This window comes from Martes martes (genome assembly GCF_963455335.1).
Source record: "Martes martes genome assembly, chromosome: 9".
In the NCBI taxonomy this organism is placed as follows: Eukaryota; Metazoa; Chordata; class Mammalia; order Carnivora; family Mustelidae; genus Martes; species Martes martes.
Genome location: NC_137896.1, coordinates 136,092,960 through 136,165,048, shown reverse-complemented (window position 1 = coordinate 136,165,048; position 72,089 = coordinate 136,092,960).

Sequence of the window (72,089 nt, the reverse complement as noted above, 5' to 3'; positions counted from 1 at the left end):
TTAAGATCCTCACTTAACTACTGATACCGATAACCACTTTAATTTGGATATATAAGAATTTGGATATCTTGTCAGATGCAAATTAATTTAAATTAAGTTAAATGTCCCTGAAAGTTAATTGCAATGTATTTCTACAAAGTGAGTAGTAATTTGGAATTTTTTTAACTTAGTTTAATTATTTTTTTTAAATCTGTGCAAAAAACTATGGAATCTAGAGTTAGAAAAATCAAATAAAAATTCTAAATATTATCTCTAAAAAAACTATGTGCTCTGTCGAATAAGATAATGAGTAAGAATACTTTCATTACTGAATAACTCTGGAGATGGTAAATGTGTCCGGGGACTCAAAAATGGGTATTGTTCATTGTCCTTTCTGTTCTGAATACAGCTCCTCTCAAACAGCCATTTATAGGTTTGTTGGTTTCTTGGTTTGTTTTCTGGAGCAAGAATTGGAAAATGTTTGGTAGAGAATTAATAATGTAGTTTGGGGGAAAGATCAGTTTTATCAGATATCCAAAATTCCCACAGAAAACTAATTTCAAAAAAATTAGGTTCTTCAAAATGTTAATATCTACCATTTAATTTTATTTATAATCATTATTATTCTCTAGAACCTGTCTTTCCATCTCTTATTGTTATTTCAGATAAAGGTATACAACTGAATTTGGGGCACCTGGGTGGCTCAATATGTTAAGCCTCTGCCTTCAGCTCAGGTCATGATCTCAGGGTCCTAGGATCGAGCCCCGCATCGGGGTCTCTGCTCGGCAGGGAGCCTGCTTCCCCCTCTCTCTCTGCCTGCCTCTGCCTGCTTGTGATCTCTCTCTCTGTCAAATAAATAAAAATCGTAAAATCTTAAAAAAAAAACTGAATTGATTTATCTGTGTCTTGTCCATTGTGAAGATGTGAAATATATTGGTGGTAAACCTTCCCAGGTGGCACTTTGCTTTCTCAATCATTTTACCTCTGTGAAGAGTGAATCTTCTATGTGGCTTTGTGAGTGTTGTTTTAATTCACCTGCCTGAACATCCTGCCATAAACTCAGTTACTTTACCTTCAAACAAAATAATGACAACGATAAAAAAGAAACAAGCAAAATAAAATGAAAGCTCTTCAGTGAGTGCATACAACCTGGACCGATCCCCTGAACTCTGTGCATTAGTTTTCTCCCCTATAAAAGGGCGGCCCTGGTTGCATCTTAGGCTGGTTTAGAACTGAACGAGTGCTTTTAACAGTGCTTTCCAAAGTGCATGGCGCCAACTAAGCGTTTAGTAAATGTTAGATCAAACACAAAGGTGAGTGGAATCACTTGAGCATTGTCTCCTTTATAGTTTCAATTTGATCCTTTTTAGAAACTTTTTGGTAGATATTCTTTTATTTATGAGATAAGCTAATGAGCGGATAGTGGGGGTGGGGGAGCAATTCAGGCTCAAAATGAGAAAAGAGGAGAGATGCTCTGGAGGAGGTGTAGATGCGTCTGTACTTGAGATTTTATGAACGCATAACGTAGATAATGTTTCATCATAAAAATTGCTCTTTTTATTTGACAGATAAGTACACAGAACACATGAAGGGTCAGAGGGTAAACATGGGAGCAGGAGGCAGATCTAGAATTTACGTCCACGCTTTATGACACTAAGTCAAATCATTTTTACCTTTTATCGTGGCTGTCTCTGTATATGATTATGTATTAATCTGTGTGTATTCATATTTAACATAATTTTATAACTATATGGTATATTTTGGTGAGTGAAAGGTTTATACTCAATGGTCACAAGTTGCACAATTTAATTCAGGTCAAATAAAAAGCAAAGGAGTCAATACCCACATATTTCCTAATGTGATATAGCAGAGAGAAATGTAACATTTTTGTGAAATTTAGTTAGGTTCCACTATTCTATTCTAATACCTGCATGCATTTTAGATAACAGAATAAGATATGTCCTAAAAATATACTGTAGCTATCAGTGCTCTTACTTACATGCATTCTATACATTAGCAAGTGGCTTGAAATATGTTGACACGAGGGGCGCCTGGGTGGCTCAGCGGGTTAAGCCTCTGCCTTCGGCTTGGGTCATGATCTCAGGGTCCCGGGATCGAGCCCCGCATAGGGCTCTCTGCTCAGGGGAAGCCTGCTTCCCTGTCTCTCTCTGCCTGCCTCTCTGCCTACTTGTGATCTCTCTCTCTGTCACATAAATAAACAAAATCTTAAAGGAAATCTTAAAAAAAAATAAAAAATAATTAAAAATAAAAAATAAATAAAATAAAATAAAAATAAAAAAATAAAAAATAAAAAAAATATGTTGACACGCAAAATCATGTCTATCCAGTTAGCTACAAAATCTCTTCTATTGGAACTTCTGAAGATACATTAGTGCTACGTTTGATTCCACACCTTCCACATTCCAAGCCACAGAGGGTCACTGAAGAGCTCTGCGGAAGGCTGCTGCTTAGGGAGACAAGGAAGCAGTCTCTATTTCTTCCAATCAAGAAATGGTAAGAGGAGAAGATGTCAAGCAAATGCATAGGAATCTCTCTACGTATCTGGACACTGATCTGAGGTTAACCTTTCTAGACTCCAATTTTTGCATGAATTTGCACCCCCTTACTGAAGCATGCTCAGAAAGGAGAGGATCATGGCGTTGGAGATGGTGTGGGACTTTCACAGTGAAGATCGTATTTCACTCTGACTTAAAGCACAGCCCAAGGCTGCTTAAATAAAAGGTGGACTCTAAAAGGAACATTTTCTCACATGGAAAGCAAAATAAATCTAATTTTCAAGAAGATGCAGACACTGGTTGAAAAATCAATCCTTTGTTCTTCTTCCAAAGTGACAGATTTAGGTGAGTCACAACATGTTCAGCCTTTATAAAACCCTGTCTCAGGTAAAATGCACTTTCTTAAAACAGGTTCTAGTCCTATATTTTTTCCCCTATTTCTTTCATGTATTGGATTTGTAAAGTCCTTGTACAGAGCCAGTACTGGAGACACTATCTTGAAATCTAGTGCCTTAAAAGCATTCTAAAAATGGCAAGAGCCACAAGCAGTATAAATGCATAGTAGTTATTTCTTCCAAACATATATATGTTATGTTATCGGAGACTGTTGAAGATGTCCACTTGTGTAAAGTCCCAGACATGGGAACACAGCCAGGAAGGGGGTTTCCTCTGAGAATCCGGGAACCTTAGAGCCAGAGCACCGACAATCTGCCACAGGGAGAGCCCAGCAAAAATTGTACATGGTGAATGTGAGATCTGATTAAGGAGTCAGTGCAGTGAAGGAATGGAGAATTTAAAAATAAATAAATAAAAGGTTAAGCACCATTGAGACACAGGAATAGAGAAGAAGCAAGGAAAAGGTCAAAATAAACAGATATTCAGAGTGGGATCTGGGTTGGGACACCATGACCACCATCATCATTTTGGTGCTGCCGGTGAGACCATGGGGAGGGGTATCTGATTCAATAGTGGGCCATTCTCTAAGTGTTGATGGATGATGATTAAATTTCTCCCACCTTGAGGTTGTGTCTATAAACCATGACCATCTGAAAAATTCTTCCCATTGCTTGGGAGAAAAACCCTGTATGGCAAGCCTGGATCCTAGACTTGGAGTTCATCCCCTCCTGTTGTAAGCCCAGCTCTGCCACCTGAGAGTTTGGGACCAGGTGCTCAACTTCTCTGTACCTTGGTTTATTCCCCTGTGAGATGGGAAAACTCTATGTACTTCAAAGGATTATTGAAAAGATTGAGTGTGTTGTTGCATGTGAAACATTTATTATGATTAATGGCTCGTAGGGCCCTTCATTTTTCTAGGTTGCCTTCGTGAAACTATTCTTCATTTCTCAATCACAAGTAATTGTCTTTGAGAGAAGGATGTTGCAATCTTTAGAAAGAAATGTGAGTTCCAAATGTTCTTCTTAGGAGGGACTCTATCTATATAATATTGTCACATGGGCACATTACTTAAAGGAAACACTTCACTTAATGCATCTGTGTTCTTTAGGGCAAATTATATGGATGCTCTAAATTATCATAATGAACAGTGCACAGGCTAAATTTTAGTAAATTCTATCTCATTGGACTACAGGAATAGTTTGAGTCCAGTAAAATTTAATGTAGTATTTAAGAATATGTGCTCCCAAATGCAATTCCTGAATTCAGCGCAGACGTTAGTTATATGGTCCTGGACTCCTTTAAATTCTCTTTCTGTTTTTTCGTCATTAAATGGAAGTAATAATAGCACTTGCCTCACAAATTCGTGAGAATTCAGAAAGATGGTTCATGAAGAGAGCCTAAGACAGTATTAGCTATTCTTAGTCCTTATTTTAAAGAAGAATCTGATGCCAAACAGGTCTAGCAGAACTGCCCCAAATCATACACATTTATTTGACGTAGACGCCGGAGAGCCGATACGTCTCAGCTCTTAACCATTACATCAATTACCAAAATGATTATTTTCAAATTATTCTGAGAACTTCTAATTTTTATTTCTGCCTTTGGAAGACAGTTTGTTGAACATGAAAGATAATTCTGTTTCTAATGCTGCCGATGTCTGAAAAACGCCTCCGTGTGAGTGGCGGTCGGCAGGTCCAGACTTGACACTGTGATTTCAGAAGATGGGAGACTGCCCTGGAGACGTAGGGTCTCCAGGACTTGAGTCTGCTCACCAAGACCCAGGGAAGGAACTCTGAAAATAAGCAGAACTGGGAATGGGAGGCAGCGTGGTGGATGGGAGCTCTACGTGCACCCCTCTGTGGGTTGGTCGGGTGCCTACACTCACCAGTTTACTTCCTAGCCACCAACCCTCGCCGCTGCCTTTAGGGCCTTGCATGAGAAACAAAGTGGAGGTCGGACGCTGTAAAGATTTAGTACTTAATGGGGTGCCTCGGTGTCCGACTCTTGATTTCTACTCAGGTCCTGGTCTTCGGGTCATGAGATTGAGGCCCACATTGGGTTCCCTGAGATTATCTCTCCCTCTCCTTCTCTTTTCCCCTGTTTCCCCTCCCTTATCTCTCAAATAAATAAATAAAATCCTTAAAAAAAAAAAAAAAGTACTTAAACGTGGGAATAGTAACATGGACCAAACTAGAACATGGGACACAGGGAGGAGAAAGCAGAAGTACAGAACCTAAGAATATTAGCATGCAGAACCAGGGTTCACTTCTGATCCCAGGTGCCTGAATTTAAGCCACTAAGTATGACTCTTATGTACTATTCAGAATCCAAAGTGGGAGTTTGTGAGATGCCAGGGAAAATGAGGAAGACAGGCAGGGCCAGTCAAGAAGGCCAGACCCACGTCGGCCCAGGGACGACAAAGGAAAGGTGGCCCTTTAAGGAGCCGTGATCTCCGGGGGGAACCTTGAGCTTCACTGTTGGGCAGTAAGGTTGCTCTTGGAGGTGTGCAGGTTTTGAAATGTATCATCAAAATGGCATTTAGGGAGACTGTCTGACAGCAGTTTGATAAATTATGGGAGGACCGACTGAAAGAGAGAGAGAAGAGGTGGGGTGGTGAGTGCTTCAGAGGATCCTGCAAAAACCTGATCTTAGAGGAGAGTCTAACTTAGCAAAGCATCATGAGTAATGGGAAATAAATGTTTCTGTCTTATTAAGGGTTGAATCAATACTTTTAAGCATATATGCTTGGGGAAAGTGTGTATCAATATGAGAAACAAGAAGAGGAGGAGGAGGAGGAGAGACCCAGGTGAAATTAGGGAGAGGAAAAGAAGAGGCATCCTGAAAACCCCTGTGGAGCACAGATAATGTGCCAGAGACTCTGTTAGGCTGTTAGTATACACAAGTTGAAGAACCAGCCTCTTCTCTTACAGAGTCACGGACTCCTAAATCATGGAAATATTAAAGAGGTATATTACTATTATAAGAGATAAGGTGCTAAGGCATAACGAATGTGGGCATAAAATGTAAGCCAATCTGGGTTTAAATCCAACAGAAGTATGGGTGACTTTGGACAAATCGATCAATCTTTCTGATGCCAAATTTATCATCTATAACATGGAGGTAGTAAATGCTGTTTTTCAAGATTATTGCAACAGGCCTGTTATAAAATAATGATTTCATGCCAGTCACAGAGACATCAGTAAATGATAATTATTATCATCATTATGCAAAATGTGATACAATATTACAAGGGCTGAGAGTCACATGAACAAGGTACTTTGGCAACTGGAAGAGGAGAGATCATTAGAGCTCAGTGGGGTTGGGGCAGGTGAGATTTCATCTCAGCCTTGCGGTGTGTGTAGGATTTTCTAAATTAAATACACACACACAGAGTACGTATATATGTGATTGAGAGGTCAAGTATACTTTAGATAAAGTAGCATAAAGAAGAAAAGTTCTAAGTTAAGAAGTCTTGTGTCTGAGAAACAGCAAGGTGTCTAAGATAAAAATATTCCACTGGAACCACAGTTCAACCAAGATTTGGTTGGGCGAGGATTTGGGAATCAGTAGCATTTCTTTAACTATCAAACGTATATATGAGTCATCTTCTTTTTGACCAAGCTCCTTTTTTTATATATATTTTAGAGATATGTCAGTGAACAAGCCATAAAAATAATTTATGTGATGTTGGAGGTGGAGCATGGAAGTCTCCACTCACGGCAGGGGTATCACCAAGACTTCAGGTGTGGGAGCCAGGTGCAAAATTCAAGTCATATTTCCAAGAATGAAGACTAGGGGTTGACAAAAAGGAACAGCCCGTAGATCTGGCTATTGTAGCCACCAAAAGGACTGACTCTGACTAGTCGATTAGGTTATAGTGCATAACAACCAAACGCCAAATGAATCCCCAGAAGCCAGTTCAAAAGCAACAAAAAAAGGTCAAATCAGCATCCAGTTATAGATACAGATTAAATGACACCAGTTCTGATCCCTGCATGATATGCCTTGTAAAAATAGTAATATTTAATCTTGCCGTTATTAAACAAGAGAAGTTCTCCGGCTGATTAAGGATGGGTTTTATCCTGCTGGAAAGCAGCAGAGTTTCCTGTAAAGAATTTTCCTTAAAAGCCAAGTGCACCAGAACCTTCAGCATTTAAATCAGACCTTGTGAACTAAGCAGAGGTCTGGACTGATGTGATTATTCTGGGAGTTCAGTGTGTGTAACGAGCATCTGGGGGATCTTGGTTTTGGGGACTGCATGCCAGAAATAATGGCTCTGTCTTGCCTTTAGTGGTCTCGAACTCCTCAGTTCAGAGACACTGAGAGAAAATGAAAGAAAGAGACAAACGTCAATGAGTTTATTTTATGTGCAACCAAAACTCTTTGAATTTAGGTAATTGCACAACATACAATGATTAGCAAACACTGATCAGTGCATCATTTTGAGGTATCTGTCGGTATGTGTATATTGACTAGTTTTATGCATATCCGTAGAATACATCTATATCTGCAAACTAGTTTATAAGCATGATTGACTTTTCTCATATATGTCGTGATACATTTTATTAGGTTTAAAAAATCACACATTCCAGAAAAGAAGATGGGGCTTCTGGCTGTGACCCATGGCTCACCTGTAATTACCTGTGATGACCCAGGAGGCCCAGGAGACTGGCTGCAGACGCACTCAAGAACCACCTGGTGATGAGTCCGTGCATCGCTCCTGTGGGCCTTTGTGGTTGACAACTGACACTAAGTGACATGAAGGGAAGGCTCTTCCTCCTGCCAGGTTAAAGCATTCCTTTTGCTGAAGAGAAAGGTCGACGTTCTAGCCTTTGCGTCCTAGACAGAGAGATGACCAGAATGAGCCCTTTGCATTTTGTGCTGTGGTTCACAAAGGCCCGGTGTTGAATAACTTCATCTTTTTCAAACCTCCTTTCATCACGCTGACCTGATGGGCACCCAGAGAGCATGGATATTATAAAGCAAATTAAAATTAAACACAGAAGGAGCAAAGGCTTTCTCGGTCAAAGCAGAGATGGGAAAAAGGTGCCTGTCCCAAGGCACCGCGCTAGCTCCTTGGAGGGCCCACCCATCTGAGTCCAGAGAAAGCGGGAAATCACCAGAGGCCTGGACTGAGGGATGCGCTGAGCGTGGGGAGACATGGTCGTCGGAGAAGCTCGGTCTGGGCAGAGTTGTAAGTCAAGTGTTTTCTCCAGGGCCTAGCCTGTGGTCTAGGCAGGGCACTCAGAGGTAGATGCTCTAGGGGCCGGTCTACGCGTGAGGGCTTGAATGACTCATCTCGATCCCTGGGAGGCTTTTATAAATTTGAGGCTTCTTCCTCCTCCCATTGAAGCTCCCACTCAAAGAATTCTGAACTGGAATAGTTCAGGGATGACCTGAGAATCTATCCACACTTTTAAATATGCTGACATAATAGGGTTGGGTTTCCTCCCTCTTGCCCAACCCCCTAATTCAGTGGTTCCGGTCCTGGCTGCCCATGTGAATCACCAGATGACCTTTGAACGCCGCGGATGGTTCATTCTTCCCCGCTGAACTCTGTCTTCGTTTAGGTAAAGCAGAGTCGGTATCAGTAAACCTCCCTCACTACCACTGCACGCAGTCTGTGTCAACCCCCCCCTTCTCTGATGCACGAGTTCCTTTCACAGCGAGCCAGAGAAGGAAGCAGCTACCACCTCTTTCTGAAAGCCTCTGGTCACGTGGAGCCCCTCCTCACTGTGGAGCCCACACCCCCTCCCCACTGTGGAGCCCACACCCCCCCCTCACTGTGGAGCCCACACCCCCCCCTCACTGTGGAGCCCACACCCCCTCCTCACTGTGGAGCCCACACCCCCCCCCCACCGCGACGCCCACACCAACTTCAGGAATCAGCTGGCAAGGGGCCGGTTGTAGGGAAAAAAATTGAACGTGAACCCAAATCTACTTCAGAATAACTCATTTTTGTGGTCCTGCTTCTTCCTAACGATGAAGGTGGCCTCTACTTCCTTGGGTCACAGCATGATGTAAGCAAGGAGAGTTTCCTCCGACGGCCAACACCGCCGAGGAGGGCCGACCATCCTTTCCTTATAGTCTGGCAGGAGTGAGCAAGGACGCAGGAGATCGTGTTCACTCAGTGTGTAAATACTTATTTGGTACCTACTCCCCTCCAGGGGCGCCAGGCCTAAGACCAAACAGGACAGGTATATGGGGGAGCTGTGGAGGCCGTCTGGAAGGGCGTGCGTGTGTAGTTAGGTAAGCAGGGGCCCAGCCGGGCTCTGCTACTGAATGCTTTGTCACTGACCAAGCAGTTTCCTTGCACTCCAGTGTTCCTGTCTATAAAGCAGGGACGACAGATATTCAGGGGATATCCATGATGCGACAGGTAAGGGAAATGCAAAACAGGCATGGTCCCAGTTCAGCAGAAAAATATGCATGAAATCCCACAATAGTACAGGAGAAGTACACTGGGTTTTCTGGAAAAGTCAAGGAAGAGAAGACCAGCACTAGGAAATGAAGGAAGACTTCCTCAGGGGATGATGTCCCTGGACTTAGGGCCTTGGGACATCCCTTTGGGGGGAATCAGAAGTTAGGCTGACCAATGCCTGAGCCCCATACCTCCTAACTCCTTACCTACCCAGAACTTACTGAGCTAAATGAGGTAATTTATGAGAAACACAGACCCGTGGTAGGTCTGCGATGCATCTCCATTCTCATCCTATTGTTTTGATTGTCCTCATCCCAAAGAGGAAAGGTTGGATGATGGAGCCTGGGAGCAGACGTCACCCTTCTGAGAATGGCTAACATACCCTCCACTGAGGGACTGTCCCAGCAGGGAGTGTGGCAGGCATGCGCATGTGCTGGAGGAAGAGGGTGACTGTGTCTTCCCCCTTCCAACCTCCTAACACAGAGGGCTAGCAAACAGCCAAGCCTTCCAACCACTGAGAAATAAACCCCCACGGGTATGCAGTTGTCTTGTTTTATTCAGTGATAAGTAAGTTTATGAAGGTCTATGTTCACTGTCTTCTCAAGACTATACTCACTTCTCCACTTCTTTGTATTAGGTAATCATTCTTCTCTGTTTGAAATCCCTTCCTTCAAATTTTGCTCATCACTCCTGTCCCTCTGAGTGCTTCCTAACCTAGAGAATATTAAAAACTAAGGCCTCCTGGGGTGAGCCTTGGGCATGGGACTTTTAGAAGCCTCGTTGTTGGTGTTTGAGAACCACTGCTTTCTAACTCAGGTGAAGGTCCACCTCCCCCAGGCAGCATTCCCTGATTGTGCCACCCACGGCGACGGCCCTACTTCCACATTCCCACAGTCCTCGCCTCTCACACACGCTGATCACAGACAGTTTCACAAGTTATTTATGGCGAGAGACCTGGGTCACACAGGAGGCTTACATTCCAGATTAGATCATGTCCACCGAAGAATTTTACAAATGTTATCTCCAGGCCTCAGTTTTCCCATTTATAAAACAGAAATTGTACATATGATCCCACAGTGACCTTACAGATCAAGTATTTGGATAGTTTACATCTTGTCTCCTAAACAAATGTGCACATTTCCCGAGGGCAGGGGCTGTCTCTCACGGGGCTGTGGCCCCCACCACCACCAGCATGGAGCTCTGGGCAAACTAGAGACCTTGGTCACCAGCACCCGCACCACCGCAGGCTTTCCTGGGGAGCTCCTTCCCTCCATTTCTTTGGAAGCCACCAGAAGATGATCCCCATTCTCAGCTCCCTCTTTACCTGGTGAGCTCTTCTTGAGTGGATCCCAGGAGTTAGGGGTGGCGGGAATCTTTTTCCCTGCAGGACGCATGTCCACTCATAATTATAGTTCAGAAGGGCAGGTACCATGCCAGCCAATGTCTCTGTGTTGGTTGGCTTACAACCTAGTCCTGCTTGCACGGAATATATTTTTCCATAAAAAGAGAGTTTTACCAGCATGGTGGTGGCCGGAGCTCTGCTAACTTGCTTCCCAGAGAAACTGATGGAGACTATCAAACCCTCTGAGTTTAATTTCAGGCCTGTGACTGTGGTAAGCAGCAAATGAAGAAACATCGATTCAAGGACATCTACGAAACTTCAGTAGTAAAGTCAAGAGTCTGTGGCATTTAAGCCAAGAAGTCCCCTCCCTCCCCATCCCCAGCTCAGGGAGACTCCATTCCAGACACCGCGGCCGAGAGCACAGGCTCCATCTGCCCCAGGCTCCGTGTCCCAGCTCCCTGCAGGAAGCCGTGTTTGCAGGAGCCAGACGTGGGCACTTCTGCACTGCCTCTGGTGGGGATGCTGAGTCCTGGACAGGTGCAGCACCCACCCTTGGACGCCCAGGCTAGCTTGGCTGTTCCCTGCCAGAACAGATGAGCTCTGGTGCTGGCCCCACCGATGTCTCAGCCACCAGAGTGTGGTGTCTCTCAGAGGGAAGCCAGCCATTGTCCTCACCCCCAGCTCCGGAGCCTTGGCTCAGGACATGCCTACAGGGAGACACAGGCCTTATAAAATAGATCCCCTGATCTCATCCCTGAGGAACTGACATCATTACCAGCAAACCTGGAGGGAGTCAGGCCTCGGGGCGCTCTCAAAGCCAAAGAACTTGCAGGCGTTCATAGGTAGAATGGTGATCCAACCTCGAGTACGAGCCAGGAAGGCCCGGGACTTTTCAGACAGGACTGGGAGTAAGGCAGCTAGTTGCCTGGACACCTCCTGGCTTCAGAATATCAAACACTGACTCCAGAAAGGAACCCATCCCCACGGAACAGTCTCTGAAGATCTGCACATGGCCAAGGAGCACATGAAACGAGGCTTAGCCTTATCCGTCATCAGGGACATGCAAGCCGAAACCACAGTTAGATAGCACGTCACACCTGTTAGAATGGCTAGACCCCAAAAGTCAAACAGCAGGTATTGATAAGGTTGTAGGGGAAACTCTAACCTTGTGCGTTGCTAGTGGAGTCCCCACTTTGGAAACCGATCTGGCCGTTCCTATCACGGTTAAGTATGGAATTCCCATATGACCCAAACATGCCACTCCTGGTATCTACCCAAGAAAAATGAAAACTTAGGTCCGCACAAAAGCTTGTGCATGAGTGTTTATAGAAGTATTCCTCATAATAGTCAGAAAGTGGAAACAACCTAATCGTCCACCAACACAGGAGTGGATAAATGAAATGTGATTTGTCCACATGATGGGATTTTATTTGGCCCTGGAAAGGAATGTGGTACTTATACAGGCTACCTCATGAGTAAGGCTTAAAGACTTTATGCCAAATGAAGAAGCCGGTCACAGGAGACCACACACTGTAAGACTCTGTTGATATGGACAAATAAAGACCCTAGAAATCCAGAATGCTGGTATCTGTAGAGACAGGAAGATCCGTGGTTGCCCAGCGCGGGAACGGGGACAGAAGGGCATGGAAATGTGCTAGGATTGATGGTGGCAATGGGGGCACATATCAGTGACCAAGAGTCCTTTGGATTATACTTTTCGTGCAGGAGCATTTTATCTCAATGACACTGTTAAACACATAGTAAGTTGAATTTGTGGACATCAAAAGAGAAAAACAGTTGTCAAGACGGTGTTACAAGGGTCATGGTTATGAAGGACTGTGGGAGAGCGAGCAGGAGCTTGGAGCCCAACAAAGCTCTGGCTCTGGGGAAGGAGAGGATGAAGGGAGGACGGTTGGCTCAGAAGAGCCTCTGCCTGTGGGAAGGCTTGCCCCGCCCAGGGACGACCTCTGGTACAGAGACCATCTGGCCGTGAGTTCTGCATTGGACAGAACAGGTTCTAGGACTGTTGTTTGGCTTGGTCATTAGGTGGGAGCTTCTTGGAGAGAGCAGGACCTTAATTCAAATGCCGTGGGGGATTCTGTGGTGTGGCTAAGGGGGATTTCCTTCCTTCAGCTGTAGGAAGAACTTTCTTCCTACAGGGGACATCTGAACGCCATACCTCCACGTTTGCTACATGGGACCTGGACGTGAATCACGGTTCAGACTGCGAGATCTTCAATGTCATGAAAATACCAGGACTTGGCTGAGAAACATAGAGCAGAGAATTGAACATAATTCCTAAATCCCCAAACTAGCACAAATGGCATGAACACTATGTATTTATTTTTTTTAGAAAATTGTATAGCACTGGATCTGGATATATTTAGAAATATTTCCTCCCAGCAAAGTGTCCGCGACTTTCCAAAGAATGTTTCCATATTGGCTGGGCCCAGCTTACACGCCTTCCTGTTAGCCCTCTGAATGTAAAATGATTAAAAGGGACATTGGCTATCTGACAAGTCTGGAATGAATGCCCTGCGGAGGAAACAGTAAAACTCCCTCAAGGACTAGAAGCCCCCAAATGCGATGTCCTTTGTTTGGGGACGTTGACGTCCGCGTTCCTCCCCATTCCGACTGTCTATCCATCAAGACGGTATTTATGACCGTCGCTGAGATTTACCGATTGAAACTTCTTATACTAAAAAAAATAAAATAAAATAAAAGATTTATTTATTTATTTATTTATTCGAGAGGGTGAGAGAGCGGTGAGGGGCAGAGGGAGAGGGAGAGAGAGACTCTCAAGCAGACTCCCCTAGGAGCGCTGAGCCTGACACATGGCTCAATCTCACAGCTCTGCGATCCTGACCTGAGCCGAAATCAAGAGCCTGACACCCAAACCACTGAGCTCCCAGTGCTCCCAGTTGTAACTTTTTAAAATGCTTGTGCTAGGGATTTAAGCTCCTAGTTCTCTGCTCCAAAGCCAGTCTTCTCAACGTTGCTTTGTGATGCTAGTCCAGGACTCTGGAAACCACTTCTCTGCTTCTCTGGCTGGTCCTCAGTTTGGTCTCACCAAAGACGGTGCCAGGAAGAAACAGGCTGAGGGAAGGGAGGCCCTGTCTTCCTCCCAGAACATCACTGCCCTTCCCTCCAGCAGCAGTCCCTGGGCAAGCGTGCGGGCTTCTCTTTGAGAGGCTACTTTCCAGCTCTGAGGGGCTCCTTCAGGCTGCAAATCCTTTCCAGTCCCTGCGGTCCTGGACGGCGGAGGGAATAACTGTGCCCCAGAGCTGTTTCACTCATTTCTTAGCGCTCTTTTTGGTTGTCTTCTTGACAATTCTTTACAGAAACCTGCTTGGATTCTTGTATGATTATACTGTTGATGTTGTTTTCTTTCTAGTAAAATAACTGTGATTGGTTTCTCGGTCGCACAAACACAGTGCTTTACAGAGAGGATCGTACTTCAGCCTCCCCATTCCCCATCTGGACAAGCACAACCTGTTTAACAGATGAGGCATTGGACTCCCAGAGGTTTAGCCACTTGGCCAGGAGCTCAGAACCAGTGAGTGAGAAATCTAGGTCCGGAAGGTCTGGAGGATTCTGAAGATCCTGTCCTCCATCTCCATGATATGAGGCCACCTGGTCTGGCACTCCGAGGGTTCCTGATTTTCCTGACTTTTGGCTTCCCTTTCAGAATGCTCTAGATCAAGCACAGCTCTCATTCTGCAGTGAGCTCCACTGCGTCCTCTTTAGTGACACTCTGCTCTCGGTGTTGAGTCTGATGGAAGAGAGAGCGGTGCTCGCCATGTCCTTCTAGGCTCCTCTCCAAACATGGACCCCACCTCATGAGGGAGGGCCACTATTCTCAGCCTGCCACGCCCATGGTAGAGCGATGGTCTCGTGAGTGGGGGACTGACTGCACCTGCCACAGCTCATCCCCAGCGGGGGCAGAACGAGACACTCATATCCTACTCCTCAAAGGAATAAGACCTTCCCATCAGATGCTGATGGAGGGGCAGGGAGCCCCGAGAGCCCAGCAGGCTCTCTGCACCGCCTGCCTGTTCTGCTGGGACAGGGAGGAAGGATGGACACTCTCCGTTCAAATACCTCGGACTCTTAGTCTTAGCGAATTCTTACAGATTTTGTTGACTAGATATTGCCTCATCTGTTCTTTGTCCTCAGGACCATTTCCAGACCCTTTGGATCATTGTTTTTTAAGTATTCGTTGGTAATTGCACCACAGAGAGGGCCAGTGGGGCCATGTTGGTGGCTGGCTTTTGGCCTCCGTTTCCTGGAGGACCCAAGCAACACCTCCTTGACCACCGTTCCCTCCATGGGGGCTGTCACAATGCAGGGCCGAGGACATTACTTGCACGAGAGGGGGACGTTTCAGTAGTCTTTACTGTCAGTTCATGTGACCCTGTAAGGATGTTTCTTAAGCAGAATCTGCCTTTCTGGAGAGAAAGACAGCGTTCATGGAGCACCTCATTTCTCACAATTCTTGGCAGTCCCAGGACTCAGCCTTTCTGTTGTAACACTGTTCTGGAGATAATGATCTTCATTTTGGCAGAACCTCAGGATGACCTTGATGTTTACAGCAGCAGGAAAAAATGATGAGCTGGCTGATGGCATTAAAACCGACAACTAATGGCAAGGAAGAAGGAATTCCCTCTTCTTTTCGTGGACGTATATTCATTAGTAAAAGGGAAAATTCATAATCTCTTGCTTAAAAAGAATTGTGTGCCACCTTCAACTCCTCATCTGAATACATTTTTTATGACATGGAGAAATGTTTTTCAGTTTGTTTTAAACATATAAATGATGCTCATGTTTTTAAAAATTGATGTTGAAAAACAGAAGCCTCTAACGATATGACTCAAAATGTAATTTTATATACAGTATATCCGGACAGGGTGTTTATTTCAAGACTTCAACACAAGGCTTTTTTAACCCCCTTAAAAGCCTCATTGAAAGATTAAAAAAAATACTTCTAAATATTTTCTTAGAGTTTCTATTTACCATTCTAATTTTATTTCTTATCCAATAAAAGAGATGCTTAAAACTACTCATAAATTACCCTATGAGGCAAAGCCACCATTAACTATATAAATCAAGTGGGGATTAAATCATGTTTGGCTATTCATAACAAGCGTTCGCTGTGCATTATCCAAAATTGCACTAATATACACTTTGATTTTTTTTTCCAAAGTAATTTATAGAAGTGTGGTATTTTTATGACATCGCAGCTTTTATTCTTTATTCTCTATTGATTATAAGTCAGGTCAGTTTGCCTCGGGACATCTCGTTAGGGGTGATTCAGATTCAGGCCGGCTAGAACTATATTTAGCTAATGTATAGAAAATAAAATAGATGGCTCTCAAGAAGTATGGGAAAAGCAACAGCGAACCTTAGCTAATTGTGCTGGCTTGTGATATATCATGACCTTGCTCGTGAGAGCCATTGACTGATGCCCACTCAGCTGAGGATAGCAGAACACATCTCAGAAATGCCTATACGCTTTCCATGCAGGTTACATCCAGAAATTAGTACAGCTAAAAAGCAAAACGCTTTTAGTAAAAACAAAGCGATGCTGGTCACAGATATCTATTGATGAAAACGACGACTACATAAATTAGATTCATAGGATACGTTTCAAAGTATTTTTATTCATCTAGTTCTGCAGTGTCAAAAGAGCTTGAAAAATTAAGATTAACATTGGCTAGAAAACATGAAGGTAAGAAAAGATGCAGAGAACATCTGTAATTATACTGACATTTATGGTGAAGTTTTGGAGATGAATTGCCTTAAGCTTCACTATTTCAGAGATCAGGAGGCAGGGCCATAATAGCAAAATCCCCTTCAGTTCTTTCTCTTGTGTGAACAAACTAGCAGTTAGTGTTCATAATTTCACCCACATAAATACAAATCAAACCACACATTGTTCTTGCAAAAGGAAAATAGAATTGCTCTTAGAGTTCATAGCTGTTTGAGCTTTCACCATTTACAAGATTATGATTTTTTTTTAATTTGGGAATATAGAAAGGAACGTAGAAGAATTAGTATATCTTGGTCATTATACCTACGTGCATCTATCCTAAAGAACAAATAAAATACAGGGAAAATTCTTTATGAAAAAATGCATGATTTCATCATTATGTATATTAATAAAATACTGGAAACAGCCTTTGGTTCCAAATGCATGATTAAGTATATGTTGATGTGTCTATTTATGGAATAGTGTGCAGAAATGTTAAAATGCTATTTATAAAGAGTTTATAGTTGCAGAGAAAATGTATATAGTGTGTGTACCGAAAAGTTCAAAAAATATAGATCTTTACATAGAATGACGACTCTGTGAGCAGGAAACGGATCATGAAGTCACTGAAGGAGAGATAATGGAAATGGTCACCTTGGAGTGGTGAGTTACAGGTAATTATTTTTGTCTTTTTAGGTGTTTTTCTGTGTCCTATACAGTCTCAAAATAAAGATATACCTTTTATAAGTGGGGGACTTTGAAGGCTTTAGTCATTTTGAATAGGATATAACAAGGCATTCGTACTCATTTCAAGACCTACTTAAAGTAAGAAAAATCAAAGGGCAGCATAGTTAAACTCACTTCAATAGGTCAGTCAGTCCTGTGTACAGTTAGGACGCTAACTGGGGCCGCCCAGCGTGTGGCCCTCGAAAAGAGCAGATCGGGAAAGATAAAGGGCGGTGAGCGTGAAGCGCGGCCGCTGGGTAGTGCGGTGGAGAGTTGGAGAAAGATCTTAAGGGAGCAGGTGGTGGTTTCCGCACGTACCTGCGGATGAGAATTCCAGGCAGGAAAACAAAGTGAGATGCCCAGATGTCGGAGCACATCAGATGTAGGAATGGAGGGACTCCCACGGGGGAAAGAGGCAGCGGAGGGTGGGAGCAGAGCTGAGGGTAGGAAAAACAGATTCTTTGAGTAAATTCCATGAAAAAGGAGTAGATGTAGAAAGCACAGAAAAAAGAGATGGGGAAGTGTCTCACGTAGAGAAAATAGCCTCGAGGAAGCAGACAGACCCGAGACGTCAGGCTGGGCGCACAGCTGAGTCATTTCTCTGTCCAGACAGAGAAAAACGGGGCAAGTTTGGCTTTCAGCACAAAGCTCGGAGGTCACTCCCCAGGCCGTGGGAAGGTGTGGAAGACGTGGAAGCCGGCTGCATTCACATTTTAGGAAAAGCACCAACAGCGACATGCGTGAAGTTGACTTCTACTTCTGGGCTTACACGTAGGCTGTCAAGTCCCCCTATGGGGACACAGAAACGTAACGAGGCCCCTTACACAGGAAGCGCAGTTAGTGACCTTGGGGCCGCCAAAGAAATGAAGCTTATAGCTCTGAGCGATCACAGGAATTCTCAAACAGAATGAAGGAGAGGCTGTCGTCGGAGTGAGGAGGAGACTCAGAGAGGGAACTGGAACCACGCCTGAGTTCATTTGGAAACCCAGTGAGCCTGGGCTTGGGTTTCTCCGTGTAGGAGGTGTGAGGGGCAGCAGCAGGGTCGTCATACATCAGAGCAGCTCCCCGTGAAGCTGGGGCTCCAGAGGACGCCCCGTGTGGGGACACATCCAATAGCAGGCCTCCTCACCACATCCCCCTGTGCTGTGACCAAAACGATAGCTTCTCACTTAGACAGAGTCTTACTAAAATGAAGAAAGCCAAGGGCAAAGAGAAAACTTTAGAACTCGCCAGACATAAAAGACCTATTTATCTGCAAACAGGGAAACAGTTATGCTGGCAAAGCTGTTAATATCAGCAACGAAACAGATCGCAAGGGAGCATTGTCAGTGTTGCACAAAAGCAACCCTTGACTTTCATTCTGTGACCTAAATTCAAGAGTGGGGATACGAAATTAAAAATACATTCCAAGAAAAAGAAAAAAAAATGGGAGAATTTACAGTTTCTGATTTGTCCTAAAATAAATGTTTCAGGTCAAGGACAGTAATCCCAGGTGAAGGTCTGAGATGCTAGGAGGAGCACGGTAACACGGAAGTAACGTGAGCAGTTGTAAGTAAACGTTGACGTACAAGAACGGCAGCTACAACATTTTGTCAGGTTAGAAATGGAATGCACACGTATTTAAAGCGGTGACATACCTGGCAATCGGGAAGGGAATATAGGAAATTAAAATATTTTAGGGTCTCTCTGTTTCGGGAAGAGGGATAAATATATATCCATGAATGTCACAGTCTGACACATAAGGAACACAGGGTCCCAGTTCCAGTGCAGGTGCTAACAGAATAGAAGAGAAGACTGTAGCTCCCAAGTTCCAAGAAGGCAAAGAAAAGAAAGATAAAAGTAGTTAACCCAAAAAAGGCAAGGGGGAGGAGAAAAAGAAGCAGAGGGCAAGTGCGTGGGGAAGCCCAGACACTGTGGCAGGTGTGGATCCTAATCATTACAGCAAAGATGATGGACTGCACACAGTGGTGAGAAGTCCAAGAGAATCGGATTAATTTTTTTTTTTAAATTGCTAAATAATTTAGCAAGAGGTACCTCTAAAAACTGTAACAGGAACCACACATTCCAGCAAATTTCAACCATGACAAAGGTACTGTATACATTTTAATATTTGACAAAGTCCACTTTGTGAGAAATAATTATCATTAAGGCATGTACTTCCTAATTACGCAGTGTTAAAATCACTGTGATGATGTGGCATTATCAACTGTGCATATCTGATACTTTTTTTTATTGTGTTATGGTGGTTACCATACTGTACGCCATTCGTGTTTGATGTATTGTTCCATGATTCGTTGTTTGCATATAACACCCAGTGCTCCCTGTAATCTGTGCCCTCCTTAATACCCACCGCCAGGCTTGCCTAACCCCCCACCCCCTTCCCTCCAAACCCTAAGATTGTTTTTCAGAGTCCACAGTCTCTCATGGTTCATCTCCCCCCTCCGATTTCCCCCAACTCCCTTCTCCTCTCCATCTCCCCATGTCCTCCATGTTATTCCTTATGCTCCACAAGTAAGTGAAACCATATGATAATGGACTCTCTCTGCTTGACTTATTTCACTCAGCATAATCTCTTCCAGTCCCGTCCATGTTGATACAAAAGTTGGGTGTTCATCCTTTCTGATGGAGGCATCATACTCCATAGTGTACATGGACCACATCTTCCTTATCCATTCGTCCGTTGAAGGGCATCTCGGTTCTTTCCACAGTTTGGCTGTTGTGTGTGATCTCTCTGTTCTATAGAAGTCTGATAATCTAACTTCAAGAATATAGTGTATACTACTCTATTTTCTACATTTCTATCATCTAGTATTACCCAACAGAAATCCAGCGAACCTAGAAATATATTTGACTCAACTTTTCATGTGAAACCTTTTGGAGAACATAGCCTTTTCCACGACTACCACTCAGGGAACACATTCAGTGGGGATAGAGGGGTCCAGCGCCTGCAGTGTTCGGGGCTGGGGGAGGTGGGGGCTTCTACAGTAAAGGAGAAGGTGGTAAAATGTCTAAAAATGTTGGAGATGAGAGAAAACCGCCCACCGCTGGTGGGTGCAGGAGCCCCGACTGAGGACCCATGCGTTATTTCCCAGGATAGCTGCTCCGTCCTCAGCTCTAGCTGGTACCCCAAACTGCACACAAACGGGCCCCTTCCCACCCTGGATCCTCCCCTGAGGGTAGACTGAAATTGCTCTTTCTTGGGTGGTGGGCTTTTCACTGGGGTTAGGTGGGTGACGGGTGGAGAACTTGGCTGGAAATTTCCCACCTTCACTTAGCAGAAGCAGAGAACACTCTCCAGGCACAGGCAACTTTGTCTGGGTTTCTCCCCAGAAGCAACAAACGCTTTCTTGCTTTCTTGAGGTCTGAGCTTGGGGGTCTTCCGTACCCTCCCCAGAGGCCTAGGATTCTGGTGAGTGAGTTCTGAGAAGTGAGGGTCATTTGGCACCTGCACGCCTGTGACACTGGGTGGGTGCTGAGTAGGGCATCTCTTGGCACTGGGGTCCTATTTACTTGGCACAGTGGCCTTGGCGCACCCCAAGCCCTCAGAACTGTCCCAGATGCATTGGCTTAATTTCCTCATGTCAGTTGCTTGGCCTGTCCAGCTTTGCCAAGAGTAAACCAGGTGCTGCGTTCCTTCTCTCCTCAGTGGGCGCAAAATTTATGTCTTTTGTTAGCTTTTCCTCATTGTTTGTGTGGGAGCCATGTTTCGGGATGACGTCTACCTCCTCTACAGATAGGATTCTCCCTCCGTGTTTTCTGAATGTAACTTCAAGTATGGAGTCCCTCATTTCTCATTCATAAATTCTGATTCATTTTATTAAATGGATCTGTACATCAAGACCAACTTTGTGCTGAAATGGTCTCTTTCCTGAAGAAGCTGTCAACTTTCCTCAGATGTCCTGTGTGCCCTCAGAGGGGCCGGTGGCACCTGGCCTCCACCAGCATGCCGGAATATTCTCCGGCTCACCTGCTAAGATGTTCCCAGCTTAGGAACTGCCTTCTTTTCTTCCAGCATGTGGGGGGGGGGGCGCAACATTCCCTCCTTTACAAGTGAGGGAATCTTCTAGATGGTCGGGTTCTTAGACTCAGAAGCCAGGGTAGGTGTGACATCTGCCGAGGTGTATGCCAGGTCAAAAGCCATTGCATTTATAGCTCCAATTCATCAACAGTTCACCGCCATGTCTCTGGCTCTTTTTTTTTTTTTTTTTAAGATTTTATTTATTTATTTGACAGACAGAGATCACAAGTAGGCAGAGAGGCAGGCAGAGAGAGAGGGGGAAGCAGGCTCCCCGCGGAGCAGAGAGCCCGATGCGGGGCTCGATCCCAAGACCCTGATATGACCTGAGCTGAAGGCAGAGGCTTAACCCACGGAGCCACCCAGGCGCCCCATGTCTCTGGCTCTTAATAAACGTTTTCTCAGCTCCAAGGAAGGCAGAGTTAGTGATCCTTCTCAGAAGCACTGGGGTCAGGGTTTGGGTGCAGCTCTGTCTGCCGGCGTCCTCATCCCTGGCAGCGTGACCTTCACCACCCTCACCACCCTGCCCCACAAGGGAAGGGACCTGGGCTTGGGCTGGGGTGGCCTGGGGTCCAGCAGGGTCCACGCCCGGCAGCGCTGATGAGGGTCTGTCTGCATTCCTGCCTCTGCAAAGAAACTGCCTTTCATAGAATCGTAAAGCACGGAAATTAGGCAGGTTGTACTTTTTTTTTTTTATAAATATAAATAAATGGCCACAGATGAAAGGCTTCAAGCTCTGCACTTATCTCAAGAGCTAAGGGGAGGGACAGGTTATATTTTTTCATACTCAGGTGTCTCCATGGTAACATGAGAAATCTTTTCTCCTCTGCAAACCACACTTGTGCTATCAAGACTCCCCAAGAAATGTGTGTCTGTTTGCAATCTGAGGTTAAAGGAAAATAGACGCATATACACAATGTTTCAGAATGTTTACTTTTGAGAGCTTTTACTCCAGAAAAATCGACTCTTATCTCCCTCCCTGAGATCTTTCTCTCAAGGGTAGACAGAGGGGCTGTTACATACCAGTTCAGCGCTGGATGACTAACATCTGGAAAGCCCTGGACGGCGGGGGAGCCCAGTGGCCACAGGGTTGGCGTTTGTCAGCAGCGGGTGCTTGTGATGGCAAAGGTCCTGCACTGTGCTACGTCTCCAGGGCTGGAAATGAAACCACCAGCCGGGATGGCACGCAGAAAACGAACCAGCAATCATGTACGGACACAACCGGGGTGGGGGGGGGGTGCATCTGAGGGAGACCTCATGTTTCCAACAAGTGTCAGCCGACCCGCGCGGCCCAGATGAGTTCCTTCAAAGTCTTAACAATCATGTTGCCTACAGAAGGGTGGAAGCTATAAATTAATGGAGCCAGCAAGGGATCGGAAAATAGTTTCGCTTACTTAAAATACTAAGTCCAACTTTGTTGCTGTGTTTGCTGACATTAGAAACCAAAAACAAGTTTTAAAATATAAAACTCAGAAGCGAGTCCTTTGATGAATTAAAAGGCCCCTATGGCTTTCTCTTCCCAACATCTATTAGGCTCACGCACTAAATAAATAGCATAAGGCGATCAAAAGGGAAAGGAAGGTGTGTGCCAAGACAAGACCACACTCCCTAGGAGGGGCCTGCAGATTAGTTGCCCTCTTTGTGACCTGACAGACCTCAGTGCACAGAGGACTTCGTGTGACCCATGCACTCTATGAAGGGCCTGAGGTCAGAGGCTGCTCCCCATTTACCTTTCTACAGTGGAACCTAGCATGTTCCCTAGAAGGTGGTGGCCCCCCGGTAATCAGAAGCACCTATGCAACAGAATTAAAAAGAGCAACAATGAACACAGGGAACAGACATTCCTTGGAGCGGATTCTGATAACAGAAAGGCGTATCACAAAAGGCAGGAGAAATCACAGTTGCAGGCGCTGGGCTCTCTCCAGGGGCGAACACATTTCACCTTCAGAATGAGCCTGTGTGGTGAGAATTATGGTCCCACGTTTTACAATGAGAAACTGGGGCTCAGAGTGCTGAGGGGACACAGGCACCAAGACCGGTGCAGAGGTAGGTCTAGGGGTGAGGACTGAGGTGGTGCAGACACACAGCGGGGCCTCTGGCCGCGTCGACGGAGAACACCCTGGGAAGTGGGGATGGGCAGAAGAGGAAGGCGTCTGAGCTCTCACCCCAGCGGGTGTGAATCATGGTTCTTCCACTAGCCAGGATTTCCAAAAGTGAAATGACCCCCGTATTCTCTACATTCCCATGAAAATGGGAAAAACAGTCTGTACCTCGAAGGGCGTCGCATAAATGAGATACAGGTGTCTGCCTGGTACATTGTCGGGCCAAAGGAAGTGCTTCATAGAGAGTAAGGCTTAGCCACTTGCTACATGTTATCATCACCGGGGGGTCGTTCAATCCGCAGGTGAACCTGTCTATGCAATGTCATAGCACAGAAACTGGCTGGAGCACAGTTCTTCCTGAGAAAGGCATTCTTTTTTTTTCCTTTATTATGATTTTATTAAAGAAATAATGTGGATTACTGAAAAGCCTTACTCTGATAAGGCAAAAGAAAAAAAATGTAAAATCACATAAGATAGAAATAACTAATCCAAGTATTTGGGAGTGTATTTTTCCCAACTTTGCCCTCTGTGATTGTACCCAGAAACATTGTGTACTAATGTGATTAGTAAATGCATGACATATAATTGAATACATCACTTGTCAAATATCTTGTTATCCTTAAAAAATTTTGCGCACCTATTTACATCTCAGTAATTAGAGATAATCATCTATTTAATTTCAGGATTATCATTATATTTTAAACTCATCTCTTTTGTCAAGATTTTGTGGTTTTTCCTTAAGAATTCTCCATTTTTCATGTGACAATACACCTCATGTTTATGATCTAAACATTTTTTAAAAAATATTTTTATTTATTTATTTGTCAGAGAGAAAGAGACAGCACAAGCAGGGGGGAAGCAAGTAGAGGGAGAAGCAGGCTCCCCGCTGAAAAAGGAGCCCAATGCAGGACTCCATCCAAGGACCCCGGGTTCATGACATGAACTGAAGGCAGATGCTTAACCGACTGAGTCACCCAGGCAGCCCACACTTCATGTTTTAATCATGACTAATTACAATCTTTAGATTCCCCTTAGTTTTTGTTTCTAAATTATACAAGCTTTGTTAATAGCATCCTTGTAGAAACATTTCACATTTGTCATTAATAATATCACTGAAATTTCTAGGACAAGGATGTGCTTATTTTTTAAATGCATTTGAATGTCATCAAAGTGACATCCATAATGTTTTTATCAATATTATACTTCAAGGCCACTGCATGAGAAAGGCATTCTGCATTGCGTAATCTTTCCGAGGAGCGCTGTAAGATAGCTCCCCAAACACTAGGGGTAGTAAAGCCAGTGCAGGTCAACTGTCTCCAACAACATGCCAAAATAAGTTTTCCCCTTTCCCTCCGGTCTGAATGCACGCTCATCATGAGAGCACGCGTCTCTACAGGAACATTTCATTGCCACAATTTCAGGCGGTTCTTCCGGTGACACTCCATGTCCATCAGACGGTCCCAGGTGATCTTGCGGTCTTCAGGTCTGGCTGACTTGTGTTTCTGCTCCTTCCCGCCCCAAATCAGGCATCCTTACAATCTAATAATCCTACCTTGATTCTGAGATGAAATTTTGCAGGTCTGGGGTGCCTGGGGGGCTCAGTGGGTTAAGCCTCTGCCTTAGGCTTAGGTCATGATCTCAGGGTCCTGGGATCGAGCCCCGCATCGGGCTCTCTGAGTGGGGGGGGGGGGACCTGCTTCCTCCTCCCTCTCTCTCTCTCCCCCTGCCTGCCTCTCTGCCTACTTATGATCTCTGTCTATCAAGTAAATAAATAAAGTCTTAAAAAACAACAACAACAAAACTTGCAGGTCTGGGCACAGACGCGAGAAGCTCACTCCTTAAACTATGATAGCAAGGGCAGTGGAAGTTGTTCTAGACCAGTGTGTTTGACACAATCACGGAAAAGACCACACAGTGCTGGGAGGGAGAGAACATCAGGCAGCTCATGACTGGACAGGACTCAGTTTGTTTAGAGAGTGGTGCGCGCACACAGAAGGACTTGATTAGGTCACACAGGAATTGGCTTCTGGGAGGGGATCTGAATGCAGCCTTTGAGGAAACGTTCAGAAGCCTGGTCAGGAAGAATACAATCATGGACCTGTGTGGCACTCTCTGTGGAAGTGTGATAAAAACACTACCTGTCACCTTTGATTCCAGAAACGGGGCCACCGCTGTTCATCCAATAAGCACGGCAGGATGCGAGTAAGACACCTGCTTTTGCGTGCTTCTGAGCTGCGCCCGTGCCCTTCTGAGTTCCTGGGAATGCCTCTACCCTGTGCCCTTCTCCATGCACACACGCCCTTCGAAACCACGCTTCGATTTCATTTGCAGGTGGAAGAATCTCTTGATCCTCCGGAAAAAAATAAATCACGCCACCTGAATTGTTTCAGTGCCTTGCAAACAGTGGTTTCACCATACACTGACATTGATTCATTTAGAAGTCTATGCTGAGTACATAGTAGATGCTCAATAGAAAGTCGTTGAATCAGGTAACATTTCTCTTAGGTGGTGATGTGATGAGCTCTGAGTGGGTGTGTGTTTAGACACTGAGACCAAACACACATGTGGCTGCCTTTCTCCCTGTTCGGTTATTCAATCATCTGATCAAAAAATTGAGTGAGCATCCGTTACATGCCACACATTATGCATTTATCTGGAAATGAAAGAAATAATTAAGCTTTTCTACTTGATTCATTGAGCGTGGAGAAGAAAAATTATTTCCATTTTTTTAAATTTTTTGAGAGAGCAGTGGGAATTTCGCATAGACGAGTGTTTTATGGTGTAGACTAATATTGTTAATTCAATCATGTTGTGAATAGCAGTGTAAATATTTTTTGTTTGTTTGTTTTTGGAAAGAGTTACTTAGAGAATTCAGTCCCTTAATGTTGTAGAAACATTTCAGTCATTTAAGCAGCCTGGAGTCTGAGAACAAAATGAAGTTCTGTCCTCTACTGACTTCGCTTTACTGTCCATCCACCAGTGTCAAGAGTCTGAACACAGAGTGAGGGAGGTGGGGGGAGGGCAAGGCAGAGAGGAGGAGAAAGGAAGCCGCTTTGGCTAGGATCAGGCTCCGCTCACATCCACACCTGTTTGCACCGTGGCTGTTTTCTAAGACAGGTGACTCATTTGAAGCCAGGATACAGATCTGGATCTCTCTGGATCTCATCCCTATATCTACATTATGTCCATCTCTCTACCTGGAAATATATATTGAACTTTAAAAGCATGTAGCAAGGCAGGGTGTTAGGGACACGGTCACAAGTGGAGTCTTGGTCTGCAGGTATCACCCCCCCCCCAATAAAAAGCCTGCAACTGTGGACTGTGAAAGTGACATGGCCTCCAGGCCTCCAGCCTCAGAATCACCCGGAGGGCTGGTGACAACATTTTGCTGGACGCTGGCCCTGTGGTCTTCTGATCCCACCGGTGTTAGGTAGGGTCTGAGAGTTCGTGTCTCTCACAAACTCTCAGGGGATGCTGATGCTAATGGTCCACGGACCACACTTTGAGAACCAAGGATATAGCTAATGGACCAAATTAAATGAGAAGTGCCTGTTTCATGTCCCATTCCCCCTTCTCACCAGTAAATATGTTTTAGAGCAACGAATTTTCTCCATCTGAATTTTTCATGTAACCCTTTACAAACATTGTTTTCCCTTTGAAATTCAAATTTTGGAGAGCGTCTGCTCAATAGACGATGCCTGTTCTTCAGTAAATGAGGTCAATGCAAGACAGGCGAGAGGTTGTGAAAACTCAGATACTCAGTATTGCTGTCACCACGAAGGCTTAGTGGGTAAACTCTGTGCCATGCCCGAACCCCCGTTATGTGCGGAGACTGTGCCCGATTCTTGAGCTGCTGATCTTTCTGTTTCAGGTCACAGACCACTTGACAAGCTTTGCTTTTAAAAGTATAGAAATTCACAAGGGTCTTACAATAATACTTTACCAACATTATGGGAGGCAACAAGTCTCAAGAAAATATCTTTCTAAGTGCATGCCACTTGTCTGCTTTTCTTCCGTATCTTTCCCTAGCAACGGCCTTGGGGATTTTCTCCCTCTGCAATTTATGAGTTTTGTTTTTGTTTTTTTTTTTTTTTTCCATTGGTAGGAAAACTGTATGCACAGAACTCCTGAATCATTTTCTTAGGCTAACTTGCCAATGTTGTTTAAAAAATGATTTTCCCTTTGGGATGCCTGGATGGCTCAGTTGAGCATTTGACTCTATTTTTTTTAAAGATTTTATTTATTTATTTGAGAGAGAGAGAGAGAGAGAGACCATGAGAGGGAAGAGGTCAGAGGGAGAAGCAAACTCCCTGCTGAGCAGGGAGCCTGATGTGAGACTCGATCCTGGGACTCCAGGATCATGACCTGAGCTGAAGGCAGTTGCTTAACCAACTGAGCCCCCCAGACGCCCTGAGCATTTGACTCTTGATGTGGGCTCAGGTCATGATCTCAGGGTCGTGAGGTCGAGTCATACTCACGGGGAGTCTGCTGGAGATCCTCTCTCTCCCCCTCGCCTCTCCCCCAGCTCCCATGCTCTCTCCCAAATAAATAAATCTTTTAAAAATGATTTCTTTTTCTTAATGCAATAATTTTGGTAATAGATTGCCTGGTCCTTGCTTAAAGTTCTAATTCCGAGACTTTTTGTGTTTGATTCTACATGAGAATTTGGAGACTTGACAGTCAGAAAAACCAGCAATGATAAGCGGCCATGATGTACCCGATCCTTGAACTCATCATTCCAGACAACACTTACAACCACACCTGTTGGTCATGGCATGTCTGGTCCCATTTCATAGAGGAGGAAACTGAAGCCAGGACAGAGAGAGTCATTTAATGGCAAGTCAGGGATTAAATTTGTGTGGGTCAGGTTTCCAAGTCCACTGTGTGCTCTTCTAAAGTTAAATATACAATGAGAGAAAGTATATCCAAGGCACTCAGTCCTGTTTTTCTATCTTGATCCAGAAGGATTACCTCCTCTGCCTCCAAATAATGTTCAGAATTCCCCCACTTTAATAGGAGGTTGCTTCTATCGGTAAGCCAAAAGGATGCATGAGAACGAATTATCTACATCAACTAAGTGCTACTCAGAATTTCTGGATAAAACTTGTGAATCCAGGCTCAGGGTTTCCTCAGCACTGAAAACCATGATTCCCCCTTTTTGGGCCTTGTCTTAGTCATATCCGGAAACATGGCATCTGAAACTTCCTGTCTTAGGATGCCATCAGAGTACCTGAAAGAACCCAGAGTCCCTGGGAGATGCAGTCACTCTTCCAATGGCGTTTGCTAAGAACTTTTCTGGCTTATGGTTTGCAGTTGGGTGTTGTAGCACCTCCATGAATCGGAGAAACCCTTGCCCTTACCAGTCACCAGAGCACAGAGGATACGGACCGACTACTTAGGGTTAGCAGCTACGTATCAGCTACCACTACGTAATAATAAAACGGTGTCATGAATGAGATTGAGTGAAAGATCATGAGGCTCTAGAGGAAGTGATAATTTCAGGCTGGCAAGACCAAAAGCATCTTAATGGAAGAAATTATCATATTGGTTGAACTTGAAAGTTTTGTCCATAAATGCACATATGCCCACTTCTAAGACATGCAGGGAAACCTACTGTGTTATAGGAAGAAGATATTAACTTTGCAATTCTATTTTTTTATCTAATATTAAAAAAAAAAACTTATCAGTCGCTAGTACTTGATTTACTCCCAAGACTGGTGCTTTCATCCAGAACCAAGTATCATATTTGACACCTGAGTGGTGCCTAGGAAAGGATGGGGTTCCATGACACACAGGATGGAAAGATTGCCTGCTATCCTACTGATACACATTAAAGAGTGCCCCATTAATGGGATTTACAGATTGTATCATTCTGTGTTTATTAAGCAACACACAGAGAAAGGCACAAGTTGTTTAAAATCTTTACAAGAAGCCGGGGATTAAAGATGATACTACCATGTCCTCAAGAAGAACACGCAGAACTCCACGTCATTTCTATATCCCATTCGGGTCCAGTTGAGGTCACACTCTACAACCCACAAACCACAGTTATCAATGCAACTTTTAATTCTGGATTTATAGTCGATTATTCATTTTATATCTCCATCTAAATGGATACCTTGTGTTTGTATGTTTATCTTGCAAAGAATTATGCATGCAGTATATTGATGGATGGGTGAATGGGTAAGTAAAACCCATTCTTTAGCATCTAAGTCAAATGAGAATGAAACACTAAGTGATTCAGATCCACAGGCTGAAAGATGTTAAACATAAAGACATGGGCCTTGAAATTTTACTATGTTTCCACCAAATTGCCAATTTGGAAATGCCAAGGCTTAGATCCTTAAAAATTAATTTTAAAATATTAACTCATAATAATAGTACATGTATTTATTTTAAGCATACGTGTACATGTATTACAAGATAGGAACCAAAGTTTTGTTTTTGTTTTTAATAAACATGATCTGAAGTTTTCAAATGATTATCTAAAGGGTTGGGCAAGATTCTAGACTCTAGTGGTCACTGTTACGCTTCAGAACAGTTTGCAAATCGTATAGGCTGCTCTGGAGTTTTATTCAACTTGGAACCAATAGCGCGTTGAATCACACCTGATAAACTCAGGAACTGGTTATTGAGTAAGTGTTAAAGTACACACAGTTACAGGATAAGTACTTACATTTCCTCCCTCCTCCCTCCCTCCCTCCGTCCCTCCTTCCTCCCTCCTTTCCTCCCTCCCTCCCTCCCTCCCTTTCTTTCTTTTTTCCCCTTCACTCTTTCATTCTTTCTTTTAGAAAGGCCTAAGGAGAGCAAAACTACTGTTCTAGATCGTCAATGAAATGGACACTGGAATGATGTCTGCTAGAGGAAAGCAAGGGTACGCATGTATTTATATAAACAGCATAAAATCTTGTCATTTGGTTCAACAGATGAAACTTTTGTCAAGCATATTTTTGTATCTTCTCCTTTTTTCTCTAGTAGTAATTAAACATCAGAATCATCATGTTTAAGTAATTCCTTATTCTAATTACTTTAGGCAAGAAAGATATTTATACCTTTTTAACAGAAAATCCTTAATTAGCATATTAATCAAAAGATGAATAATTTACAAGTTCATAACAGTTATAAATTATTTTAAAAGAGGCCTTATTCATGAGGGCCCCAGCAAGTTTATCCATTTTTGGATATTCCTGGGCATGCGACCAGCGGAAGTATTACCATTCAGCCAGATCTGCAGGAAAACAGGAGTAAGAAACTCAGTGGCTCGAGGACACTTGAAACATCACCCAAGCTCATTCTCTGTCCCAAGGCCAGAGCTCTCTCTTGGCTCTGTCTGAAAAGCAAAGCAAAAAGGAGAAACAGTTAAGTCCAGATTATCCAAAACCATCCTGAGATGGTAAGATGCATAGGCAAACTTCAACCCAGTGTAGACTGCACCGAAGACCAGGCTTGTGCTCATTATGAAATAAGTCCATGTGATGCTCATGAAGACATGCTCACAGGAGCTTGAGGGAGATGTGCCTGAAATTTAAAACGGAATTTCCCCCCTTGGTCAATGCCAACGTGTGCAGGCCTTACAAAACCAGTAGGATTGTTTCCCATGCCCGATGTGTTTTTCTATCCTTGACACAGTAAAGCATGCAGTTTATAGACAGTTGCCTGGGGTGAATGGGCCATTTTCCTGGTGGGAAACACACCTGACTCTATCTCCCCTCCCCTCCAACTGATTTATTCACATCCCTCATCTATCCCTTCAACTCTCCAGTAATTCATCACGGCCCCTGGTAACCATAGCTGCATCCCTGTATGACATTGGTTGACATGCCAACACTAAAGCAAATAGCTATTTGGGGCACATTGTGTTTAAGTGTATAAAGTGAGTATAAAGTGTGTATAAAGTGAGTCAACAGCAGGTGACTTTGGGAAGAGGCATTGAGATGACATTAGAGAAAAGAAGAAAGGAAGGAAAGGAGAAGAGGAAGGAAGAGAGAGAGAAAGCGGAAGGGAGGGAAGCAGGGAGGAAGGAAAGATGGAAGGAAGGAAGTACTAGGCAAAGGGTAGTTGTGAGAGTTAATTTTGTTTTTCCTGGGCTTCTTTCCCCTTCATGATGGCTGAAGACGCCTCTCTGAGGCTGGGCCTCTGCATAATGAAAGCAGAAGGATAGTGGAGCTAAGGCCCTGGCTTTGTAATGAGAGGGGAGGAGAGGGGCTCCTGTACCCCTGCCCCCCTGGAGAAGGTCAGTGCAGTGAGAGTGGACCTGGGGCAGGTGCGGGGGACAGCTCCAGAAGCTCTGAGAAGGAGCAAGTGACCATCACTGGTGCTCTTGACAGCCCTGGAAACAAAGGGCCTGAGGCCACCGTCCAGGTTTTCATTTGGTTGTCCTCCTGTCACTGTGGCCTGTAACCTCATGGCATTTGGAAAATTGGTTCTAAATTATAAAAATGGTTAATACAATATAGTTTGTGGGACTTTATTGTGAAGATGGGAAAGCCACAAGTGGGGGGGGTGGGAGGGGAATGCCTGTGCTCTAAGGAAGTGATCTTTTACATTAAAATATTATGATATTTAGAGAACTTTAATGAAAATTCCCTCAAAACTTACACAGTAACATAGACTAGGTTAACTTTTAACTTTGACCTACGTGTCCAGCCTAATCCTGACGTGGGAGTCCACGCCACGCCGTTCACAGGAATGCTCTACAGACGCTGATGTAAGTCATGCGTTCAGCTCACTGGTGGACACAGGTTGCTCATGTGTCCAGGTTCTAGCCCTGCCCCAGGTGGTCAGGTGGACAGCAGCTGCACGGACAGTGACACTTGGAACCAGTATCACCTGGAGCCACTAAAGGCCCACCTAGCAGAAATCCTTGTCCTAAAAACAGCAAGAATTCTTAAAAGTTAGGGCAGAGGCACTTATAGGCCCTTGGATGACTCCACTAGCCCTTGGATGACCCCACTATCCTCCCATAGACAGTCAGACTACCTAATGATCAACCCCGTGTCACCAGAATCATGCAATCTCTGGCCTGTCCTGCCCTCCACAAGGCCTATGGGCCCCAGTCTGGTGAGGTCTGGCCAGTCCTCCAGACAGATGGCTGAGACTAGTGACCCCCCTTGACAACCCCCAGAGTTACTGAGAGGACCCTGCCTTGTTTCTCAAGCCCATGTTTTCTTAGAGCCATAGTTGTGAATTTTTTCCTCCTCCTCCTCCTCCCCTCTTCCCCCTCCCTCTGCTCCTTCCCCTCCCCCTCCTTCTTCTTCTTCTTTTTGAACCATGTGAGTTCTTTCTGTTCTGTCCATCTCACCCATGTACTCAGGAAGGAACACCAGTGAGAGACGTCTCTTCCAGGGTGTTCAAATCCTGTGGCTGACATTGATTTTCTGCTCTTTCCTTGCCTGTCTTTGGTGATTCATACCTTTTCTTGCTTTCCAGACCACCCTCAGAACACAAACAGGTGCCCTCTACTTCATGACCCGGAGGTAAATGAGGAGTCACAGAGAAAGGGAGGAAAAAATCTTCATACTATTGCCAAGAGTGAGCCCTCATGACGAAGCAGTGGGATGTCTACACACACCCCCGAATGCAGTAGAATTTTTACCCTTATGTCATTCATCCAACAAAGGCAAACATACTTACTCAGTAACTTATTTGCCATGCGTGAAGCAGGGCCGAGATGAAAGGGCAGAGTCTCTGCCACAAAAAAATCAAATATTTTATACAGCACAGGAAGTCAACTGGTGGCCACGCTCTGTAATGAGAATGTTGAACCAGCGGGGTCTACTCAGGAGACCGTTTCTTCTTGGTTCTTATAATCCCTTTGAAATATGTCCAGTGGAGGAAGTTCCTACCTTGTCCTGGGGACTTGTGGCAGGTCCCCACATTTCCTAATCATTCTTAGGCCCTTCAAAAGGGTTCGTCATTTTAAGACACAAAACACAGTCCTGATTCAGAAGCGAGGAAGCCCATCTCCGTGGGCTGGTCAGCGTCCCTAAGCTCCTCCTGTGGTCAGAGCCCCTCCTCCAGGACTGGAAGCATCCTGCTCACTCACCTCTGCCCCTGCTTGCCTCCTGCCCCACCTCTCCCGGTGGCTGGGGAGCGTGGGGAGCAGCTGTAAGGAGAGAGGAATTTTGACCATTTGGTTAAAAACTCTGGTGAACTTGGGGGGCTTCTTGAGAATCCCCCTTTACTTTGTCAGAATGAAGGTCCTTCCCTCCTGTTCTCCTGATGCTTGCTCCAGCCCCTACTTTTAGGTTCTCCTTTGCCGAGGGCCTTCCACACTCGGGGCAAGTACAGGAAAAGCCTAAGACAATGTCTGCAGGGCTCACCTGTGACCCAAGAGAAACACGCTTCTTCTCCCTTCAACAAAGACCTGCTATATGGCACCCAACACGGCACGTGGGCCTTCCTTACAGCAACGAGATCTCCAAAGGTCTCTCCCAGTGGAGTCTCCAGGAATGACTGGGGACAGTCCACGGTGTTCCATGAGGTCAGCAGCATACATTTCAATCTCTCCCGGTGGCAATGCCAATGCCGTCTCATTAGGTGCGAGGTGAGAGTGAGAGAACCCTACTCTAGCTCTGAAAGGTCAGATTATCAACTCTCATCAAGGAGACACCCTGCTCCCAAATTCTCCATATGTTCTCTGGGTGTTCCAGGAGACTCTATCCTCAACCATTTTCCTTTAAAATTTCAAAATTTCCATTGATGCCTACCTCACAATTCATTTTGGTGGTTTCTACCTCAGTGCCTCAGTCAAAATTGCTAGCGGGACGGCCCCCTGTCACAAACATACTGTGGGGAACCCACGAGTGGGAGGGGAGGCCAGAGGAGGGGCTGGGGCTGGAACTTCATCTCCTTTCTCCAAACTCTACTCTTCCTGGATGGAAAGGAGAGAAGGATCCTCAATATTCTTTCTCCAGCATGATGAGGAGAGGTCTCCCCACCTCCTACCAGCAGAAATGTCCTTTTTCAAAGAAGGTTTTTATATGCATCTTGTCAGATCAGAACTGAAGGTGACTCTCAGACGGTTTGGTGTCCTGATTTTGCTATAGGAATTGGACAAAAGGAAACTCAATTCGCTCATTTAACATTGAGTGTATTTGATACATTCGAATTCTCAGGAAATAGGTGGACAATGTGAATCAATGGAATGAGATCTGTTTATTCATGACAGTGATTTGAGCAAATTTTAGGGCAAATAAAATTAACTAACTAAATAAGTAAATATTTAGTAGCTTGAGGCAAAAAGTTAAGTATATTCTCCATATAGAAAAAAACAATTTATAATACCAGGAAGGCCCCATTTTGGCCTCCTCTACAGAATTACATCTGTTTAAAATGTATTACCTTTGGTGACAGACTGTACTAACTATAATATATAGTGATTTAACCAAACATGTAAGGAATAATACATCATTGTCTTTTACTAGCAGAACTCAAAGAAGCCAGAACAAAATAAAGTAGACACACCTGCCATTTTTTTTAACCAATATATTTATGAGACCTGATTTTCTTCGTGATGATGTATTTTAATTTCTATTCTGTGATATATAGTTAATCCTAACATTATCCTCAATCTTTGTTTACACAACAGAATGCTATCCCCACAGTTAATTTTAGGGAAAAGTCAACACGAAATCTATAACCCAAAATTCAGGGGCTAAAAATTCTAACTTTTTTTTTTTAAGATTTTATTTTTAAATAATCTCTGCACTCAATGTGGGGCTCATACTCACAATCCCCAGGTGAAACATTGCATGGTCCACTGACTCAGCTAGCCAGGCACCCCTAAAAGTTCCAACCTTCTAAACAAATTCTGAGTCATCTAAAATATTTGGTCATTTGAAACATAGTAAACGCCTTTTGGATAAAATAGTAGCTCTGAATAACTTGAATAACAAAGATCTCAAACCCTTGTGTTCCTTGATCTCCCATTGCTGGGGCTCTAGAAGGAGTAATTAGCCTCCCACCTTGCCAACCTATATCTTGCTGGTGCCATCTCTCCTGACAGACAGAACTTGTGGAAGACAGGAAGCACTGAGTAAAACCAGGCCCCAAGCATGCAGGGCAGGCACCGGAGTGAAACAGTGGGGCTCCCTGTTGTCCCTGGGACGTCCTAGTAAACTCTCCTCCAGCTCGTGCTCTGACTGTCTAATCTCTGAGCACTTTTCCAGTTCCTGTTCTCTGCAGGGCAGGGAAGGGCAAAGGTCCTACTCTAGACTGCATGTTTTTATTGAATCCTGACAGTAAATTAGTACTGTGATCCCCTCTCCCAAATGTTCTAGGATTGGGATACGGAGTAGTAGGCTAATCATCATGAACCCATTTTACAGATGAAGTCCCTTAGACTTGAAGGCTCCTCTCTAGGTTCATAGCTGTGGACGAAACAAAATTTGGTTTTATTGGACTGGATGAGAGCCAAGGTATGAGCTTCCTATGTCTAGTGGGAATTTAAATATGCTTTTGATGAGTATTATGTAATTAAATAAATGTAAAAAAATTATACCCTGGGGAAAATGCATTTCATTTAAGAGCAGAACAGTTATATATTCATAATTTTTCGCCTGGGATTATCAATAATTGTGAGCATTTTTAGGTTGCAGTTCAATTTTAAACCAAGAATTTAATATGAAGAAATACAGTGGATTTAATAATTATTAGGAAGAAATGAATGGAAACTCTCCTGAGAGCAATCATTTTTTTCAAGCAAGGAGAACTGACACTGTATTTTAGAGATCATCAGAATAGTGAGTATTTTGTATGCTCATGGAGAATATCTTTGGGTTGTTTTCATATACATAATTTTATGTTTTCCACCACCTGATCAGGTAAGTTGAGGCAGATTTTCTATTTCCCACTTTGTCTATAGAAGAGGGAAGCTCAGGGAGGTGAGGTGACTTCATGTCCACACAGCAACTGGGTGTTACAGCTGAGGCGTGAGCCCAAGTCCACAGATCCTAGGAGTCTCTTTTTTCTCTACATGGCACTGTTTCCACTTGATAGCACGTCCCGCAGGAAGGAAATAAGGGTGACTCCAAAGGAAAGAATCTGTTGAATTAGAGGTTAGTGACATTTTTATATGATGAGTAATGTTTTTACAGTTTTCTGGTTCCCAGTGTCAAGAGTATATTGGGGAAGAAGCACTTTCCTATACCACAGGCAGCTGTAGGGACCCTCACATCTGCAAAAGTCAGTTTGGAAATAGCTCTTCCCTGGGACCCACACAAAAAGCCTTTTATTGAGAAGACGAATTCTTAGAACTTGTCTTGGGAATTTGCATTCATGATGCCCGTCCAAGAATATTTATTGCACATCCACTGTAACCGAGAAACAGTGGGAGTAACCTAAATGTCCGCAAGCATCTGACAGCTTCCAAAAATTATTCTGTATCTCTTCAAGAGATTGAGTGAGAACTGAGGAGAAGACCACTGTGTGTTTGAGAACTATGCCCCGCACAGTCTTACGTGAACGTGCACATGGGCAACAATATTTGTAGAATAATCTGGTTCGGGCTGGAAGAAAGATAGACGAATGTGTGTGCGTAATTTCTTTGCTGAGTAGCTCCACGGGAGCCAGAAATGCTCTGCTCTTGTTTCCCTTTCTCCACCCTCTGCTTCCATCGAGAGGCACCCACAGGGGCCCCCTTCGCCTGCTGCCAATTGGGTTTGGCCCATGGAGGTGAAGGGGTCCTCCTGGAGGTGAGAGGGCAGGAGCACGGAGGTCAGGGAGCCTGCTACTTCTGCTCCAGGACTGAGGGACCACCCTCCCTGACAAACAGCGCTGCTTGCTCTGAGCCCCTCCGTGCCCTTGCTGGGGGCTCATAGTAGCCTTACAGGCCTCTCTAACCCTTCTGGTTTTCTTATTTCTCACCCAGACCTTTGCAGATAGACCCTTCATTAAGCCCTCCTCAGAGTATCCCAATTGCAGGGTTCTATTTGTTTCCTGCTGGGAAGTTCACTGAAACTATGTATATTTGGGGGCACGGGTGTGTGGGTGTATGGGTGTGTGGGTGTGTGGGTGCGTGGGTGCGTGCGTGCATGCGTGGGCGTGCGTGCATATATTCCCACTTACACCCTACAGTCAGGTGACGTGTCCTTCCCAAAAAGACATGTCCCTGTCCTAATCCCCAGAAGCTGTGAATGTGACCTTACTTAGAACACTGAGTCTCTGTAGGTGTTATTCATTGAAGTATCTTGAGATGAGACCACCTGGACTTGGGGTGCCCCTAAGTGCAGGGACTAGTCCTTATAAGACAAAGGCACAGTGAGATCTGAGCCCGTCAGAGACAGAGGCAGAAAGGGGGCGGTGGAGCCGCAAGCCCAGGTAGATCTGGCGCCACCAGAAGCTGGAAAAGGAAGGAAGGACGGCCCCTGGGGTCTGCAGAGAGAGCAGGACACATGGCCATTTTGAGTCCAGACTTCTGGTCTCCAGATCTGTAAAAGAGTATGTTTCTGTTGTTTTAAGACCCTGTTTTAGGGTGAGGTGTTTGCGGAAGCTGTAGACGATGAACGCATGCAGGTATTTTTATCAATGTTTTTATATATTCTGAATATAAGCATAGAGAACATCTAGAAGCAGTTTGAGTTAACCCTTTCTCTGTGTGTGCCCATGGAAGCTCCTCACACCTCCATTATTATCCAGGTATGTTTACGTGCGCTTAGAACGTGTTCACCTTGATAATTTATAAAAAGAATATAGAAGAACGAGAGGCTACAATCCCCTTGCGAGGGCATTTCTGCTGGAGAACAGCAGGGGTCTTCTCAGGGTCTCGCCGCAGAGCTTGGCGAGCTCACGGGAGAAACCGAGGGTTTTCCTCTTGCCCTTCTCCTGGGCGCGGTATTTGCAGGTCAGCCCGCCTCCCACCTTCACAAACGTGGGGTCAGAGAATCTGGTTCAGAGCTTGCAGTAAGGAGATGCTACAAAGTGCATTTTTAGACATGTCTGCACTGTAACTAAAACAAATAAACAAATGGAAGATTTTTGATACGATGACGTATCAAAGAAAATAGATGATACTCTATTAGCCGCATTAGACACAAGCCGTGAAGTGGTGCTTCTCTATTATCGTCCCCAATTTTTATTCTAAATCAGTGCAGGCGTCTGAATTATTGAAGAATCAGTATTTTCACTGTCTTGTGACTTAGGATGTATTATGGGTCTTCTTCAGAGAAAATGTCTTGGTGTGCAGTTTTGCAGCAGACTGTAATTTAGAGAGCATGAAAACGAAGTCCAACATTTATATAAAAAATGAGCACTGTTTTGTTCAGCAGGAAATAGCTCCGGCATATTGTAGACACTTCTGTTTACTTATATGTAATAGACAGCCAATTCCAAGCAGAAGAAAAATGTTGTACAGAAAGAGAATTGCACGACAAAAATGCTTTTCTGTCCACTTACCTGAAAATAATGCTAGCATCTCCAGTCATTTCCTCTCCCCCGCGCATCCTCTTGCTTTCAAAACAGTGTTTTTTTTACATTTTTACTTCACATTATTCTCAAGAAAAAGACTCTTATTCCAGTGTATTTTGAAAGGAAATTTCCTTCTGGCCAGGAGGGCAAGCGTGGTGATACCGAGGATGGAGGTCTGATGCATCCCTGAGTCAGAGACCATTAAGGAAACAGTGGTTAGTGCATCGGGAAAACAGCCCACATCCCTACAATGCCCAAACCTGGGGCTGAAGAGAGAAAAAGATCAATCCGCTGGGTGTTTTTCTCAACGTTATGTTAAGTAACATCTTCGATTTCTTTTCATTGGATAGATTATTTTTCCCTTGGTCATGGCCGTTTCATTCTGTATTAATCACTTAGTTGAACTGATGTTATTTTTGTTCATTCATTTATTCATTCATCATTTTCTTGTGTGTGTTTTTTTAATATTTATTTATTTATTTATTTATTTGAGAAAGAGATCACACACAGTGGGTAGGGGTAAAGGGAGCGGGAGAGAGAGAGATCAAGCAGACTCTGGACTGAGCATTGTGGAACCCAACTCGAGGCTTGATCTCATGACCCTGAGATCATGACCTGAGCCAAAGTCAAGAACCAGTTGCTTAAACAACCGAGCCACCCAGGCACCCCCATCATTTTCTTGGTTCAATCACTTATGACGGTCCAGGTCCTCTGCCCGGCACGGAGGAGACAACGGTGAGAATGCCAAAGGATTTCTGCCGCTGCCCTTTCCTGCCTCCCGGGCCGCAGCACAAGGTCCGCGCCACAAAACGGCCCCCTTCCTCTTGCCAGTGTGGGTTCTGCTCCTGCTCTGTTTCTGCCCTTTGGGTCTTTATTCAGAAGTTAATTAACTGTCTCTGCTTTTATTTTGTTTCCCACGAAGACTGTAGATTTCTGAGCTATAGTGAAACTTCAACTTGTGATACAATAGAAGTGTTTGTACTAGAGGTCAGTTTTTGTTTTAATAAAACTTTTTCATTTTAGAACAGCTTTAGAATTCTCTGGAAATAATGAAGATAGCACTGAGATCTCCGTCATGCCCCACACTCAGTTGTCTTTTGTTATTAATGCCTTACCTGAGTAGGCTGCACTTGGCACAGGTAACAAGCCAATAGTGACACATGATTTCTAACCAGACTTCATAACCTTTTCATATTTCCCTAGTATTGTCTGATGCCCTTTTTCCTGTTTTAGGAAAATCACACCTCATTTGGTTGTGAGCAGCTTTTGGTTCCTTTTGGTTGCACAAATTTCTCAGACATTCCCGTTTCTGATGACATTCACAGATTTGAAGAGTACCAGCGGAGTGTTTTGCAGAACGTCCCGTAATTGCGGTTTATCGGATGCTTTTGTCATGATGAGATCAGGGTTATGGTTTTTGGGAAGTCTGAAGAGGTAATGTGCACTTCTCACCACATCACATCCAGAGTGTACGGTCCACGTGACCTACCCCTGCTGACCTTGCCCTCAGTACCCCTGTTGACCTGGCTGAGGTTGTGTCTGGAAACTGGCTTTTTTCTCCACCCCCGCCCCCCAGTCAGACAGTACTCTTGGGAAGGCTGTCACTGTGCGGGTCAACCTGGGTTTTAATCTTGGTCCTGGAACCTGTGGCTTGTCAAGAATTTCAAACTCTTTTGAGCCCATTGTTCCCATCTGTAAAATGGACATGAGATGCCTGCTTTGAAGAATGGTTTTCAGGATGGGAAGTTACTGATTTTGAGCCTGGATGCAGCTCTTGGAGTCGTGCCTGGTACTTAAGTGCCGTTTCATGTGAGTAACTCCCCCAGCTGACCTCTCTCTGCAGGAAGGCACCCTATGCACATAAAAATCCATGTCTCGTTTTCTACAAAAACTGTGTAACTGCAAATGTTTAAATGCCCTGCTATGTAAATGCACTTATTGACCAGTTGTTTGTTTTTTAATGTTCTTTCATGTGTTTTGGTAGGAAAGAGGCATTCTGACCAGATGGCATGTGCTCTGGTTTTCGCTTCTCTAGTCCGTCATGCGGGTTTTTAATAACCAGTCTTTATTTTTTAAAGATTTTATTTATTTATTTGAGAAAGAGAGAGTGAGAGAGTGTGAGGGAGAGGGAGAGATCACAGACAGGGGGAGGGGCAGAGGGAGAAGCAGGCTCCCCACTGAACAGGGACCCCGAGGTGGGGCTCAATCCCAGGGCCCCGGGATCATGACCTGAGCCGAAGGCCGACACTTATTAACAGACTGAGCCACCCAGGTGCCCCATCAATATGGGATCTTGATTCTTAGTGCTTGCTGCTGACATGAGATAATCTTACAAGTGCTTTGCACATTCCAGGTGCTTCATTTTCTCAGAACACCACATTTTTTTTTTCACTTACATGTGGACTTAGGATCCCAGAGAAAACAGCTTATTAGGTTGCAAAGTTTGCCAGCTGGAGAAATGCCTTTCAGACATGGGGTCCCCTGAGCTCCTGGCAAAGGGCATCGCAGCCCATCCCAACCCCTCGGTCTCACATGAGATTAAGACATCCACCTAGGGCCTGCAGTGCCCTATGCATCCTGACGATCTTGTCCTTGTGGAAGGTGTGCGGTGTGCATGGAGAAGCTTTGGTGGCAGAAGGCTGCTCCTTTCTCTGCAGAAGAAATGCTTTCTTTGCATTCCTTCTGTTGCTTTGCTAAAACTGAAAAATACCCCTTGGACACTCTCAAACTTTATATTTGGAAATTTGAAATATCGCATTGAGAATCAGCAGAAAGCCAGCTTGGTCTATTTTTTTTCAGAGCAGTAGAAGCAGAGAAAGATGCCTCCAGATTTATTATTGACTTTTGGTCCTTCAATGCGTGCTCCTATACATTTATTTTTTTTTAATATAAAGAGAAAATATTTTTATATCCAAATAATATTTATTAAAAGATTTATTATTTTTATGTAAATAGACTATGAGAAAACAAGACCAGTAAGTATTCCCCAAATGCTGCTTAATTGATTTGATAAATCCAGATATCAGTTTGACAAAATATCTGTTTCCATAAATAAAACTGCAAAGGATAAAGACTCATCACTAAATGAGGCAGCTGTCATGTTGCATTAGGCTGTAATCATAGTGTGATGTAACTTGTAGCAAATAGATAGAATGCATGAACCCAGGCTGAGTGTTTTATTGGACCATTTAAGCATACTTCCATCTTATTAATAGCTTAGTGTTGTTTGAAAAGAACCTCATGATAATTATGTTGCCCTTTCCCATATTTATTGGCAGCAGGACTATTATGATAAAATATCATGAAGAAAACATCACTCGTAAGTGTCAGTTGATCAGAGCTATACAGCAATGTAAAGACACTGTGTCTATTAATTAAAACCTGGACGTATTCTGCTGAGACTAGAACTGGCAGGAGTGAATTATAAAAGTGAGGCTGCACATTTATTTAGATAGATTTGATACTGAGGCAGGAATCTGAAACATTGCTGGGTCACCCATTAGGGATGCTACCATCTCTGTGTAGCAGACCCAAACTTTCCATCCCTTCTCTAAAAACCACAATCCTTGGGCACCAATGCGTCCCACAGCCAGAGCTGGAAGCACCTCATGCCAGCAAGAATGTGTCTCGGGAGGTGTATTAGATCAGGGCAGAGCTGAGGGGCCCACCACGGTGGAGCTGGGAGTGTAGGGTAGGATACGGATCTGTGCAGGGAGCATCTGCCGGAAGAGAAGGTCACAAGGAAGGTCATCAGTCTAAATCAAGCTATCAAGATGCTTCTGGGGTGCATCTAGGTATCAGTACTTTATCCTTTTCAGTGCTGAGTAGTACTTCACCATAGGGTATGCTTACCTTGTCACCAGCTGATGGGCCCCTGGATGGTTTCCACTTGTGGGCTGTTATGAATAATGCCACTGACGTTTGTGTATGAGTCTTCTGTGGATGTGCCTTTTCGTTCAGTCGATTCCTGAAGTAGACTCGCTGTGATGTGTGTCAACCTTGCGTGTATCCTACTGAGGAACTACATTTTCCCTCACGTTCCAGCAGTGATGTCTGAGACACTCAGTCGCTCCTTCCGACACGTGGTGTTGTCCGATGTTTTTATCACAGCTATGCCAATGGGCGCACGGTACTAACTTCCTATAGTTTTATCTTAAATTTTCTTAGTGACTAATGATATTGAGCCCTTTTCATACCAAGTTTTCTGCCCACTTTTTATTTTTGTTTTTTTGTCATCTTTTGAATGAGTTGTAAGCATGCTCATATCATCTACACTCGAAGCTTTTATCTGACAATGTCTCACACTTCTGGAGACTAAAAGTCTAATGTCAAGGTGTCTACAGGGTTGGTTTTTTCCAAGGGCTGTGAAGGAGAGTCTGTTCCAGAATTTGATTAAATTGTAAATGGCCACTTTCTCCCTGGGTTCATCCGTATTGCCATCCCTTGATGTGTGTCTGCATCCAAATTTCTGTTTTATAAGGACACTTGTCATATTGGATTAGGGCCCACGCTAATGACCTCACTATAACCTGACTACCCTTGTAAGGATCCTATTTCCAAATAAGGTCACATTCTGAGGCACTGGCAGTAAGGGCTTGAGCATATGAATTTTGGGGGAACAGAATCCAATCCATAACAGTATGCAACTGTTTTTTCCCAGTGCTCTATTATCTGAATGTTTATGTCCCACCAACACTATTTCTAACTCCTCTGGCAATGGTATCAAGAAGTAGGGTCTTTGATGATCATGTCATGAGGGGCTGATCCCTCATCAACAGAATTAGTACATTTATAAAACAGACCCCTCTGCCAAATGTTTTTTCTTCAACTATTGCTATGGTTGTGTGTTTTGTTTTATATTTTACTCTGTTAGGATTGTATATTACATTGACAGATTTCTAGATGTTACACTAACCTTGCATTCCAAATAGAAATCCATTTGGTTATGGTACAGAATTTTTCTTATGTGCCATTAATTTTGGTTTGCTAGGATTTTGTGATGGTTTTGGTGAGTATGTTTATGAAGGATATTGGTTTGTAGTAGTCTTTCTTGTGATGTCTTAGTCAAGTTTTGGTATGAGGATTATGGTGGCATCATAGAATGAACTGGGATGTGTCCTTCCATCTTACACATTCTGAAAAATTGGGGGAAGAACTGGCATTATTTCTTCCTTAAATATTTGATAGAATTTTCCAGTCAAGTCATTTGGGCTTCAGATTTTTGTGGGAGGAAGATTTTTAACCACTATTTTTTTTTTTCTTGTCAAGATCCATTCATAAAATTAAATTCTCCTTGAGTGACTCAGTAATGTGTAGGAATCTCTCCATGACATCTAAGCCTTCTCATTTATTGACATGAAACTGTTCACAATATTTCCTTATTGTTTTAATTCCTGATTTTAGTCATTTGCTTCACCTAGTTTCCTTGAATAGTCAAAGATCTTTCAACTCTGCTGATCATTCCAAAGAATTAACTTTGACTGACAATCCTCACTTAACCCATCAGAGCCCAATGCAAACCACTTAACTCACCTAGCAACTGTACATTCATCAAGGTGATTACATGGTTAATCGTATATTTTGCACAAGATTTTACATTATGAGTTTGGAGGAAATGTATTTCTTGTTGTTCAGTAATGTGCTCTCAGGGGCTATTGTATAATAGAATGTGCTCTATAAAATGTTAAGGAATAAGCAAATTAATAAAGACAAAGATGAAAATGCTCAGAAAAAGATGAAAAAAAGAGCAAAGAGGAGGGAAAAAAAGACAAACATAAAGAAAAATCTTTAATGTTTTGCCCACCCCCTATTTGGAATCTCTTTATTCATTCTTAGTATGTTCTTGTTTTTCTTCATTTCACACAGATCTATCCATAAATCTATAAAACTTGTCATGCCTTTGTATCAAGGTCAATGTGAAATGCTCGAGAAACATCAACTGCACTATCTAGAATTAAAGAGCACACTTTTGCCCCATAAATAGTTATTCTTTTTGCAATTTGCTACTAAACGAATGTGTGCCTATTAGAGATCAGAATTCCCATTCTATACAATGTACCTGCTGTCACCATCTCAAAATCTCAATCTTTGCCTCCTTCCCCCAGACTCTGGATAGCTCTGGCCCTCAGTGGATAGAAATAGACATGGAACTGAGGATCCCTGCAAGAGATCTCCCCACTGTTCACAGTTAATTTTCTGTAGTTACTTCCTGTGCTGCATGATGCCTGTCCCTCCTATACTCCTGGACCATAGATATGATTAAAACTATATACCTGCTTCCTCAAGAGATAATACTATGGCCTCACTCACACCTGCTGATGTATGGACCACTGAGGCGCCTGGAGCCATAGAGAATGATGCACTGCGGAGTCTGGTGAAGGAGCACCTGCGTGAAGACCTGCCAGTGGGATGGAGTAGAAGGACCACGAAGACAGGCGTTTTGCTGTTTTTGTATTTCAACGACTCGTTTTGTGTTTTTTCATATTTTCTTTGCTATCAAATTCCAGAACAGAAGGAAATGGCTTCTGCAAACGTCTGTTCTCTCCAGGCTAACACTGGATAAAAAGAAATATATTGAGGTAGACCATTTGTCCCATTAGCTGGCAAATCATGTTGAATGCATATAATAAATGTATTCTTAAGTCCCAGTGACTCCCCTTATTTAAATCAAATCTCATTTTAAAAGCACTGCCCCTAAATAGATCAAGTTGCTGCCTCCTCAGATTTAAAGGAGCAGAGTTCCAGACTCTCAGCTGGGATCGCTGACAGGAGTGCAGATACGTCCTGCCACATGGGAGCCCTTCTGGATGCTTCCGTGATGTCCAGGGGTCTGAGGATGGCCAGAGAGCTCACACATGCACTTTCAAGCAAACAGACTGCTTTTCTACCAGGCATTGTTATCAATGCAGCATCTAAGTATGTTCCTGTCAGGTGAGCCAGGCTGGGAAGCTCACACAGACTCTGAACTACGAGTCATGGACTGTGGTTCACACTGACAGCAGTGAGCACTCAGAACACCTGGAGCTCTTGCTAAAATGCAGATTCCGATTCAGGAGGTGTGTGGCATGTGGCCTGCGTGTTGACTACATTTTTCACAAGTTCTTAACTGATGTTAATGCTGCTGGTCTGTTGACAGCACTTTCTTTGAGTGACCAGCATCCAAAATATTACAAACGTTTTTCATAGCAATTCATCTATGAAACCCAGTATCCGCAGGGTTAAGAAATGCATGCTGCAGAAGTTTAATAACTCCCCACCAGTGAAATGGATGTGGATCTACAATTACCTGCAAAGTTAATCCTGCCATGTTACGTTGCTTTTTCATTGAATGCCATCATATAAAAGAGATGAATTTCTTTTAAGCAGGAGAGAAAGTTCCTAGATATAAGGTGATACACAGGAATTTTAAGAAAGACATTCTGAAATTCCATGTATGCTAAAGAAAATGGAAACAATAAAATATTTGCAATTGTATGCAATGTCTTAGCCATATTCAATATATTAATAATATGTTGCTAGTCTAATAAATAACAGAAAATACCCCACTGATAATATGACAATTACAGTGCTATGGAAACAATAAGAAAATTGGACAAAATGTATTAAAGACATGTTTTCAGATAATGGACAACATGCAGAGCTAAACTGTAATTCCTGAGATAAGGGAAATTAATGATGTGAGTTAAACAATTGCCCCAGCTTTCTGCCTGCAGGACATTTCTGGGCATTGCTACAGGACTGAGGAATCCCAGCAGAGACTCACCGTCTTGCTGATACAGAATTAAGAGATCAGGGAGGTTGTGGAAATTGGAATTTGCATGGCAAATATCGCAGCTACGAAGGAAAAGACTCCATCCATTCACATCGGGTTCTCATGGAATGTTGGGCTGAAGGCTGACCTGGTCACAGGGCCAGAGGACACAGTCCAGCTAAAGTAACAGGTGAGTGGGCGTGGGGAGATGTTAGAGTTTGTGCCAACCAGACCTGGGAACTCTGCTGAATACAAAAGGCAGTCAGTACAGATTCCAGAATCACCTGGAGAAAAGTCTATTCTATACCTTCTCTGACACACTTTAAAATCAACACTGAAAGAATTGAGCTGATCTGAAAGCAACTTCAAAATAAACTTTAAAACTCCTCAAAGGAAGATGATAAAATCTAAGCATTCAACCAGCTTATACCCAGAATCTCGGGAAGACAATACAAATTCACAAAGTTGCATAAATAAATAAATCAATACTCTAGCAAAAAGTGACTGATACCCTGATTTAAAAAAAAAAAAAATCAGTTGATAGAACCAAAGACAGAAATAAAGGAGATAATGAAATTATCAGACAATACTTTAAAATAGCTTCTATAGATGAGTTTTTAGAAAATGAACATAACAAGGGGAAAAAAAGGAAGTTAAAATAATAAACGACACTTATAGAGTTGAAAACTGTAATTTGAAATGAAAAATATGCCAAATAAAACCAATTACACAGCAGATGCCACAGAAGGAAGAATGAGTGAACGTAAATCGTAGCAATAAAATTTAGCCAAAATGAAGAATCAGGGGAAAAAATGGCTGAATATTAAAAAAGAACAAAACCTATGGCGTAGTTAGTAGAACAATATCATAAGCTCCAATATACATTTAATTTGCATACAAAATAAAGGGAAGTGGGATGAGGGGCCAGAAAGGTGTTTTGAAGACATAATGGTGAACAGTTTTCAAACTTCATGAAAATAGTAAATGTACAAATCCAAAAAGCAAACAAATCCAAGTAAGATAAACACAAAGAAAACGACAAGATACAACATACTCATATTGCTAAAAATCAGTGGTAACAAGACAGTATTTAAGGCTGACAGAAAAAAATATATATATATAGGTCATAGTGCAAAAGCGTATATTGACTACATCCAAGGAGAAAGCTACAGGAATGACTTTATATTTCTTAGCCAAAAAAAAAAAAAAAAAGGCAAGGAATAAAAATTTGTTTATACTAATTTTAAAGTGTTAAAAAATAAAACTGTCAATTTAGAATTCTATATCAAGTGATGATATCTTTCAAAAAATTAAAGGTAATGTATTTTTCCACAAAATCAAAGATGGAATAATTTGTCCCTACCAGACCAATATTTCAGGGAATGTTAGAGAAAGGCTTTTGGGTAAAAAAGGAAATGATACTCAAGGGAAATATCAAAGTACTTATAAGAATAAAGATTACAATAACTAGAAAACAAAGGTATATGTATTGAGGTAAATACATTTTTATATAAATATACAAAAATATTTTTCTCAGGTTTTATTTGCAAGTAAATAACTGACTGATAATAGTAAAAAAAAAAACTATGTATTTGGGGGTTTGTAATATATATAGAAGTAAAAGATTTGTAAAAAGTTACACAATATTTGAGGGAGGAACAATATTTATTGTTAATAGTTTCTTCACTTATACTTGAAGTATATCATATAATTTATCATATAAATTAAATCTACATTTTAAAAATCCTGGGGCACCTGGGTGGCTCAGTCAGTTAAGCATTTGCCTTTGACTCATGTCTTGATCTCAGGGTCCTGGGACTGAGCCCTGCGTTGGGCTCCCTGCTCAGTGTTAGGCCTGATTCTCCCTCTCCTTCTGCTTGTGCTCTCTCTTGCTATATTTGTCTCTCTCAGGCAAATAAATAGCAGCTTTAAAAAAAAAAATAATGAATCAGGGACACCTGGGTGGCTCAGTAAGTTAAGCATCTGCCTTTGGCTCAGGTCATGATCCCAGGTCCTGTGTCCTCTCTCCCTCTGCCATTCCCCTTGCATGTGCTCTCTCAATCTCTCTCTCTCTCTCAATATAAAATAAATAAAATCTGTAAAAAAAATCTTAAATCAATGACTAAAAATAAAAAGCACCAAGTTTTAGCTTTTAATCAATATAGTGCAGGCAAAATGGAGATAAAAAACAAATAATGAAAAAACCCTTAAATATAGTTTCTATAAAATAATGCACAAAAATAAGAAAAGAAAAGGAAAACAGTACATGGGATATATAGAGAATAAATACAAGGGGAGCTTTCAACCCAAATATATCAAAACTGTATTAACTATAAATAATCTAAATTTAAGGCAGAGATTATCAGACTGGATGAAAAAGAATGGTCCAACTATATGATGTCTACCAAAAACCTCTCACAATAAAGACACAAGTGCATTAAAAGTAAGAAGATACGTAGGGGCACCTGGGTGGCTCAGTTGGTTAAATGTCTGCCTTCAGAGCCCCGCATCAGGCTCTCTGTTCAGTGGGGAGCCTGCTTCTCCCTCTCTCCCTCTGCCTACTCCTGCTCCCCCTGCTTTTGCACTCTATCTTTCTGGCAAATAAATGAATAAAATCTTTAAAAATATAAGAAGAAAAGTAAATATATATATATATATATATATATATATATATATATATATATATAAAATTTAAAAAATAAAAAGATATGTCATGCAAACCCTGACCCTAAGAAACCTGTAATGATTAAGATCAGAGTGAATAACTTCCAGAACAAGAAATATCTCCAAGGATAGGATGAGCATTTCACAATGTAAAGTGATTTGTAAACCAAGAGAACTTTGCGATCATAAATATGTGTAACAGCAGAGATACAACGTATGTGAAATAAAAACTCACAAAAGTGGAAGGACAAATAGAGAAAAAAATCAGTTATCGTCAGAGATTTCTTTTTCTTTTCTTTTTTTTTTTCCTTAAGTTTTATTTATTTGAGAAATCTCCACACCTGTGGTGGGGCTTGAACTCATGACCCTGAGATCAAGAGCCCCATGCTCCTCTGACTGAGCCAGGCAGGCACCCCTCATCAGAGCATTCAATGGGCTTGGATCACTAATTTGTGGAACAAATAAATGGAAAATTACTAAGGGAACAAGAGACCTGAAAACAGTATCAACCAGCTTGACTTAGTTAATATTTACAGAACATAGAACCCCAAACAGAGGAATACATTTTTCTCAGATATGCATGGAAAGTTCACGAAAGTAGACTTTATACTAGGTCAGAAAATAATTCCTTTCAAATATAGAAAGCTTGAAATCATAAAGAGAGAATTCACTGACCACAATCACATTACATTAAAAATCAGTCACAAACAGATAAGAGAAAAATTCCCAAATACTTGGAAATTAAGTACACACTTCTAAATAAACTGTGGGATGAATAGACATATTTAAAAATAGAAAATATTTTGAACTGAATTATGTTAAAAATCAGTGTATAATTGTAGGATGCAGTAATTCAGTTGAAAGGAAATTTATGGTTATTGATGCTTATATTAGGAAATAAGAGCCTCAAATCAATGCTACACTCTCCTACTGTTAGAGACTAGAAAAAAAGGGGATATATTTATCCCAGATTAAGTAAAGGAAAAGAAGTAAAAGTGGAAATCGATGAAATAGGAAATGGAAAACCAACAGAGAAAGTTTATAAAATCCATGACTGGTTCTTTGAAAATGTGAGTAAAATCCCATACTGCTCTCTATGGTACTGGTAAATGGAAGAGAAAACGTAGTACCATGTTATAGTGGAAGTGAAAGAGAGATTACCACTTCATATCCTACAAACATTAAAATGGTTTTAAACATTATGCTGAATCTCTGAAAGAAGCCATGCCAAAACTAGCATGTCCTGCATCTACTAAAGAGATAGCCCTTGTTCTTAAAACCTCCCCATGAAGAACGCTTGGGGCCCAAGTGCCCTCACAGATGAGCTCCGTCAAACTTTGAAGGGAGGGATTATGCCAAACCTGATTCCATCTGTCAGAAAACAGAAGAGGAGTGCACACTTCACAGCTGCTTTCCACGTGCCACCATTGCACTGATACTAAAGTGAAAGATGCTACAAGAAAAGGAGACATCAGATCAATATCCATGATTAAACACTCACAAAAATAGAGCAGGCACCATAATCTGGATTCAGGGTTCTACTGATGGGAGACTCCAGTTTTACCACAATTTTCTACCAATTATAATAAAAATGATTTAGGGATACAAATCAAAATCATGATGAGATACCACCTCACACCTGTCAAAATGACTAAAATTAACAATTCAGGAAACAAATAGGGGAGAAAGGGGAGCCTTCTTACACTGTTGGTGGGAATGCAAACTGGTGCAGCCACTCTGGAAAACAGCATGGAGGTTCCTCAAAAAGTTGAAAATAGAGATACCCAAGACCCAGCAATCACACTACTAGGTATACAAAATGGTGACTTTGCATAGGATACAAGGATACAAAAATAGTGATTCAAAGAGGCACCTGAGCCCCAATATTTATAGCAGAATTAGCAATAATAGCTAAATTATATAAGAAGCTCAAATGTCCATCAACTGATGAATGGTAAAAGAAGTCATGGTGTATATATATAATGGAGTATTACTCAGCCATCAAAAAGAATGAAATCTTGGATGCTCAGGTGACTCCATGGGTTAGACCTCTGCCTTCTGCTCAGGTCATCGTCTTAGGGTTCTGGGATCGAGCCCTGCATCAGGCTCTCTGCTTAGCAAGGAGCCTGCTTCTTCCCCCTCTCTCTGCCTGCCTCTCTGCCTACTTGTGCTCTCTCTCTCTCTGTCAAATAAATAAATAAGTAAAATCTTTTAAAAAAACGAAATCTTGCTATTTTCAATGATTTGCAATGATGTGGATGGACCTAGAGGGTATTAACCTAAGTGAATTCCGTCAGTCAGAGAAAGACAAATACCATATGATCTCACCCATATGTGGAATTTAAGAAAGAAAACAGATGAACATAGGCAAAGAGGGAAAAGAAAAAAGGAGAGAGGGAAATAAAACATCAGAGACTCTTAATGATAGAGAGCAAACCGAGGGATGCTGGAAGGAAGGTGGGTGGGATGGGCTGGATGGGGGATGCGGACTGAGGAGGACACTTCTCTGATGAGCACTGGTTGTCCTACATAAGTGACAAATCGCTGAATTCTACTCCAGAAACCAATATTGTCCCGTATGTTAACTAAGTAGAATTTAAATAAAACCCTTAAAAACAAATAGATACCATTCACCATTCTCTTTAAATCTGTGTGGGAAGCTCCCTATCACCAACACTGTTCTCTCTCGATGCCATTTAGCTGCAATTCAATTATAAATAGTGAAGATAAAAATACACGAAAAGAGTTCTTCGACCACGGCTTTCACTCTGCACTTGTAGGGTAAGTCTAATCATGTGCACGGATACATACAAATTTAGAAACATCCCTGCCAACATAACCTACATACATATTAAAGAATCTCATTTGTACACTGTCAACATAGGAACATGGTTTATTAAAAGGTTTACAACCTTACTGGTCTTTTTTTGAAACAAATATAGAGCAAATATTATATTATTAAACTCATTAATTCTAAACCCCACCTTATCTGTATGCACTTTGGCCCTACGGCGTTCTGCCACTGCCCGTGGGAAGCACGCTGGCAGACCAAGGTGACACTTGGGGGCTCCCCCAGAGTGTTAGCAGCCCTGGAGCGATGAGGAACTAGCAGACAGCATCTCACGGTTGGTACAGAGTCTTGTTTCATTCCATGTAATTTTCCCCCACAGCGTAATAGGAAAACTCAGTATTTCAATGAACCTGATATTTTTGCCAAATTAATTCCTTTCTTTATCAAATGGTGCTTACTCGGTGGTTAAATTATAGGGGACTCAATCTTTAAGTAGCAGAAGAAATAAAAACCCTACAGGGTAATTCAGGTTTGAAGTTCTTACTGACTTTGTTGAGGTTTCAAGAATGTATGAGGCCTAGGGAGACTCAGCATGGAAGGGGGTGCTTGGCCAGGGCGGCCAGGATCCCCGAGTTAGAGACCCTTTCTGCCCGCGGCCTTCCCTCACCGACATGGAGCTCACCGAAGTGCTGCCCTCCCCAGACCCTGGCTGCTCTGGGGTCATCCTTCCTGTTGGGGGTTGTGACCTGGTTGGTTCCTTACAGCTCAGCAAACAATTTCCTGCGCTCCCTCCTCTTCCCCCCGTGTTCTGCCCTCTGGTGACCATCTGCCCCAAGCGCCGTTTCCATTTCTCACCGCGCTGCTGACATTACACAGTATGGAACCGTCTGTAATAGGAGAGCTGGCCCAGGAGCGCACCCTGAAACCTCACACTCACCACACTGGCCCCGTCTGTCCCAGAGGCTCTGGGGTCTTTTCTCCATCTGCAGCCGCAAGCCTCCTCAAATGTTCAGATCTGATTCTACTTCTTCTCTAAGCTTCAACATTTGCTTTACGTTACTAATTCATGTTTGGATTTTTAAATTGTATTAATGTCTAGGTCACACATTACAAATTTCTTCTGGATTTCTCCTGAATTTCAGTAACTCAGCTCCCGGAAATGTAGTTTGGATGACAAATGACGTGGCCTTTCACCTTTGAATCTGAGCCTAATTGGCTACCAAAAAGTCAGTCAATGACATGGCTCTGGGTTTGGATCCATAAAAGTGATGTCTTGCAGTGGGCATCCCAGTGTATTTGCTAATTTAAGCAAGTTCTTATATAAAGTATCCTCTGGTAAAGTCTCACAGTGCACATTTCTACTCAACAGTCATCGATTTAAGGAAGTATCTGTAGTTTCTGAAATACAAAATAGAGAAAAATCTTGTTTGCGACCTCTAACGCAGGGGTGATTTTTTTTCTTATGCCAAACACAGTGGGATGTAGTGAAACAAAATAATATAATATTTATCAGAACACTGGATTCAGGTCCCAGATCTCCCAATATTTTTAACAGGAACGTTCAGAGCTCAATGTGGGAACCAGAAACTCACTAAGTGTTCTATGTGAAAAAGATCAAAAACATAAACAATATACTTAGGGAATGACTGGAGAGGCTCAAGTAATTGAAATTAGTAAGACAGTGCTCGCGTGTCTGCTTTCAAAGCTATGTAGTAATGTCTGGAGTGCAGGAATCTGGGGCAGAAGTCAGGGGGACCACTGAGGTCCCCGTTGGTTCTTGGCAAATATGAATCCATTGCCCCTTTACCCAAAATGAGTCCAAATGTCTACAAATGTCTGTGGTTTCTTATATTTGTCTCTGGGCAACATTCATTCTACATTTGACACAATTCTCAAACATCTTGTGAACTTAATCTAAATTATAAAGTTTATCACAACTATCAATCTTTATTTTACATAGAATTGTGGACTCTGAGAAACAAATGGAGGGTTTCGGAGGGGAAGGGGGTGGGGGGTTGGGTGACCCTGGTGGTAGGTATTATGCAGGGGACATAGTGCATGGAGCACTGGGTATGGTTCATAAACAATGAATTTTAGAACACTGAAAATATATAAAATAAAATAAAATAAAATAAAAATAAAAATAATTGAAAGGAAAAGGCAATGAAAGACAAAATTGTATATGTGTATATATGTATGCATATGCACATATATGTGTGTGTGCATGTGCATTTGTGTATATGTACGCATGTGTATGTATATGGATTATTGTGTATATGTGTATGCAGGTATATATATGTGTATATGTGTGTAAGTATGTATGTGGATGTGCATGTGCTATATGTGTGTGTCCACGTGTATTTATATGGATGTATTGTGTATATGTATATGTGGATATATATGTGTACATATGCTTGTGAGTATGTGTGTATCCATGTATGTGTGTGTACATGTGCGTGCATATATGTGTGCATATATATGTGCCTGTGTGTGTATACCACAACAGAGAAAAGTGCATGGGCAGTGTGGAAGGGAGCACTCACTCAATGCAATGTTCCTTTTGTTCTCATACAGTTTTAGCTCTTTTGAAATTAGGTGGAGCCATGTCACTGCTCTGGACAACAGAATGAGCCACCGGAGCCACCGTCACTTCTAACCCGAGACACAGGATGGCTGGGGTGAGTTCTCTGTACCCTCTCTTCTGCTCCCGGGGCAGGTCTGGAATCCATGTGTGGCAGATGCATCCAGCTGGATGAAGCCTACAGGGCAACCGCCCTGGTGCACCATCTGATCTACCTTGAAGTTGGCATCAGCCAATGATGTATTAAACCGCTGAGTTTCCCAGGTTCACGTACTGTCCTAAGCAAAACTGATCCACCCTAACGAGGCTGGTATTACAGCTCTCACGTCTGCTAATGGTCTGGAGGCATGCCCCTCCACTGTGACGACCAACCTTCATCTGTCCTCTGCCCTCAGCCAACATTTCAGCTGACCGGAACGCTTTAGCTCCTGAGACAGAGCAAAACTTCTTTGCTGAATGGTCCAAGTTGGTATAGGGTTGCTGCACATTTCTGTGAGTTTTTATCATATTAAAGGACCAAATAAGTACACTCTAGAGGACTGCATGGTTTCCAGACGCAATCTTCCTTCTTTACGTGGTTTAGCGGCAAACTATTTCCTCTTGATAACCAGGATCAGTAATTGCAGTCAACTCAGGGCAACGAGAGACCTGGTCAGTTTCTGGTTTCGGGAGATGGTGGTGATTGTGTTCTCTGCTGAAAGTACTCTTCCTGTGGGAAATAATGTCCTCAAAACAAGCAGAGCATGAAGTCACAGAAGAGGACCCAAGGTGGACCAGCAGGTGTAATGGTCAGGTGCTCTCTCCATTCCTGCAATATGGTTTCTGAATCCATGGAATTTGTCTGAGACAGAAGCAGCATGATATATGTGTCAACAGTTCAGAGCATAATACATGCCCTAGAGGCACCACCTCAGACTTGGGAGGCACTGTTTCCCAACCAGCATCATCCCTTAGTCTTCACTAGTCACCCTTTTCTCAAGCCACTTATTTCTAAGTGACAGAGGTTGTTTCAGCTGGAGAAGCTCACGGACTTCACTTGTCATGGCCCTGCTTTTGTGGTGAGAGCAATCACTTGGTCAGAGCAATATTTGAGAGATACTTGGTGTGAATGAGGCATTCAGGAAGTTCACATGGGGCCCTGCTGTTTGCAGTTCATCCCAGAAGGAGTCCCCTGCCCGCCCGCCCTCGGTTCTGTGGAGGCTGATCCTGTGTTCCGTCACAGATGCTGGTGTATCACACTGGAACGCTAGTGAATGGGACTCCATTTCCCTTCTCCAGTTACAGAATGCTCCAGGAAACCATAAACTGGGATGAGGGAGATAACGCAGTACAACCAAAGTCATCAGCGAGAGTCTAGAGATTAGGGAGAAATAACCATGACTCCAGTCTATTTGTCTATTTTAGTCCTAAAGAGTCACGGGGATCAATATCCACACCAAAATCAAACAGGTCTAATGGCTGACTGCTTCCGCCTTTCTCCTCCACCATGCTGCCGATTCGAAGGCAAGTGAGCACTTCCATTTATCCTCTGAGATTTCTGAAGGCCATCATCATTTTTGAAAATAAGGAGGCCATTCCAATGGTTATGTCACAGGCTGCATTTCTGACCTAAAGAAGATAAACACCACAGGACTTCCAAGAAGACTGATTTTCCATTCTCCGTCATACTACTTCTTGCTGACTTTGTGAAGGAAACGTTATCTGGATCTTTTGAGGGTCAACATTACTGGGTGAGTGGGTGAATCCTACCCGTTGCCTTCATGAACACTTAGAGCCATTCTGCACATGTGAGCCAAGTTTCTGTGTGTGGGTGTGTGTGTGTGTGTGTGTGTGTGTGTGTGTGTGTGTATGCACTCACACTATGGCATGTATACATTTGTGTGTGCATACCCATTTTACAGGTGAGGACATGGTGATGCATTGATATCTACTCCCCTACTTCCTTCTTCCATGTTGCTGGGTCAGAAGTTGTTTTTTGTTTTTTGTTTTTTTTGTTTTTTGTCTTGGAGTCATTCTAGATCTCATTGCATTTACAAGTCTGGAGACAGAAGAGAGGGAAATGGCTAATTTTGCAAAAGGAGAATTGGCACTATTTCATGATAACTACCATTGATGAGGTTCCTATAGTCTCAGGGAAACACCAGAAACACCTCAGTGGGCTGAGGAGGAGGCTGGTTTCTGCTAATAAGGGGTGATCAGTGGAACTGAGTGTTAAGAACACTCAGACTCTTCGAAGTCTCTAGACCTGGGGGCATTCACATTTTTCACTTCTCACTTTTTTCTGGTCAGTGTCACATGCTGTATACTCATGGCATGATGCACTTGGGAAACCCGCCTGTTGTCACCGACCAGCCCACATATCCACCACGTTTGTGGAATGGGAATGTCGGACAGGCAGATCACTGAGCTGCCGTATATGCTCCACGATATGTGCTAAAAATAAAGCTTAAATCTTACGATTTACCTGAGAATCTTACGAGATTTAAGCAAAATCTACTCCTTGAGGTTCTTTGTTTAGGTAAGACTATTTCGATCACCCACTTATAAGTATTTATTGAGCACTTACTACATATCATGAACTATATGTAATGTGCTTTTTTGCCAATTATTTTCAGTTTGTGGACGCTGTCGTTTAAAGATCTGTTGAAATATATCTCAGAATGCAGGAAAAAAATCTAGGCAATGAAGGAACATTAGGAAAATAATTCAGTTTCAATCAGTTGAGTAAAACATCAAAGTGTCACACTGAACCCGAATCGCCAAGCAGAACTGATCCAGCCTTCAGTGAGTCACAGATATCGGGAGAGCTCAGAGAAAGCAAAGTAACACATCGCATTAATATTATTAGATGAACTTAATTTATATTAATACAGGGTTCCCTTGTGTTAAAATTCATATTAAAGAAGTGTATTTTCCATTTTTAGAGGGCTTGCTTTTTATTGAAATATGAATTGTTTTAATATGCTTATAAAGCTTTGATGAAGCCAGCTTTAACCTGTTGGGAAATGTAATTTTATATCTTTGCATAATATTTAAAAATAAAATCTCTTTCCATCCCCTGTACCTCCCGACCTCCCTCACCTCACACTGGTAAGAGATGTTTAGTTCCATGTGATGGGAATTATTCCTCTTATATTCTTGCTCTGTTCAAATGTAACATTAGGAAAGTCAATAGAAATTATGACTTTCAAGTTGAAGACCTAAAGACAAACTGAAATGTGGATTTATAAAGAATGCTCACTGTATCTGGAATGTCTAATTTCAATGAAATCAAGGAATATTGTTTAGTTGGTATACATAAGATGTTCAAAGACAGGAAATAAATCCTTTTTAATGAAGAATCCACATGCTATGCAATTCACACATAATTAATCTGTGAAACCCAAAAATCACTTAAAGAGATATTTTGAGGACTTAAAAGATACATTTAGCTAATAGTCCTATTGTCATTTAAATCTTAGGACTTTGTGTAATCAAACTATTCTAGTTTAGAATAGATTAGAGGCTTATTTTTTTAAAGGTAATGATCACCTCCTATTATGTTCTTGCATGATTAACAAATTAATATTTAATTTTATTCCATGAAGATCATTTGATTTAGTAAATTTATTCCTAATTATGTTAAAAACAGCATTTTCTTTTTTTCTTTTTTAAAGATTTTATTTATTTATTTGAGAGAGAGAGTGAGCAAGAGAGAGAGAGGGCAAACACCAGTGGGGGAGGGGCAGAAGCAGACACCCCACTGAGCAGGGAGCAGGAGCAGAGCTCAATCCCGGGACTCCAGGATCACGACCGATCCACAGGCAGACGCCCAACCGACTGAGCCACCCCGGCATCCCCAATCTTTTTTCCTTCCTTAATATTTAATTCATTTATTTGAGAGAGGGAGAGAGAAAGAGAGAGAGAACAGAACGAGGGGGAGGGGTTGAGGGTCAGAGAAAACAAACTCCCCGTGGAACAGGGAGCCCGACTTGGGGCTCAATCCCAGGACCCCTGGATCATGTCCCGAGCCGAACAGATGCATAACCAACTGAGCCACCCAGGTCCCCCTAATTTTTTCTTAAAGAGATATTTATATCCAATAATGTTTATTGATATGATAATATAAGTTAAGAATTCAGGAACTGTATTTTCTCTTTTATGGAAGAAAGTCAAGAATGGCAGTATTTAAAAGGCTGACACTGGGGTGCCTGGGTGGCTCAGTGGGTTAAGCCTCTGCCTTCGGCTCAGGTCGTGATCTCAGGGTCCTGGGATCGAGCCCCGCATCGGGCTTTCTGCTCACCAGGGAGCCTGCTTCCTCCTCTCTCTCTGGCTGCCTCTCTGCCTACTTGTGATCTCTCTCAGTCTGTCAAATAAACAAATAAAATCTTTAAAAAATAAAAAAAATAAAAAAAAATAAAATAAAAGGCTGACACTATTTGCTAAAACACGACTACATTTCTTTTCGTGGGAAGCATAGTCCTGTCTATCTGTCTATCTGTCTATATGTCTATGTATCAAAATATAAAATATGCCATAACCATCACCCTGAACAGTTATCAATAAATTTCAGTTGAATATAGTAAGTGTTTGTAATAAAAATCACAATAAGCTACAGATTAGAAGGTCTAACAGTCAGTTGCCAATCAGATCAACGTCAGGAAACTACCTGAGATCAATGAGGGGGTGGGGTTATTTTATTTACAAAGCAAAAAAAGCAGACAAATTGCAAAACATAGACCAAGAAGTGCTAATAAAATACAAAACAATGTTTCCTAAAGTGCATGCCACGTTCCTTCCGTAGAGATGTGATAGCATAGTCCCTGCACCCGAGACAATTGTGTGCACCGACTCTGTAAAGCGGAGGAGCTAGAAGAGGATCACCAATTCTTGGCATTACAGCACACTGGAAAATTAAACATAAAACATGAACCTCAGGGGCACCTGGGTGGCTCAGTGGGTTAAAGCCTCTGCCTTCGGCTCAGGTCATGATCCCAGGGTCCTGGGATCAAGCCCCACATTGGGCTCTCTGCTCTCTGGGGAGCCTGCTTTCTCCTCTCTCTCTCTCTGCCTGCTCTCTGCCTACTTGTGATCTCTGTCTGTCAAACAAATAAATAAAATCTTTAAAAAAAAAACAAAACATGAACCTCAAATGCCCACTTACTCTCAATAAACAAATACCAGTGTCATGGACTTTTCTTTTTGAGTCGCTTTCTTACTCTTAAACAAAACATGTGTGATGCATAAGGTCTATAATGCCCATTTTAAAATATTGCTACCATTTTTTGATAAAAATCTATTGAACCTTAACAGGTGTGATACACTCTTCTCAACATTTCATGATGTATTATGTTGTGCAAACTCTCACCCTGGGTGAGCCACTGTTCTCTCCACCACACAGACAAGGAGGTGTTGCAAGAGACACAGCAGAGAAGTCATTGAGGTTTAGAGGGAATGGTCAGGCTCAAAGTCAAGCTTCATGTGTTTTGGCTTCAGAGTTTATGTCCTTTAGCATAACACTGTGTTCTCTCTTTCCTAAATGACTTCACTAACCTAACCATTTCATCAGAAATAATTTTTAATGCACTTGTAAAGTGAAAACAAATTGTTGTAAAAATATAGAGTTTGCCACCTTCCACGTTTTTGGGTACAGTTTGGTACTATTAATTTCATGCCCACCACTGTGCCTTCAACCTCCAGAACTCCTTCTGTCTTGCAGAATGAGGCTCCATGAAACCACGACTTCCCACCCCCCAGCACCTGGGACCCACCATTCTACTCCACCACGCATGCACACATACACACAAATAAATAAATCTTTTAAAAAAGAGAAAGAGAGAGACAGACAGACAGACAGACTTACTGGGAGCTGGAAGAGAGGGATCCTTGTTACACATTAGTGGAAAGTGGAGTAACCGTATCACCTGTGTTTATACAAAAATAGAAAATACACAGAGTGCGTTTTTATATGTCAGCATACGTCTGTACACTTTCCTGAATGGGACCTTTATTAATTCTAATGGTAACTATCAAAGTGAACTTTACTGCTATCTTAGTAAGGATTATACAAAACAAACAGTAGTATGAAAATGATTATGGGCCACCAAACAGAGATCAGGAGTTGGCCATACAGCATAGCTGGGCCAGGCCGTAAACCCAGATACCTCAGACTTTGATGGTTATGTGCTGAACATTATGATAGCAATTCCGTAGGGGTCTGAAAAAGATCCACAGATTTAAAACATTAGAAATATAAAAGGTGCACTAAATACTAACACTTTGTCAGCAACATACGCACGTGTGTTTCTTAAAGATCTGTTGGAGATACTGGGCACGCTCTGTGCATCAAATATATACGTTCTACAAGATGTCCAAAGAAATCTCTCCCTCAGCGTATCAGGCTTAGAATCCAAAGCAAGTAGCAGCATACATAATAACGTCAAGAAAACAGCCCAGTGCCCTGAGGCACTGCACAGCCTAAGGCAAAGAAGAAATAGTGGAATGATATTGCTCTGAAACACAGGCGTTAATAAAATCATGCATAAATAAAATGCAATAAGAAAATCAGCGGTTTTTGCAAGACTCATTTGTGCCTTCCAAAAGGACTCACTATTTTTTCTCTCATTGTGTTTTATTTCAGTTTTCATTTCCTCAAATGTTTTCACCATCAAACGTGTTCACCAAGAGAAATGAAATAGACATAATTTTCTTTTTCCTTTTATTTCCCCAGGCTCTGCAACCTCGCTGTTTTGGTAGACCTTCTTTTCAGAAGATGCTGGTTAGGTATCAGAATGTTGCTGTGCTCTCCCCGCTATACTAGTTCAAATCAGGACCTGGCAGGAAGTCCGGGGAATAAGGTGTTCTGAGGAAGAAATAGTCACAGAGAAAATGAGGCAGACTCATCGTTGGTGTTGGGCGAGTGGCCTCATGGAGCTTGGCTGCTGGGCCTTAGAGGAGAGCAATGCAGCTCAACACTCAGGTGTACCCACTGGGACCGAGCACCCGGTGGGGCGTGAGTCACCTGTTCTCCACTCTGGGCCAGCCAGTCTCCTCTTCCTTTCCTTTCCATTTGTCTCCTCCCCACAAATGAGAGATGTCAACATACTACTACAGTTTAGTACCGGCAAATCTGAGAGAAGCAACTGTTTAACAAGCACTGAAAATAGCTTTCGAATATCTTTTGCATTGGCAAAACTCTACAAGCATTTTGCAAAACCTCTGTTCTCTCCATCTAAAAAACCATCTGTATTTTAAGGAAAATTTAATGTTTCTAACTGATTGACGTCATTAAATAGCATCTTGTTGGGGCTACTGGATCTATCAAACCCTGTATTTCCTAAAAGATTTTTTTTTTAATCTTCAAACATCGTTTACTACCTGGAATGAAAGGGAAGCAATACTATGAATTTTAGCAGATTTGACAACTCTGAAGACTAGGAATCATTTATAAGCTAGGCAGAATCTGCTTTAAATCTTGATAGGTTTATAAACAGCAAGAGAAGATGAGATGTAGAGCATAATAACTTTAGAAACATGAAAAAATATTTCAATCCCAAAGAGTTTCTACTATTTAAAAGTTTACATTAGCAGAAAGCTGTCTATACTAGCCACAATCTTTAATTAGCCACGGTTGCAACTGGGAGTAATTTGAAAAGCTGCTTCTGAATTTACTTAAATAGTATGAAGTACTCATCCTCTCCACACCCACCGGCATGCACAGTGTTGCCCCCAGCCTGATAAACATTCTTATTACACCAAGCAGGGGAACTCACACACGTGTCCTCTCATGTCTTGTCCCCAGCCAGTCATTCGTTGTTTCAAACTTGAACACAATTTTTCATTATTATTTCCTAGGAGGAGCAGAAAATGTTCCCTCTCAGATAGGAGGCTAAGAAGACGTTCCAAAATCTCAAAAGAGCACTTCCAGCCAGACAAGCAGAGAATATGCTTTACCAGATCTCCCGCAACCCGAACCCTCTTAGGTGTCCAGCACGTATTAAACCCGTGACTGGATTCTCATATCATTCTTGACTCAAAATCTGCACACCTTAGGGTTTTGAAGGGGCGGGGTGGGAGGGTGGGGGAACCAGGTGGTGGGTATTAGGGAGGGCACAGATTGCATGGAGCACTGGGTGTGGTGAAAAAACAATGAATACTGTTAAGCTGAAAATAAATAAAAAATTAAAAAAAAAATCTATTCTAAAATCCAAACCTTACTCTTCTAAATAATACAAATAAAATAAATACAAAGAGGAGATCTAAAGGCAGGGAGTGGAAGCCGTCGCATCTGTTCAGGCGAGCAGAGGAAGAGCAGGCAGAGTGACTTGGAGACGGCGAGATACAGTGTCCCCAGAAAGAGGGGGACATGCCTGAGCCATGGTCTCGACCCCTCAAATACTCGCACCCATGGCCAAACGTAACATGGCTAAATATTAACAAGGCTTTGTCAGAACCCAACTCTTCTGACTTCAAAGACTGTGTATTGTCCACTACTTCATTCCAGTCCTTCATTAGGGACAACCCAACGTTGGAAAATAGTGTAAGCTTGGCAGAGAGTAAGCCTGTAGCTAATTCTTCAACAAAGTTTTCTAGACTCTGATGGGATGTTTTTACAGACTAAAATAGCAAGTGAAGGGCTTGGGGGGAAAAATTATTTCAAAAAGAATTGTCTAAATAATGTTTTCTAAGTGAGCTCCTGTGTCACCAGAAATTTAAATTTTTCATGCATATAATCTGGGCTGCCTAAACCAATTGCACTGAAATATAAAAGTGGTGTCTTGCCTATCAGCATAGTTTTCTTTAATTGCTATGACTGTTTCTATATAACCTCACTCTGAGTATCATAACTTTCTCCTGTAATATTTCATATACAATACTATGCATGCTATATTTAACTGTGAAAGTACTACATTTTGAATTTTGAAGATAGAAGACTTGTTTTTGACTGTCTTGATATATTATGGGGAGAAAAAGGAGGGTACACTAAGATGGCAGTGGACTTTCAGTTCTGCATCAAAACAAAGAAAACAAAGCAAACACTGCATATATTTTATAATCTATTGTATTTTATAATTATTTTATTATATGTATAATTAAATATTATTTTTATTTTATAATTACAAACTTATATGCTAATTACCAAAATAAAACATGAACACAACACGTTAATTAAGAGGACATCTATGATATTTAGACAACTTCTGGAATATTAGGAACAGATCCATTGATTTCATGTACCATTTCTAATTCATTCACAGTATTCTGGACAATGGTTTCTTTATAAACAATGGGATGTTTATGCTATTCCTAAGCATATACCCTTGATTAGGGTCACAGGTTTTTGATCAAACTGTTTGAGTTTGACTCTCAGATCTTCCATTTACCACATAGAAAACCAGGGGCAACAATTTGGTTTCTCCCAACCTCAGTTTTACCATGTACCAAATGGGGATTATAATAATAATACTGTTACCATAAAATATATTTTGTCTTGAAAATCTGGATGGCAAAGTGGAAAGAGGAAAAACTGAATGATGTAGTGTTCATAGGATCTTCAACCAAACCAATCTCGGAGACAATAGCACATGTGGCCTCTCCTCAATAGAAGTTGATGGGAAAGGAAGAGGGAGCAAAGATAGCAGAGTAGTAGGAGGACTCTAGGCTTGATACACCCCTCAAACACAGCTAGATAAATATCAAATCATTTTGAATACCCAAGAAATCATTCTGAGGACTGACAGAAGAAACTGTACAACTAGAGGGAGAGAGGAGACCATATTATGCAAGGTAGCAGGTGCAGGGATGTAGTTTAGGGGAGAAATTTAGGGGTGGTGGATTCCATGAAGGGAGTGATCCCTGTAGTGGAGAAGGGTGAGAGAGATAGGGAGAGAAGAATGCACAGGGGATCACCCTAGGAGTATACTTCCCAAAGCCATTCACTGGGAAAACCCTCAAAATTGATTGATTTTCAGAGTATTTGCTACCAGTGGGGGTCAAAGACTGGAGTTTTAGAGGTCCATGGTGTGGCTGGTTTAAAGCCCTGAGGGTGCTGCCCAACTCCTGCAGAGAAGACAACCAGGTTACCCAGAGAACAGAACTGTGGATCACCAGAGATGATCTGGGAAAGATGCCCCCCACCCTTGGAGTACATCTGAGAGAGGTGGCATTGCCTCTCCAAAGACAAAGAGCTGGTGGGTGCCTTTTCCTTTCCCCACTCCTCAGCATGGGCACAGAGATGCCTGCTGAGGACAGCTAACCCAGACACTGGCTGTTGAGTGTGCTTTACTCCACACCCCACATTACTGCACTCTGATGTGACCACTTTCTGGATCAAACCTGCATCAGTCCCAACATGGTGAGGCTCTTTTCCAGAGGACCAGCACAGGTCCCTGCCATACCCGGTCCTTAAAGCTTGGAGTTTTAAACCTCAGCCACCCTGGCTGAGATAGAGCCCGAAGTGCACTTTGTTACTCCAGGCAGGCAGGCAACAGAGACAGTGTGAAAAGAGGGATCTGAAAAACATTTATGATGCACAAGGGGAAATTACTGCTCTTCCAGAAGGGCTTCCTTGACAGTAGCAGGCACAAACTCCTCTCTCTGAGGACAAAGGACCTGGTTGGTGCCATTTTTCTCCCCTACCCATCAGCATAAACTAACTTCAGTAAGTGGACAATGCCAACACTGGCTGCTTAAATTGCATACATCAAACCCCATGGCCCTGCACTCTGCTGGTACTGCTTTTCCCCAGCAAGTGTGCCTGAGAACCAGAGCTGCAGGCTCCTCTCTAAGAAGTCCAGCACAAATTCACACATGCACCATGTCTACTGACCACAGAGCTCTGCAAAGCTTCATGGAAATAGCTGCAGATCTCTTTTAGCAAGCAAATCAGAGCACACCTAGTTAAAACTCATTACACACTGGCCAGGGTCCCAACACTCCCCACCTGCAGGAAGGGAGAAACTTTCCAGAGGACTTTTTTGAAGGATAGAGCAGCCATAACACAGCAGCAGCATGCACACTGCACACACCAAAAACACTTCCCAAAGCATTGGGTCCTGGACACTATATGACCTCTTCTTTATAAAGCCATTACTCTCAAGAGCAGGAGGCTTTCTTAACACAGAGAAGAAAACAAAGATCTAGACAAAATGCTGAGACTGAGAAATCCACCCCAAAAGAAAGAACAAGAAAAGGTCACAGCCAAAGATCTAATTGAAATGGATATAAGTAATAGACCTGATCCAGAATTTAAAGCAATGATCATATGGATACTAGTGAGCTTGAGAAAAGCATGGAAGACACTGGGCCGTCCCTTACTGTAGAGATAAAAGACGTAAAAACCTAGTCAGGCTGAAATTTAAAAATGCAATAACCAAGATTCAAAACCAACTAGATGTAATGACTACAAGAATGGGAGAAGCAGAAGAACAGATAAGTGATACAGAAGATAGAGTTGTGGAAAAGAATGAAGCTGATCAAAGAAGAAAAGGCAAGTCTTGGATCATGAAAGTAGACTTAGGGAACTCAGTGAATACATCAATTATGATAACATTTGTGTCATAGAAGTCCCAGAGAAAAAAGAGATGGAAAGGGGGCAGAAAGTTAATTTCCCCAATTACTATATAGGAAATTATTTCCCTAATCTGGGAAGGAAACAGACATCCAAATCCAGGAAACACAAATAACTCCCACCAAAATCAACAAAAGTAGACCAACATCAAGACATATTTTATCTAATTTGCAAAATATAGGGATAAGAAAAAAATACTAAAAGCAGCAAGAGAAAAGAAGTCCCTAACTTACAAGGGAAGACAAACAGGTTGACAGCAGATCTCTCCACAGAAACTTTACAGGCCAGAAGACAATGGCATGATATATACAATGTGCTGAATGGGAAAAATCTACAGTCAAACATACTTTATCCAGCAAGGCCATAATTCAGAATAGAAGGAGAAATAAATAATCTCTCAGGCAAAGAAAACCTAAAGTTGTTCTTGTCCATTAAACCAGCCCTGTGAGAAATATTAAAGGGGACTCTGAATGGGAAAAAGACTAGAAAGGAACAAAGAAAATCTTTATAAACAATGACAAAACAAGCAATAAAATGCCACTAAATACATATCTATCAATAATTACCCTGAATGGAATAAATGTTTCAATCAAAAAACATAAGGTGTCAGAATGGATTAAAACAAACAAACACACACACAAACAAAAAACACCCATCTGTGTACCTCCTATAAAAGACTCGCATTAGACCTAAATACACCTGCAGATTTAAAGTGAGGGGATGAAGAAATATTGTTCATGCAAATGATGTCCGTAGAAAGTCAGAGTAGCCACACTTATGTGAGACAAACTAGATTTTAAACCCAAGGCTGTAGAAAGAGATGAAGAAGGGTTTTACATCATAATAAAGGGGTTTATCCAGCAAAAAATATCTAACAATTGTAAATGTTTATGTATCCAACTTGGATCACCCAAATATATTAAACAGTAACAAACATAAAAGACTTCATTTATAATAATACAGTAGAGTAGGGGATTTTAATATCTACTTATAGCAATGAGCAGATCATCTAAGCAGAAGATCAACAAGGAAACAATGGTTTTGAATGACACACTGAGCCAGAGGAACTTAACAGATATATTCAGAATATTTCATCCTAAAGCAGCAGAACACACATTCTAATCAAGTGGGTATGGAACATTCTCCAGAACAGACCAACGTGAGGTCACAAATGAGGCCTCAACAAGTACAAAAAGTCTGAGATCATACCATGCATATGTTCTGACCACATTCTATGAAACTTGAAGTCAACCACAAGAAAAAATTTGGAAAGACCACAAATACATGGAGGCTAAAGAACATCCTACTAAGGAATGAATGGATCAACCAGGAAAGTAAGGAAGAAATTAAAAAAAAATGGAAAAAATGAAAATGAGAACACGACAGCACAAAACTTTTGAGATGCAGCAAAAGAGGTTCTAAGAGGAAATTATATAGCAATACAGACCTACCTCAAGGAGCAAGAAAAATCTCAAATACACAGCCTAACCTTACACTGAAGGAACTGGAAAAAGAACAGCAAATGAAGCCTAAAGCCAGAAGGAAAATAATAAAGATCAGAGCAGAAATAAATTATATGTAAACAAAATAAAAACAAAAACAAAACAAACACAGTAGAACGGATCGACGAAACCAGGAGTTGATTCTTCAAAAAAATTAATAAAATTGATAAAACCTTAGCCAGACTTACCAAAAAGAAAAGAGAAAGGACCCAAAGAAATAAAATCATGAATGAGAGAGGAAAAAATCACAACCAACAACACAGAAATACAAATAATTAGAATATTATGAAAAACTATATGCCAACAAATTGAATACTCTGGAAGAAATGGATAAAGTCCTAGAAACATATAAACTACCAAAACTGAAACTGGAAGAAATAGAAATCTTGAATAGGCTGATAACCAGCAAAGAAATTGAATCAGTAATCAAAAGTCTTCCAGTAACAAAAGTCCAGGGTCAGATTGTTTCCCAGGGGAATTCTACCAAAAATTTGAAGAAGATTTGATATCTCTCTTCTCAAACTATTCAAAAAAAAGGGGGGGGGGGATTTCCAAACTCATTTTATGAGGCCCGCATCACCCTGATTCCAAAACCAGACAAAAATTCCACTAAAAAAGAAAACTACAGGCCAATATCCCTGAGGAACATGGATACAAAATTCCTCAAAAAAATGCTAGCAAATTGAATCCAACAGTACATTAAAAGAACCATTCACCATGATCAAGTGGGATTTATTACTGGGCTGCAAGGGTAGTTCAGTATTTGCAAATTAATCATCGTGATACACCACAATAATAAAACAAAGAATAAGGACCATATGATCCTCTCAATAGATGCAGAAGAAAGCATTTGACACAGTATAGCATCCATTCTTGATTAAAAAAAAAAAGTCAAAAAGCAGGGATAGAGGAAAAATATCTCAACATTATAAAGGCCAGGTATGAAAAACCCACAGCTTATATCAACTTTAATGGGGGAAAACTGAGAGCCTTTCCCCTACAATCAGGAACAAGACAAGGATGTCCACTCTCACCACTGTTATTTAACATAGTGCTGGAAGACCTAGCCTTAGCCATTAGACAACAAAAAGAAATAAAAGGCATAGAAATCAGGAAAGAAGAAGTCAAACTTTCATTATTTGCAGATGACATGATACTATATAGAAAACCCAGAGGAGTCCACTAAAAATTATGAGAACTGATGCATAAATTCAGTAAAGTCAGAAGATACAAAATCAATCTATGGAAATCTGTTGCATTTCCATACGCCAATAATGAAGCAGCAGAAAGAGAAATTAATGAATTGTTCCCATTTACGGTTTCACCAAAAGCCGTTAAGATACCTAAGAATAAACCTAATTAAAGAGGTAAAAGATCTGTACTCTGAAAACTGTAAAACACCCATGAAAGAAATTGAAGAAGACACAAAGAAATGAAATAACATTCCATGCTCATGGAATGGAATAACACATATTATGAAAATGTCTATATCACCCAAAGGAATCTAAAGATTTAATGAAATCCTTATCATTATACAAATAGTGTTTTTCTCAGTGCCAGAACAAAAAATACTAGAATTTGCATGGAGCTGCAAAAGACCCTGACTAGTCAAAGCAATCTTGAAAAAGAAAAACAAAGCTGGACATCACAATTCTGAACTTTAAGATATATTGCAAAGCTATAGTGATCAAGAGAGTATGGTATTGGGGCGCATGGATGGCTCAGTTGTTTGAGCAGCTCACTCTCAATTTAGGCTCAGGTCATGGTCTCAGGGTCCTGGGATCGAGCCCTGCATCAGGCTCTCTGCTCAGCAGGGAGCCTGCTTCCCCCTCTCTCTCTGCCTGCCTCTCTGCCTACTTGTGATCTCTGTCAAATAAGTAAATAAAATCTTAAAAAAAAAAAAGATGTGGTCTATACATACAACAGAGTATTACTCAGCCATTAGGATGAAATCTTGCCATTTACAACAATGTGGTTGGAGCTGGAGGGTATTACACCAAGCAAAGTAAGTGAGAGAAAGACAAATACCATGTGATTTCACTCATACATGGAACTTAAGAAACAAAAGAAATAAACGTGGGGAAAAATCAGAGAGAGGCAAACCGTAAAACAGACTGTTAATAATAGGGAACAAACTGAAGGTGATGGGGGGGTGGTGGGTGGGGGATGGGCTAGATGGATGATGGGTATTAAGTGCACTTGCTGTGCCGAGCACTGGGTGTTGCATGTAAGCCATGAGTCCCTAAGTTCTGCTCCTGAAACTAACCTTACACTGTATGTTAACGAAAAACTTAAAACTCAAGGGGGGGAAAGAAAGAGGTTAAGGGAAAACAGAGCAATTACAGTCCAACAATAATAACAAACAGACATGATTAACAACTGACAAAGAGATGTATCGTACGGATGTATTTTACTGTAAGTTCTATGAGAGAAGTGACAATGTCTGTTGTGGTCACTAAATACCTTTTGAGAGTAGCTGCTCAACAAATATTCTTTTTTAAAGATTTTTATTTATTTGACAGATAGAGATCACAAGCAGACAGAGAGGCAGGCAGAGAGAGGAGAAAGCAGGCTCCCCGCGGAGCAGAGAGCCCCATGTGGGGCTCGATCCCAGGACCCTGGGATCATGGCCTGAGCTGAAGGCAGAGGCTTTAACCCATTGAGGCACCCAGGCGCCCCTCAACAAATATTTTTGATAAATTTTTGGACCTACGCTTGAACTGAAAATGCTCTCAATGGAAAGATGTAGTTTTAATCAGGGTTATGACAGCTTATCTTCATTACGACAGCTTGTATGCCAGGTTATCTTGGTCATGACACCAATCTAGTAACCAATTATAAGTGCTTGCAGTCTGTCTTAGTTTGTGTAGACACGGATAAATATAATGATATATGAAGATAAAGACAGGAGGATAGCAAGTTTATATCATGCAAGCAATCAAAAGAAAGCGGATATAGCTAAAGTAATAGACTGATTTGACTTAAGGCAAGAAACACTTCATAGTGATAAGAAAATAAATAATAAGCATTAAATCCACATTCATAATACATCTAAATTTGTAGGGGACTAATTGATAACTTCAAAATATATAAGCAAAAATCTTAAAAAAAAAAACAAACTAAAATTGCTATGGGCAAATCCACAATGTTATGGAGAGATTATACCATGCTCTCTCTCTCAAAATGATAGAATAAGTATACAAAATAATCATTAACTATGTGAAAAATTTAAATAATATGATTCATAAACTTGTTCCAGTATAGATGTAAAGGACACTGCACACAGCAATGTTATTAGTAATTATATTATTAATATTAATAATTATTTAATAATTACTAAACTATAAAACTACTAGGAGAGTTCAACGAGGTAAATCTTCATGACCTTGGATTTGACAGTTGAGTCTTGGATTTAACACAAAAAATGTGAACAACAACAATAAAAATAGATGAACCTGGCTTCATAAAAATTTAAGATCTGTGCTCAAAGGACACTATCAATCTAGTGTAAACACCTTGCAGAATAGGAGAAAATATTTGAAAATTTTATATCTGATAAGAGAATTGTATCTCGAAGATGTAAAAAAAATTCAGAGAATGCATAAAACTCAATGATAAAGATAAGGCAATTTTAAAACAGGCCAAAGACTTTAATAAGTGTTTTTCCAAGGACGTATGGATGCCTAACAAACACAGGAAAGGATCCTCAACACAGCCCAGCACTGCTCGTCATCAGGGCCACACAAATCAAGACCACACTGAGGGGCCACATCACGTGCTCTGTATTTGCTATCGGCAAAAAGAGGTGGATCCTGAGGATGGGGAGGAGCTGAAACCCTCCCACGCTGTTCCACGGTCCAGAGACTTTGGAAATCACTGTGGTGCTTCTTCAGAATGCTAAATGCAGAGTCTCGTGGGAGCCAGCAGTTTCACTCACCGGCCAGGAGAAGTGTAGACACATGTCCTCCAAAGCATATGTCCACTGTTGGTCACAGTGTCATCATTCAGAAAGTCCCCAGACAGGGACAATACAAATACCTGTCGACGGATGAACAAGTAGACAAAATGTGGCCTATCTGTACAATAAATATTATTTTACAATATGTGGGAATGGGATACCCTGCCTCTCACCACAGGGATGGACCCTGAAGACATTACAGTGTGTGAAAGAAGCCAGTCATAAAAGCCCACATATTGTGTTATCCTCTCCGTATGAGATATCCGGAGTAGGCAAGTCTCTCCAGACAAGTACTAGGTCAATAGCTACCTGGGGCTTTGGGGGAGGGAATGGGGAGTGAGTTGATGAAATTGTTCTACAACTAGATGATCGTGATGAGATTTAAGTTGATAAAAACGTTTTATAAAATGTACTAAAACTTGCAAAGTTTTGTAAGATCTACTTTCTAGAAATTAACTTTATAAATATACCTAAACTCACTGGATTATAAACTTCAAATGGCTGAGTTTTATGCTATGTAAATTACATCTTTGTAAAATCGTTTAAAAGAATGTGAAAGTATGTCACAATACACCTTTAAGATTTATGAAGCAAAAAAGGAGAGATGAGACATCGGGAAACCCATCCTGCTGGAGGTTTTTATA